The 72,089-nt window shown below is 40.2% G+C and overlaps 1 protein-coding gene and 1 long non-coding RNA gene across 2 annotated transcripts; one reads left to right on the top strand and one right to left on the bottom strand.

The window, feature by feature from the left end:
- Positions 1–36,721: 36,721 nt before the first annotated feature.
- LOC148593921 (uncharacterized) lies at positions 36,722–50,279 on the bottom strand. The gene is made up of 3 exons (XR_015913615.1): positions 50,198–50,279; positions 36,929–36,981; positions 36,722–36,782 (listed from the first exon to the last, which is right to left on the bottom strand). It is a non-coding gene; the product is annotated as an uncharacterized LOC148593921 (long non-coding RNA).
- Positions 50,280–51,886: 1,607 nt separating this feature from the next.
- On the top strand, positions 51,887–67,625 carry MLYCD (malonyl-CoA decarboxylase). Its single transcript, XM_010220866.2, has 5 exons — positions 51,887–52,396; positions 55,638–55,750; positions 57,350–57,506; positions 58,298–58,447; positions 66,745–67,625. The coding sequence occupies exons 1-5, from the start codon at positions 51,887–51,889 to the stop codon at positions 67,273–67,275; spliced, it is 1,461 nt and encodes a 486-aa protein (XP_010219168.2). The 3' UTR covers positions 67,276–67,625.
- Positions 67,626–72,089: the final 4,464 nt, after the last annotated feature.

The raw sequence follows: 72,089 nt of genomic DNA, 5'->3' as shown, positions 1-72,089 counted from the left end.
GGCATTTTCTGCACTTCTGAGCAGAAGGCTGATTTAATTGGAAGAACAAAGATAATGTATTTACAGTTGGAAGGGGCCATCAAAACTCATTTCCCTGAAGAAAAAAGAACTGATGACCTATCCTAGGTCTGTCATCAAGAGAAGGGATGCAGGACGAGAACTTGCATCCCACCCAAGCCATCAATGGAGCAGTTTTACTCTCCAGCTTCCTTTTTACTCTCATTTGTGGCAGCCGCTGTGACTATGGCTGGGCAGAGCAGCAGGTGGAAAGCATCTCTGCCTCTCCTTCCAGCCTGCCTCTTTCCTTCACCATCTGGCAGTAGATTGCTTCAGGAAGAGCTGCCAAATTCAACAAGTCAATATTAATCATCAGAGTCGCAATGGAGTCTTTGCAAGGCCCATAGTCACATTCAGTCCCATCAGATAGATCATCTCCTTTGTACTCATTCTTCAGGAACAGCTGGAGACCTTTAAACACCTTATTAAAATAAAGTATATCAGCAGCAGCTGGAGCATTTCAAAGATGAACAGGCTTTATGCCAGCAAATATGGCACTTGCCAGAAAACAGGAGGCAACCAGACCTGCATCTTCCTAAACGATGGCTGCTTTTACTGCTGGGTATAGCAGTTTGGTCGAGCTATATGTGGGACAGGTATTCAGTACTTATTCTCTTCTTTCCAAGTTTTCAAATGTTGCAAAAATAAGACACATGCTCAGACTTCCAAAATGACTGCCTAAATGCGTAGCAATTCAGTAGCTCCTTTTCCTGATGCCACACGTATGATCAAAAAATCTGCTAAACATTTGTAGAAAAATCAATTTCTCTAAGGCACAAGAAAGCCTATACTGCCAAACTTGGAAGTCACTCAAAGACTTACATTTAAAGTTTGAGACACAAGTGCTTTTTGGCAAAACATACAAATGCAATTGGTGTCTTCAAATACAATTTTATTCCCTTATGAAGAGATTTAATTGGCTTCAAATAAGAAATCTGTTCTACATAGTAAAATCTTTCACTTAATATCCAAGAATCCATGTCTTCAAATTACAAGAAGAATACTTACTAATGAGCTAGTGTTTTGCAAACACCCACAGAAATATTTGAACTTGGACAAGCTCTTTATAAGCAGGACATGTTCTGGGGAGGGAGGTATTTTTCTTGGGCAACCACAGAAGTAGTGAGAGAACAGGGCTGTTAAAGAAAAAAAAATCACTTTGGGCCATTCATTTTACTCACAGTTCTAATTCACTTGTTTGACTTCAGGAAAGACACTTAACCTCCACATGCCTCAGTTCACCCATCTGTAAAACTGCAGATAAGTCACCTAATTCACAGGCATGTTGTGGAGATTAATTAACTAATGTCTAGAAAATGTCTTAAGATCCTTCTGTGAAAGGCATTATAAAGGCAAAGGATAGTAGTATAACCACATGCAAAAGGTTTTATCACTTGCCGCAAGACAGCCTGGTTTTATCTCCTTTCCCTCCAAGCATCACTGAGTTCTTTTGCAGGGACCACTGAGTCAGAGCAGCCTCATGCAGCTCTGCAGAGAACCATTATCCCAAGACAAAGGACAGGTTGATTCACCTTAAATAATCTTCCAGCCAGTTCAAGATGTTGCTTCAAGATCCTCAGTGAGACCAGAGTACTAGCAGGCTAGATGCTGTACACACAGCCCTTGAGAAACAGTCCTTGAATATGCAAGAAAGCTGCATCTAATTAACATGAGAGCTTTTTAAGCTAATTTAATTAAACTGATAGGCATGCTATGGGGGCTGCTCAAGGCAACCATCAGCTTCACCTCTACCTGGAGCTGGCCACGAGACACGGTTGCCTTGAGCAGCAAGGTCCATGGCTCCCCAGGCTGGTTCTGCTGGCACCAGATTCTCAAGTTCCATCTGCCCCTTGCTCTTCCTTAGAGAACTTGTTACCCTCTCTTAGGGCCCATTTTAAAAGTAATAAGTGGAGTACCTGTCACAACTGTGCTGCCTTCAACAACATGATGCAATGGAGTTTTGCATTAGGAAGATTAGGAAAGCTTTGCCTTTAAAGTAGCTGTTTAGCTTCCTGAGGTGCTCTCATCCACAGTTACCTCTTCAAAAAGCAGACTTGGAAGGGCAAGGGAGCAGGGAGAAAAAGGTTGGTCACAATTTAGAGTCATTTGTTCCTGTCAGAATTTATATGAGCTAAATCTCAAGACCAGACAGACCTTAATAACTATCAGATTTAAAGTTCAGCTTTACAGGGGAAGACTCCATGGCCCAAGGGGATAAGTAATGGGATATAGAATACTTCACCTTTCGTATGCCTGTTCATACTGGTCCTGGCCTTTCAGAGGCCTACATGATGTGAATTTAGTTCTCGAGCAAATTCCCATTGGGCTTAGCAGCTGCTAGTAGCTAACTTGGCTGGCTAAAGCCACTCAGTAGGTCACTGATAAAGCCAGAAGTGCTGGTTTTACCTTGGGTCCTATGCTGGAAGACTATGAAAGAGTCCACAAGTCATGATAAATATAAATTGACCCATCAAAACAATTTTAAGAGTTTCAACAGTTCCCTTATCTTTACAATCACACAAGGTTTGCTTCAAGAGAACATACTCTGAGACAGTGATCTAAAGCATGATATAAAGCAGTGTTTGGGCAGACAGGTTTTCTGGGGAGAAAGGTGTACTCTGGCTAGAGAAGATACGAAATAAACTGAGGAAAAGATGCTCCTCCATTGGAGTGCCTCAAGTCATCGGTATACCCACAGAAATGGCCCTACAGAAAGTTTAGGGATGGCTTTAGCAAAGTATTGTTACCCTTGCAGACTGCAAAGAAATGAATGAAGGCAGAGCCAAGCTGACCTGCTAATTATCCCTCTAGAAATTGGCCATAAAGAGTCTTCCCTTCCTGGAGTGCAGAGCTCTCCTGCTCAGGATCACAACATTACGTGCTCCCGCTGCAGAGCAGGAGGGATCTCTCACAGCAGCACGTTTCTAGCAGGGACATTTTTAGTGGTGCTGACAGAGGCTGGTGTTTTCTGCAAGGCCCCGGAGCCGGTCCCTGCTGACCCGTTGCAGGGACATTATGTTCAAGAGGCATGAACAGCCCTGCTGAGCAATCCCCCTCGCAGAAAGCAATTCCAGTTCTGTAGCACAATTCAAAAGCAGCGTGTTCAGCAGCAACCTATTTCTCATTAGTGGCTTGGTCATGCAAGGCACCAGCAGCAGGAACAGGGATCCCCACGGAACCGGAGTAGGGGAAGAAGCTGGTAGAGCCCGATACCCATTTTAGAAAAAGAAGTGGGGGAGAGGAAAAGAGAACGAAACAAGGGGTGGAGGGAAGGGGGCTAGAGATAAGTTCACTCAGACAATGACCTTGATGGGCACATGGGTGAATGCTAGCAAGCTTGAATTATTTCATCTTGTGTGAAAAGGTTTGGCTCAAGACCCTTCTGTGGTTGCTGGGTCAAAACATCTCACTCAAAACAAGATCCCAGAGACACTGATCCGACCAGAAAACAAATCCAAGAGGTTCCTCCTCCAACAGCTGTGGCTAGGAGGTATAATTCTCCAGCGCAAGGAGCTGACGCCTTTTGCTGGCACTAAATTTGTCAGCAAGTTCTCCATCCTTCACTGCTGCCTTCCATTTTGGTTAAGAGGCAGCAGAAGAATGAGGTCTGCAGACATCAGCCTTATTACTCACCGCAGACAAACACGTAATGAGGTGGAGACTGTCACAGGATACAGACATCCAAAAGTGTGCTGATTAGGCTGCTCACTGGCATCCTTGCTTGTGGGATTCTAATGAGGACAACACTCTAATATACTCTATATTCTACTGGAAGTCCTTAACAGGAAAGGATTCATGGCTATGAAAACATAGGGAAAAATACTAAATTTATAAAATTAATCTCATCATTTGTTTTTACTTTTGCAATTCAAACTGGGGACAATTTACAACTAATAACACCAGTTTTACATAGAAGAGAAAAAGATAGCTCTAAAGTTAGAGGACTGAATAATCCTGGACTTAAAAGCATCATAAATGCTGGTCTTGCAAACACTCTCATCAGGAAAACTACAAGTATGCTTGCCATGTAATTGCATATTCAAAAAAAATGGACAGCATTTTGTAAAGAAATGCAAGACCTTTCACAGCTACTGAATGTGCAGGGAGAATGAGAGCCCTTTGCTGAGTCCCCAAGGAAGGACAGTGGGAAGGCCGGCGAGGTCAGCGCAGAACCAAGCCCATCAGTGCCAACGGCCTCGGTGACACGTCCCATTCCTGCACTTAACCCTTCTCGCCTTTCTTTGCACCATCACACCTGGCAGATCTGCACAGATACAATTTCCGTGATTGTCCTGAGCCACTTTACCTCAAGTCAGAGCTTGGCAATGAAGTGCAGAAAACTGCTTGCTGTCAAAACATCATTTCCTTAAGGCTCTAGGCTTCAGGAGGTTCAGACAAGGTCCTTGCTATGCAGCTCTTCAACTGCTGAAGAACTTCATGTTTTTCCAAATCCTTTTCTCCCTAACGAGAATGTGAGATGGAAAGAGACTTCAAGATAAGTGAATAAAAGGGGTTAAAATAGTTTCCATTTTTAAACACTCCAGGGAGCTGTTTTATGCTGAATGTATCCTCAGATATCTTTAGTTTGTGAGGTTCAGGATCCAGGTATGAAGCTGCAGCCAGACTTATTTTTTCACACTGGAACTAATTCCAACACTATGAAACTGATCTAAACCTAGATATTCCCCACCGGGCTGCTCAACCTTCAGACCAAAATATTACAGTTTTGAGTTATTCGCAGTATTTTCACACTTGCATATAGTACTGGCAGAGAATCACTCCATAGAGTCACACTAACCACAGAGCAGAGACATACTGGAGATTTCTGAGAATAAAAAACTTCTCTGCTCTGCAGTTTCAACATGTTTCAAAGGGGTGTTTGCCAAAATAAACTCTAAAACATCCCAATTTTATAGGTTTGCTCACAGCTTTCAGACAGGTCTAGGATCAGCACAGAGCCACCAGATGGTGTCAGATGAGTGCACCGAGCTGTGACTTGGGGACCAGATGGATTTGCCTTAAAGAGCAAAAGGAAAAAAAAAATAGTGTCTGATGTAAATAATACATTTGAAACTCCTGCTGCATTTTCACACAGCCACGTTCTTCAAATAAGGTTTGAATCTGTGCTACAATCAAAGGATATTGAGTAGTACATTATGCAGCTCAAAAATAGATCTAGAGACTGGTTGCACTAGTTACGGTAACTTTCATCTGCAAGAAACACTTTACTGAGGCATAAAAAGTGGCTACTGTCAAGGGACTAATCCTATCTCTTAGCATATAGATCCCTTTTGAATATGCAATCTCATTTACTGTATGTAAGATGCAAAGCAAGTCCTGGTAAACAGAGTTGGCATCATCTTTATTCAGGTGGAGGCATTTTTAGTAAGGGCAAGATGGAAGCACTGGAAAGCACAATACTTTGAAAGGACAATTTGAAAACACTTCAGCAGGTATTTTCTACCATGATTTACGCAAGAATTCTTGCTTATAACTATCCCTGCAACTGCCCAGGGTCAGAAGGAGCAACATAATGATATGATGATGAGGAATAGTAACAGTGATGGAAATCTCCAAGTGTTTGTAAACAGATTTTTGCACTTTACAGCTCCCCAAGTGATACCATGTGCCTGTAAGTCCCCATGGCACCTAAACAAACCCCTCAGAGGATCTGCTTGACATGCTCTCCAGATTTACCTAGGAAGGTGCAAGCTCTGAAGAGCTCAGTCCTCTCTGGCCTTGCTGGCAGAACACGCAGAATCTGCATCAAGGGGATAACTCGGAGCATAGAGATGCACTCCCCAGCACAGAGCCAGCTGACCATCTTTCCAGAGTCAACTTTAAGGTTACCTGTAGCCCAGCCAGTTTAGCTGAAGCTATCACAATTAACCAGGGTTAGGAGCCATGGGCAATGGTTAGAGCGTTCCTGAATGCTCATCCTCATCACCCCAAGGTCTCTCCATCCAGACAAGCCAGCCTAGCTTTGCACTTTGCAGTGCAGACACTTGAAGGAAAATTTAGGAGCGATATTTGGTCCAAACGCTTGCTCTGTGCTAACAGATGCGCTTACACCCTGGCTCAGCTTCATGCAGCACCGGGTACGCAGGCTCCCGTGGGGATTAATCATCCTCAGAGGTCACTCAGCCTCCCTGCCTTAGGCAGGCTCAGCTACAAACTGCTCTTGACAGATGTTTCTCTAATCTGTCTCAAAAGCCTCTAAGGAGAGAAACTTCAGCACCCCCCAAGGAAAACTCTTCCATGCTTAACCACCCCTGCAGCTCCAGAGCTTCTCCTACTAAGTTCTCCCTCAGCTGAAGTGACTCACAAAATGGCAAAATAGTGTAAAATGGGGGCAGAGAGACCTTCCCATCTGTCTTGCACAATTCATTGAAAGATTTTTTTCCCACCCAGAACACATGTCCAAGTCCTCAGTTTAGACATTCAGCACATTTGCCACATTCCTGTTTTTTTTCCTGTTCAAGATGCCAGCCAAATGCTAGTACTATGACAAATCTGCGACCATTCAGACTGTAATGAAACAACAGAAAACAGTCTTAAATAGCACCTGTAAAAAGCAGGCATCTGCGAACAGGAATTAGTCTAAATTTTCAAGTTTTCCTTCATCAGATCTCTTCTTCCCCTTCAAGCAGAACTTAACTCAGCAGCCAGACTCAGAAATGGGGACACAACATCCAGAAGATGGTGCTCTTGGGTAAAGCACAACTGTGCAAAAAAGTTTAAGATTCCCCAGCTTTCATGCTATAGCAGAATTCCTGCATATTTCGTTCTTAATTCACAGGAAGCCCATGCAATAATCACCAAGCAGCACGGAGGAAGGCAGAAGGAAGCAGATGAAGGAAACTAGCGCTGGGCCATCGAGAAAGGCCTCCCCCTCCCCTTGCAACCATAAAATGGCAAAAATAAACAATTCGCAGCCAGTTTGATCAAAATCAGTTCAGCATCAAGGGACTTCTTGTGGGCCTCCTCTAAAACATGGAGTAGAAAACATGTCTGTAATTGTGGGGGGAAAAGGAAGCAAATAAACCATGAACCCCCCATCTTGCAATTCCCTCTCCGCCTCCAACCACATTTCCTGGGACACTCATTGGGGCTCCAGAAACAACCCCCTAACTCCTCCCTTCAGGGAAGGGCTGGCTACTCCCAAGGAAGCAGCAAGAAGTGGCTGCACTGCAAATCATTTTGCCAGTATTTCATCTTTAAGCACTTCTATCAAATATACAACATTTTCACTTAAGAATCTCCAAGTATTTTACATAAGTAAACAAAAATAATTATGTGCACAGTGACTGGATTTTCTCTGCCAAGGAAATCTGTCATTTTAAAGGAGCAGAACCACAGTACTGTGAGGATGGCACATTAGAATGTACTTCCATGAATGGCTCCCAGATTTCTTAACATAATATTGGGGAAAATATACATCTATTTATATAATAAAAGCTTGGTTTGCAGATGAGGTAGCAGGACTTGCATCTGAAGCTCATCTGTCACCTTTAAGACCTTTGCTTCAGCCAGAAGAGGCAACTACTTGAGCCAGCTCCACTGTGGGCTTGCAGTGAAGCCCAGGCTGCTTGGGGCTAGAATCAACCCCCAACAAGATACTGAAAGCAAATTTTCTCTTTTCATTAATTTAATAGAAAATAATAAAAAAGCTAATACTCATCTTTACATTTTTAAATAACCTTGTGCTTCAGTCCTGGGATGGAGAAAAAGCTTCACCAAAAATAAATTAAGACCAGCAGGCTCAGAAATCTCTATTCCCCAAACTGCGAGCCAATTAGTTATAATCAATTACATAAAATTAAGGAAAACAAAGTCACATGGGGCTGGGAAAGGGAAAATGATAAATGAACTCCCACTGTAGACATTTGGGAAAAAAAGAGTCTACATCAAGGAGAAAAGAAGTGGAAGCAATTAAGAGTTAGCAACTTTCCTTATTGCAGAAGTGTGCCAGCCCCCGAGGCTTTGTCGAGACTTCTCAGCTCGCTTCATTTTTCTCTTTGCTGACAGTTCCTGGTGGGCTGAGGCAGGTGCACAAGCCACAAGGCTCAGAGCCATTCAGCAAGTCCTACTTTGAAACCCCAAGGGTAGGTTCACTTGGGCTGAAATAGTGCTCTACCCCATGAGACACTCGAAGAACTCACTCCATGGGCAATGGACACCTCTCCAGTCTACACAAGTGCCAGCTTGATAAAATGGATACCACAGGCAAGAAAAACTGCTAATGAGACTCAACAAGAGCTCTACAAGACCCCAGAGAAGAGCCAAAGACAAAAGGCTTGAATGCAGCATGCAGGTCGGAATGCAGACAAGAGCAGCAGGAGTCCAAATTGCCCAGGACATGGGACATCATCTTGATGATACCTGCAAAGCTTTCACCGTCTGCACTGGAGTCCAGGCAAACCTGACAAGTCCAGTATTAATCTATCTCACTCCTAACACAGACGGAGCTTCCATGACACTGTCAACAAGAATGTCAATGAATACCAGCCTTGGTGGTAGCTTTCAAAAATCAATATAATCAGCCCAGCATTCTATTCACAGGTTATAAATTGCTGTCACAGTGGCTAACCACACAGTCCTATCGGTTCCAGGAGCCTTGTTAAAGCCGCTTGTGAAGTTTGTTGGACAGTTTTGTCACAAGGTATTTTAATGGCAACTTAACACTATTCTGTCTCTGTCCAGAAGCTCCTCACACTGCAACAGGAAAGAGGCCACAGAAGAGAAAAAATAAGCTGGCAAAATTTCAAGAAGGAAGACCACAGGAGTGGCATATTTGGAAATACAACACTTTTCCTCAGCACAGGAATGCTTGAAAGTCATGAATTTGGGAAAATTTCAGTCAGAAGCAAAAGGTAGAAAATAAAGCAATTATGAAGTGTTTCCTCCTTCAGTGACTCACACTAATGCTTTACCACAGACTTCCAGGCTTCTGAAAGCACGGGAAGCCTGAAACAGGCTATTTTTTCACCACAGGATAATCCTACACCACCCACAAGGCACATATCCTTTCAACATGAATTCACATCCTTACCAACAAATTTAGTCTTTCACCAATCAGGTAATTAGGTAAAGATCTCACCACCCACCTCCCGTAAGCTCAGCCATCACTTCAGCATTCCTGCGATATAAGCCTTGGATCCAAGTTTGGCATATTTCCTAATCCTTCCCTCGCTACCCCAGAAATAGCTCTTTTCCAAGCAATTTGAATCTAGTGAGTCGTACCAATTCATACCCCTGATTTCACTGGAGCTGCACCCTTCAATTTGAAGCTTTGCAACACGTTATTAAAGTTTTGAGAAATAGTCTTGTTTGTCTCTACACAATCCTTTAAGGCCATGAGAGACTCATCATGGCCCTTAGTTGTGAAGTATGATTTATTAAATGTCTTGTCTCTGCTGTAAACTTTATCCTGCTGCTATCAAGCTCTACAGAAACCAACCACAACCCAGATCAGGTGGAAAACTCCTACCACAAATCTACAGAGAGGGAAATAGTCACAGATGTGATTTACCCAAGGCAGTTCAGAAAACCTGCGTCAGGACTAGGAAATGAGCTGACACCCCTTGGCTCTTCATTTGGTACTTTATTCTCGGAATCATTCTTATCTTTCCCAGACATTAGTTTGAACAGCCTGGAAAGACAACCTTTAAGTGCCTTGGGTGGTGTCATCTTCTTTCATTCAGCCCTGCAGCTCCCACAGCAATGACAAGCTCAGAAAGCATGAGTCACTTCCATGGGCACAGCAAGTTTTTGCTTTTTAACAGGAACACTTGCCTCAGAGTAATAAGTCTCAGTTTCTTTCTTCCCCAATGATTTCATTAGTTTCAAACCAGACATTAACTCATAATTCCCTGAATTTTCTCTTGCCTTCCCAGAGTCACTGGGGTAAGGATGAAGTTGAGGTCATTGCTTGCTGTCCAGTTCATGATACTGAGACACCAAGCAGCTATAGCTATAAAGTTCATTTGCTAACTTGGTATTGCCTCCTGGAATAGATAGGTCATATTACAAATATTCATCATTGACTTAAAAGGTACTCTAAATTAGAAAATCCTTTTTTATTTTATTTCTCTCCATTTTCTAAGGCCTTTCTTGAAACTACTCAAACGATTTTCCCTCCAAAATTAGATCACAGCTTCAGCCTCAGTACAATCATGGAGATAAGTAATTATCTGGGAGAAATTTAACACTACTTATAGTTTGGCTATAGATGAAATAAAATACTCAAATTAGTTACAAAGACTTCCAATGTTGTTATTAGAGCATCATTTCAACATGAGGTTAGCTGGAGCAATCTAACAAAAAAACAACTCCTAAATTACCTTATAATTAAGCCAAAATGTACTTTGAGAACCTCCTTGCTAATTTACCAGCAGTGATTTCCACAATCACAGCACTGCGAAGTATGAGCATGAACCAAATCAGGTTAGATTCTCACTATATGAATTGGGAACTGAGCAGATCTCATCTCTGCTGATGTTTTCTACAGATGGAAGTCCTTGGAGAAGCTGAAAAGAAGCCCTTGGAGAAATGCAAAAGCAGTTTGCTGGCAAAAAGGATCACAGATTGCTTTTACCTGTCAATCATCTCTTTCCTTAAAGGACATTAAAGATGCACAGCTCATTCATGATATTCTGCTTTAAATGTAGGAGCACTTCCCCGCTTTCCCCATGAACCTGTTTCTTCAGCAACTCTCACCTACGAGCTATGGAAAATATTGCCAGTTCCTTTTTGTACCTAACTGAACAGAGTCTCAGAATCTGATTAAAAAGCTAAGAGACCTCCCTGCTCTTTGTCTTACTTCTGCACTATGCATCTTTGCTGAGCTACCATATAACTACTGATTTTTCATTTGTCTAAATCCTCTTGTATTTTCCCTGAAATACTTTGCTCCTGACATAAGCAGAATGGGACCCACGCGGCTGCTCTTTGTGCAGATCCTTCAGCTTCTACTGCCTCTTGTAACATCACAAATATTTCTGATAGATTCAATACAGCTCTTCCAAACATCAGCTGTCACTGCGTTAAAAACACTAAGTCAAATGGAGGGAGAAAAAAAATAAAATAAAAAAGGATTTGCTAGATTATTTTGTAAACCACCCTCTTTCCACATTAACCCCGCACCTCACCCCACCATGAGCTCACAGATAATTCTATTTAAAGCTAAACCTCCACAAGTTCCATTACAATTGTTTTCTCCCATCACCCTTTCCCAATAAAGGACTAATTCTAGTTACTTAAAGCTGCATTGCTGCTCAGCTTCCACCTGCTGGAGATACCTGCCATTGAGATCTTTCTAATGGGCAAAATCTGCCCGTTCTTAACACAGACAAAAATAAGACCTCCACATTACATTGCAGTCTCTATAGACCTAAAGATGTCTCTTCCAGAGATAGGGACAATGTCTTTTCAACAGGAATCCAGAGTATTTTTTCCTGCCAGGCATTAACACCTTTGCAGAGTGATTCATACCATCTATCTACAGATAATGAACATCTCCTGTAGCACTGAACATCAGAGCCCCAGCCCAGGGGATGTCTGATGTCCTGCCGGTGCTGAGGGAGGTCCTTCAAAGAGTGGGAGCAGCCAACTTTGCACCTTAGCCTAGCAGACAGATAGCACAAATTCAGATGAAGTAACCCTGGGGTTCCAGCTGAGAGCTTTCCCATAACCACAGTCATTTAGATAGTTACAACTGCTGCATATAGTTGCATAAAGGACCCAAATTTTCCAGAAACACCTCTTTCAGGTGTAATTGTTCCTGTAAAATTAACATGCTTCTCTGAAAGCCAGGGTTTAGCCTCTAATTATCAGACTGTGCCTACAAATTGTTTAGACAGATTTTTGATACTGTAATTTTAGCGCAATTACATAACTAGGCAAGGCTGCATACAGGAAGGCACTAAATAATTAAGACCACCAAATTGGTGCTTAGGGCATCCTTTATAGAATCTTTTCTCTAAAATCTAAATTTGGCAAGTGGCAAGAAAAGGTGCTCAAGGAAAACACACATAGACGAGCAGCACATAGGCCTCAGTGCACCATAAGAGCTTCACTTATTGCTGAAGATTATTTTTGAACACTCTGATTCTAGAGTTATCAAAAGTGCCTATTTAAGTAGTTGATGCCACTTGACGAGGCTTTGAAAAGTCAAGATTTTAAAAACACAGATGGCTGTTCCACAATAGAAGAAAGAAAGAATCTACCTGCAGTGATGCATTTACATCACAATAATCAGGCTGTAACTAGAGAAAAAGCAAGCCATATATTCAATACGGAAAGCTACATCCTTGAGCTCTAGGTATATCCATGAGCATAAACAGGTGCTTTGCCAAAAGTGTGAAGCCTCATTAATGCATCATTTATTAAAATACACCATTTTCTTATTTTCCAGGTCTCTTTATATCTTCCATAAAGATTTGCTTTTCTAAGTTACTCATCGCAACCCAATGATGTGATAGATCTCAGATCTTAAAATGGTTTTGACTACTGCAGTTGACAACAAAAAGCCATACAAAAGAAATACTAAAACCTTTATGTTCATGATTAAGGCTACTCAGAATGCTCTATCTATAGCCCCGAAAATAAAAAGCTCCTTGCTGCTCAAAAACCTTGCTCAAGCAGGATTTTAGCTCAAAAACGTTGCAGGAAAAACAAGAGACAAAAAGCTTTCAACAATCCCCCTTGCAGAAAACCCATTAAACACAACAAATTTCACAACGTCAAATCAGTAGCTCGCAGCTTTTTCGCAGGCTCGGTATTTGCAGCGAGGAAGCCGTCCAAGCCAGCAGAGCATAGTAGGAAGGGACAAAAAACCCTGCAGAACAAATGCAGGAGGAATCCTAGCGCCAATGAAAACGGGAGGCAGCGGGGTGTAGATAAAACCCCTGCTTGGAAAGGCATTTCTCTGCAGCCAGCGGAGAAATCCCTTTAGAATGAGAGAGCTGACACAGAACCATGTGCTTGCTCGAGAAGGGACAGGCAGGGTGGTCCCCCCACATCTGGGCATGGGACAGAGCTTCAGCCTTCGGACCCGCGGAGGAGAGAGACCCCCAAAGCTCTCACTAGGCCTGGGGTTCTGGGAAACAACCAACCTTCCCACAAAATGGGAATTGCAGCCTTTCACTATCAGTTTTTCAGCACCTTCTCAGGTGAAATTAAAGCTTCCCAACAGCTTCCAGATTTGTCAGCTTAACACTTAAGCCCCACAGAGCCTAAGAACTCTGTGTTTTGAGATGTAACTATCAGCAAGGACTGCAGATCTCCCCAAAATGAATTTTCCCAGTAAATCTTTGCCTACTTTTGGCAAATTGCAATTTCCACAAAATCTTTTCATCAGTGGCTTCCCTTAAACACATTTTGGTTTTGCAAGACAGTTACTTGCCTAGCAGAAAATGCAAACTTAAAAGATTGTTTCCAGGTCAGCTTCATTTTCCTGGGGAGCTGTAGCATCTGAACAGACCTACAATTCAGGGCCTCTTGCTTTGTTATTTTGCTTTCTCTGTAGAAGCTAGGGCTCATTTACTGGACAATAATACACATTAAGAGACTATAGGCATGCAACTCCCACAAAGCATCAAGTCTGAGTCTCAAAGTAGCTCAGATGCAGCTGAGATGCAGCTCAGTCAGGCTACAGAATCAATGTACGGAAACACAAGCAGTGTAAGCCCAAAGCATCCATTCTTCAGACTATCTAATTTCAAATACAAACTTTAAGTTAAAATGATTCCAATATATCACTTATGTTCAGTAAATCAAAGCGTTGTGACTCATAACATGCAAATACTTCAGGCTGATGAGAAAATAAGGGGATCAAAACAAAGCCTCCTCCAAATCAACAAGTTCTTTCCCTAATTCAGAGTATAAGCAAACATGGAAATACTTGAACTTCCCACAGGGCAGAAACCAGGCAAATCAGTTTGCTCTGACCTGCTCAGAGTATGAACTCCACAGAGGCCTGATGCACCAAGGGAGACCTTGGCAAGTTCTCATTGTCAACACCTCTTCTACCACCATCTGTAATCCATAAATAATCATACAGGAGTTTCTTCCTATTCATAAAAGGGGGAAATGTTCCAACATGAGGAAATGTAAGCATTGCAGAAAATTACACATTTCAGTATATTAGCAGCTACCTTTTTTGGCACGTTAGTATAGAAAACAGTCTACAGAAATAATAGCAGAATTGCTCATTGCATTTATCTTGTTATTAACATCAAGCAGCTGTCTAGGTTACCTGTGCTGTCTCATAAGGACTCCCTGATGTCTGATAACGTGGCTGAGTTTACATTGGAGACTTTTCCACTGTCAGGCCATTGACTTGGCTTTCTACACTGTGCTCAGTTGCCTAATTTCAGGCTTGCTGTTGACACAACACTCCTGATGCCACTGTATCTATGTAAAATATTATGCTGAAATTAGCCAACAGGATCAAAAGTTTTAGATGAAGAAAGGAAAGACAATGCCTTTATAAACTTTGAGTTTTTAGGAAAGTAAAATCTCAAAGTATAAAAGACCATATGAAAATTTAAGAACTTGTTGATGGAAGTGCTAATAATTGATTATATGTATTTTAAGAAGTGCCTTTCAGGCCATTTCCTTGACAAGATGGATTCTCATTGCTAAAAGCTGCAAGGTTAAGCTGTGGTGTGCCAATAATCTCCTAGAAAGCAGCTTCCAATTTAATGAGCTAAGAAACTTCCATTGAAATGAGAATAGAGAGATGGATCAAGATACAGAAATCTTTTGTTTAAATAGAGATCACAGTCACCTCCCAGCTATACAGTAGAACTATTCAGGCCCTCACGACAGCTCTGCACATATTTGTTTGAAGTTGTGGTGCACAATTCCCTCCAGGATATGGGAATTCTCCCTCTCAACCCCTCATGTGTGGCACCCTCATAAGGGCAGATTCCTGTTTTAAACTACATTCTTACAGTAAAAACTCCAAAAGTTTCTTCTCAACAAGCATAGTATGAACTTAAACATCTCACTGAAGAGTCCATTTTAAAGCTAAGGCCTTTTTGTTAAAACAGAGGGAGAAAGTTATCAGTTGCAAGGTAATCCGAGATCTTAGAATGAAATGCAAGGCACTACCTGCAGTATCTTTTTTTTTTCATCTTTAAAATGATCATTTTTTTTTGGCCTCAAAAGGCCAAATTCACCAAGAATGAATAAAATACATAGGAAGTAGCCCTGGTGCATAACTGTCAGACTACCTAAAAATCCATGAGATTTTGGACAGCATGCTTATGTTTCTCTATCTTGAGGTATAGCTTTCCTTTTTATGCTCACATGCCAAAGTAAAAATAGAGGAGCTATTATACACTCCTTTTCTCTTCCATTAGACCAGATGTCCTTAAAACTTTGGCACATGGAGCAGCTGGAAATACTTGAGGCAACTTTCCTGAGCATTTTATTTTTCTCCCCTTCTCTAGAGCATCCTTGGTTTGGGGTGATCCCCTTAGCCTCAAAGCCAGCCACAAAGTTCTACAATGAATTATCAGCCTGTTCTTGAGCCAGGGCACAGTGAGCAAATCCCTACAGAACCATTTGCTTTCTTCACTCCTCTAAAAAGGAACTATTTGGGGATGAGGGAAGTGGTAACAAAGTGTCATTAGCACTGACAAAAACCTTCAAGTAACAGCAAGGTGAGCAGAGAGATTTTCAACACAAAGATGAGACCCGAAGAGCTCCTGTTGCAATGCAGTCTTTGGTAAAGACCATTAACAGCCAAAAAGGAAAAGGGATAACAGTATAGGCTAATATTTTCTACGCTAGCATTTTCCTAAAATTTATTTCATTGTTAAAAACTTAAGTCACACTGACTGCTATTTTTACTTTAAATATAATCAGAAAGAATGAGAAACTAATATCATCAAATTGCAATTATGAAAAAGTATGTAACATTTTAGGTGCTTCATTTAAAGAACACTCCAGGTTAATTACATGATTTTTCTAATGAAGATATTTCCATGAATACTTAGGATCATTGCATTCATCTCATTTGGTAATGAATAGATTGATACGCAGATGATTTCAGCAATTCATTAAAATAGCTACAGAATAAATGCTAAAATTCATTCGAGTGAATTGAGAATGCTAGTTCCAATTATGCTGCTTCCCAAGTTTATTAATAAGTTGCATTGTTATAATTAATCATAGTCAGACAGTTACAAAAAGATTTTATGATCTGAATACTTTCTAAATGCACACTGATATATTTGCATCATCCAAGTCCACATGCAAGTGCACAGTTGCACAGCATTTGTGCTGGGCTACTGACAGCAAGATATTCTTAAGAGCTGCATAAGAGGGAGAAAACAAGGAGAAAAGGAAAAAAGGAATTTTACCTGTTCTTCTCTAGGCAGATTCCTTTTTATTCCCTCCTTTTGTAATAGGCAACTATCTCACTTAAATCACACTTGGTCAGATCAGTGAGAGCTACCGTCTCTTCCACAGTTATTTCCCTTTGAAAAAGACAGTAAAAGAAACTCAAGTTCAGAAGATGAAAGATCAGATAGCAAAATTGCATTTGATGTGATTAAGAGCTCATTTCCACAAATACAAATGAGCAGAGAGCAGTGGCAGGTAGAGAACCCCCAGACATATGCAGAGCATGGGGAGCTCCTCCTGGGCCCTTGGGGGACAGCGACCTCATGGCCCAGATGTGGCACCTGCCAGATGGGACAACATGAGAGCATTTCATTTGCTTCATGTACCTGAGGATCAGGGAAGGGCAATGAAGGGAACGGTAAATGAACCATTAAATAAGGGAGGGGGGAACAAAGACATTACACTTCAATAATATCCCAATTCAGAAAAAGAGTCATGAAAATACCAGGCAGAAACAATGAAAGAGACTTCTTTTAGGTGTCTCCTTAAGGTGAATTCCTTAATACAGCTGGGGACCAAACTCTGCAGAACACACAGCACGAAAATCAGTCTTGCCTAGGCAATGGGTAAGATCATCAGTCCAGGTCAGCAGGCAGAGAGATGCTTTAAGTGTTGCCAAACTGTCAATACTTTCCCAAATGAATAGATTGCAACAATGAGACTTGCCTGAAACTTCTCACCCAACTTTCCATAAGATGGGAACTTGACAGTACCAAGGTTGATGGTTTCGCCACATTCAAGAGAAATATAGCTGCTTCTTCCCCTAATAAGCAAGGGCAGTGCTGCAAAATTACCATTGACTAATATGACTGGTCTTTAATAACCATTTCTCTACATTTTATACTAGATATTGGTGACCTAAGAGGCACAGTCAAGTTCCAGAAACACTCAATCAGTCCAGGAAGTGTGGCACTCTGGTCACACCAACATGATATAAGCTGAGAATTTACTTTTTAGGGCAGTTCCTGCAGGTCATTTATGCTAAAAGTCCTTCCAAACCATTAGTATAGTATATGAGGAGACCTACATTTCTGGGAAGCTCCATTATAAAAAAAAATAATAAAAAATACAGTTTTGTGATGGCTTTCCACTTTAATTGGTTGACATGGAAAAGGATGTGCAATCAAACCACATCACTGCACTATGATTTTTTAATTAAACAATAAATTAACAGTGTGGAAATCAATACCCAATTCCATTTGAAAATGCCAGATGGACTCAAATTCAGAAAAGGTCACACACATTGTAGATTAGCTCTCCTGCAATAATTAGTAAGAAAAGATGCAGTCTAGCCTCTTAATGTGGAGCACATTTTGAAAAATACAAGTCAGTAGTTATTCTCTGTATTAGTAAATTAATATAAAGATTATTGAAAGGCTAGGAAATTTTGCATCTCTTGGAAAAAAAGAGAGCTGAAGGTTGCAGGACCAATGCCATATTTAAAGGACAAATTCAAAGCTTCCTGGGCAAAAGCAGGAGATGGATGAAGAGTTGCACCTTGTTCTCACCTCCTTTGGTAGGTGTAGAAGAAAGGTAGGTTCCTACATCGGGCATTTGAGAGCATGAGCTTAACTTCAGTCCTGCTCTCTGCACCATTTTAGGAGATTAGTTTTTCTAAGCTTCTAACATAGATGGCTAAAATGAGACAACGCTAATCTCTGCTTCTCTCCATGTAAACTTCTCCCTGCTGAGGTCTCATGTAATCCGTGAGGCCTAAATGACAACACAAGACAGAGGGCCCCATCCTTGTAGAAAGCTCCCTAGCATAACTGCCACAAGAGATGCCTAATTATTTTAAGGTGCTGTATTTGGGGATATAAGTCAGACTTCTGAGGCTCAGGCAAACCTAAAGGACTCCCAATTTACTCACATTAAGAACCAGACTCAGAACCACTGAACATAGATTAGCTTTATTACTTGGGATTCCTTATGTTATCATCAGGAAAATATTTATTGTTCAATAGGACTTAGTAAGGGTAATAAATGGAAATGGACACCACAGGATTTCTTCAAGCTAGAAATATCTACCAGCTCTCAAGCATCATTCCCTTAAAACAAGTGCAAGGCTTCAATTGCCAACAAACAGCCTCTGCAGATAGCGAGAAGCCTGTATCAGCCTAGAATCATACCTTGATACAGGAACGACTTGCTTAGCAATAACTAAATCATTAGTACACTGGTAGCTGCAGCTCCCAATTACAGCTAATATTTTTTAGTCTGTTAAGTATCTGATGCAGTGTAGGAAGAAGAGTGCAAAGGACACAGAAAGCAGTGAGCAAACACAAAATGAAGCATCCAGCTCTTCCAGGAGAGCTGCTCCCTCAGTCTTTACAGGAGAAACTGTCCTACAACAGACTGCGAGATTGATTTCACACAGCAGCTGATGCCTTCCCCCCACCAAAAAAATCAAAGTGCTATTCAGGCAAGTGAGTGCCAGTCTGTCTGACACCTTCAGCAGAATAAATACTCCTGCTCTCTCGGGAATCCTTTAACAGGCTTGAAAAGGCAACATAACTCCCAGGGGGGAAACCTAGATATGAACACATACACAAATATATATATATGCACCTGTATGTATAGGGAAACACCTCACCCTTTACGAGTATATACTATAACTCCAGGTCCTTCATTTGAGTGGCATCAGGGCCTGAGTGAAACCACATTTTCCAGGGGACACTAACCCTGCTGGGCATATGGCTCAGCTGAAGCCCTTCCAATAAAGAATTAGCATTTAAGCAAACAGCAAAGTTTCTCAAGTCCAGAGCAGGTTCTAGCCAAACAGATGCTAAAACAGGCAGCTACAGAAAGACCCTGGGCTCACACTGGCACTAGGCAAGCAGAATTAGGTATTTCTCCACCAGTTGCAAAGGATACAGGCTTTCCCCTGACTTTTGCTGTATTTCTTCAGTGCTGTTTAATGGAAAAAATCCATGTTAGAAAGCATTAGGTTTTTAAGGAGACTAAGAAAAATAAGTAGCTTAGCAAACCGAGAAGCGTTTGGGAAGAGGTAGAGAGAATCAGTGCATTTCACTCAGGAAAACACACTGGAACAAATCCGAGACTATGTCAGATACCGCATCCCAGCTCAAGCTCCCAAAAGGCCAGTTTTCCTTCCCATTTGGTTTCTAGGTAACCAAACCCCCATCTCTCACCTGGCCTCCCACATCCCCACAGAGGACACCGACACAGGCAGAGAGCACTGCTATCCATCACGCTACATCCTTATCTTGTCAGGAAAGATCACGGAAACATAACATGATGCTGTCACCTATGACCGGGGCAGAAGGAAGCCAGGCACATGTCCCAGTGGTCACATGCAGGTTGCGAGAAGCCATTAGGTTTCTATAGAAGTGTTTCACAGTGCTGCAAAGCAGCAGCCTCCAGGTTTTTCCAAAGTAGCCGTGGTCAAGGGCAGCGTCTGCCACAAGGATTATCCTGAAGCCTGTGAATGCCTGACAGGCTGCGAGCTGCTGCCATCTGCAGAATGGAGAGACTTTGGGAAAGCAGCTCAGAAGGCAGCAGTCACCTGGGGCAGCGATGCCAACACTGCAAAGCAGCCGCTTCCTAAAGGAAACGGTTTTTACAAACAAGTATTGCACAATCTTGCTAGGATTAAGGCCCTTATGCTAGTTAAGGCTAGCATTAAGGTTCCTAAACAGCAGAACGAAGTCCTAGGAGGTATTTGGAGGTAACGAGGGCACAGAGCAACAGCAGCCACCTGCATGCAGAGAACTGCAGGGCCTCAGCACTAGGAGAGCCTGGGAAAAGTCACTACATTAAACTGGAGGGTCTCAATGCAGCAGCCACAGCAGAATCCAACACAAAAGGTGCACCAGAAGATGAGCAGCTTCTCAGCATACTGATGGAGGAACATAGAAAGATCTTGGAAGAAAGATCCGCCACAGACTGGAGGCAGGAACAGACCAAGATGATGAGGTGACTGCATGTTTGCTAGGTGTGCTGCTCAGGGCAGGCAGTGTCACTGTCCTCCACTTTCCCTCTTTGTGCTGTAGCTCGGCCAGTCCCCTTGGGGTATCTAAAGATGAATCCAAGCCCTACAGCTCTTGTGCCAGACAGTTCTATTTGAGAAGTTCTTCCTCATGGAGGCCTCAGGTCAGATGATATTTGTTGATGATACAGATCCAAGAGTCCCAAGATGCAGAACATTGAGGAGAAAACCATAGTAGAGGCAAAAAGACATTAAGTTGAACCTCTTATTCTCCTGATCCACAGAACATCTCAGCTTGAGACTATTTAACTTCAGAAGGAGGGTTGGCAATAGAGATGTTCCTGGAGTCTTCCCGAGACATCAGCACACTACTGTGATGAAGAGTCCATCAGCCATTGATGTGCCTCATTTAGGAGCACTAAAATACTATTGAGAATCAAAATCCCACCACAAATAACACCCCTAGGATGAGAACAGGCAGAACTACCTGGATTTTTAAGCATTGCAACACCCTGGAAACTTCTAAGCTAAAAAGGTTTTAATAAGAATAGAACAATGATAACTAACAGAGAACCACATATCAACCAGAAGGCAGCGTGAAGGGAGCATCTGATTGCTTTCAACTAAGCAACCTCAACAAGTTCTGTAATTGTTTACCATAAACTAGTTCCTCTCTCCTAATCTGAAGACCTCTAATACTTATTTCTCAGAGATGCATCAGGGCATAAAGTAATTAGACAACATCAAACCATTCAGGCAGTGCTGGAACTGAATTTTAGAGACCTAATTCCTGGCAAGTAATCAAAAAACTAAAGGCAATAAATTATACTAAAGATTTTAAACGTGCAGCCAGACATTATTAACAAAGAAGCAAGTGTAAAAGAATAACCAACATTTACCTAGTTGAAAATTGAAATACCAAGAAAAAAGTCCCCACAAACTATTAACATCAGTATTAAAACTCCATTGCAGTATATCTAAATGGTAGTTTCCATAAACTTTAAAAACCTTATAAACACTTAGCACAAGATGTAACAGAACTGGATCAAAAAATAATGGTTTATTGATAAAAATAAGTCTATCAAAAAACATTTACTTTGCACTCAAGTCCACAGAAAGCCCAGGAAGCCATTCCTATTTCTCAAGCAGATGATTAGATCCATTTTTAAATCTACATAAGCATCGAGTTTAAGGTTGTTGATGTCCATTTAAAGTTTTAAGGTTCTAGCAGCAACAGAACTAGAGGAAGAAATTCTTATTAAAGACTTGAAAATTATTTTATCCTCCTCAATTTTGAGACACCAATGCTTTGCCATGTTCTTTTTACCCACTGGCCCAGTTATATACAGAGCATGCATCAACTCCCACAATTACTGCATATATTAACAGATCTTACCAGTTTGCCATATAGCATATAACATTATCCTTTTTTTTAAAAAAAAAAAAAAACACAATTCAAGAGAAAAACTTGGGGATTTGATCTCTGAGTGATGCCTGGGTGAGAAGTCCAAGACTTATATTTTCCTCTTCCAATTATCCAGCAAGGAGTTTGCTGAACACATGTTGAACATGGTACTAGAGAAACATCTGGAGAGGAGCCAAGTCAGTTCTGTTTTGCTACAGGGATACCTGTACAGGGTTTACCTACAGGGAGCATTTTTTTTTTTTTTTTAATTTTCCAACTAAAACCTATATTCTCACTGAAAAGAGACTATTTACTGAAAAATAATAGTGAATTCAGGTTGATTTCAACCCCCTCAAAGCCACTTCATGTACAGCAGTTATTAAATGTACCATGTACAGCACAGATTTATTCTTTGTTTTCCCACTCCATGCTTTAATGTGCTATTGTGTGTGTATCGCTATAAATGAAACAGCCACTTCTTAAACTCATGTCAACTCAGGCTGTGAAAAGCTGCTGATCTGGCAACTGCAGAAACTTTCTCTGCTTGTGCTAACAAACGCGATGCTGTTAAAAGCTGCTCATATTTCTCCTGGGTTGCCTCTCCCTTCTCTCTCTCCACCTCAAATACATCAAGGCTTAACACTAAAGCTGTCACAGCTATCCAAGTTTTTTTCCCCCTACCTTTATAACTTAAATTCATGAAGGTCAACAACTCTTTCTGCAAGAACATATGCCGTTTTCTTGAGAACTTCGGCACCGTAACGGAGTATCTGGCCAAAATACCCTGTAACGTCACAGCTAAGATGACAAATTCAACACTCTGCTGTACTGAATTGAGCCCAGGCCCTGGTATCACAGGCTAAGGGTTTAACCTAAAACAGATGACAGGGATCTTCAATTTCTCCTAGTGATGCTGTTCCATTTTGCATCAAATATTCTCCTGAGTCAAGGGAGCCAGCCTTTACCTCCCAAACTATTAAGGGAGGGTCCAGGCTGTGGGGTTAAAAATTAATCAGATTTTACTTGCAGGAAAAAAAAAATACACCTTCTTTTGGTCAAAGCAGAGCAGTTGTTTTTAAGGGAATGAGCAACATTTTCAAGACAAGAGTCTCACATCCTGGCTCTGATTAACAGAGGTATTTATTGCTGCTTTGCTGGCCACAGAGCACATGAGCTGGTACCAAACAGTGACACGTGGACACCGGACTCAGGCAATTGAGCCAAAATCAAAGGAATTTCAGCTGAGCTAATCAAAGGTTAACAGCAATCTCACAGCTGTTGCAATACATTGATCTGCCACCATAAATTAGTGATTTGAGGGACCAAAGACTCCAGTTACATCCATGTTCCCTTCTCCCCAGGGGGATGCATGGGCAAAACACAGCTACATGTCGCTTACACATTGCATAAGCTTTTGGGAAGGAAAGGGCAACATGTAAGGTTTGAGAATATATACATGAAGTGTGTCGCATTATGCAAATTACTGCAACTTTAGTATTTATGACAAGACTTTCATAGTTACCTCAAATGTTCCATTTGGAAGCCACTCTCTAGAAGACACTAGCAGCATGCAATTTTTCTTAATTCTAAATCTTTGCAGCTGTAACATGTGCCTATTCTTTAATCAGTATCTTAAATTAGGGAGCATTTCTGCTGAAACTCTGCATTTTTTTCAATAGCTTTCCTTATTCAGCTATCCTACGACTATTAGAGTAATGCCATTTGTCAATTACCCTTTCATCTTTTAAACCTATCCTAGGTTTTATGACATTCCACTTTAATGTGTCATTTATACTCTTGCCACTTGAGTTTCAGCTTTTGTCCAAGACTCCAATGCTATATGACAGTCTGCTCCATCTAAAAGGAAAGCAAAATAATCCCATTTCATTTTCACAAGGGTAACCCATTTTACTTTGAAATGTAAATAATTTCCAATGTTGAAGTGGAAGACAAGTTTCCCAATACGAAGTTTCTATTTAATACCTTTACAATACATAGTTTTGTCCCAATGCTACTGAACTCCAAAAAATTCTGGCTGCAGGTCAGCAGAAAGGGTAACACCACATTAAAGCCCTGTTGATCAGCATGGGACTTGCATGTTTGGTCAGATCAATATCTGCACAAACAGGACAGAGCTGTAACCTACCTATGCTTAACTTTTTTTTTTTTTTTTTTTAAAAAAAAAGTAACCCAAACCACAAAAAAGCCCACAGATAACTAGAACACATACACGAAATCATTCACATCAGCCAGCATTTGATGGATTGGTGTTTTTTTTTTTTTTGCAATATGCTATAGCAACTGCAGGGAAAGGTCATTTATTTCAGCACACAGCAACCCGTGTGCTTACAGCTAGCTGCAGTTATCCTCGGGGAACAACCAGAGTCCCGGCTGATCTCAATTAAACTGGCAGCACTTCAGAGGAATCCCAGCAAATCCAGACTAAGTGGAGATGACATTTAGCCATTTTAATGCAGGCTTAACTTTGCAGAACAGTTTTGATCAAAAAACTTTTGATTTTTCTTTTGCTTCAATTATATCCAGAAAAATAAATGTTCAGGATGTTTCTGAATTGTTCCAGGACAACATTTAAATTTAAAGATAATATTAAAACAAGTGTCAACATTATTCTGGAGACAACACAAGGCAAGTTTAGGAACCTTTGCTTTCCCACAACTTTGCACTTTTTCTCCCAATCACTGCCATTAGCATTAAAATATGGAAATAGCAAAAACATAGCAGATAGATAAGCAAATAGATTGGTCCTTAAAATCTTGTTAGATCATCATGTGGAAGATTTGTTTTATCGTGCCTGTGCAGAGAAAGACTATGTCACTTTTTTCAACAACTGAGAAAAAGTCCTCTTTCCTCTGCAAGTTTAGGGTATTGTTTCTCAAATTTTATGAGGCATTTCATTATATGAATTATGGGCAATAGGTCTGACCTTGTACATGTCAATCTAAATTCCAACAAGAAAACATTTACCAAAACCACAGAGTATCATGTGTTTATCAAGCAAGTTATAAAATAATAAAATTAGTCAAGAACAGCAGCATTTTTTAATTCCAGCTAAAAGATAAAATAGAAAATACATCAGGTTTGATGCTGCTGAACGTAATAAAATTTTCATTTCCTCTCCCCACATACATCATCTTTTGTTTAACTTCGAATCAATTGCTAAGTTCATGCAAAACTCTATGGATGCAATTATATTATCTAATCTGAAAAATGCTCAAAGATTACTTTATAAGGGGGAGAAATCCACCAAATGGAAACTGTTCTGCGTAACAAATACCCTCCACGAGCAGGATGTTTAGATTTTACACATCAGAAGTTAACTCAAACGTATTCTAGTACATCTTCAGAGCACGATTATGTCAGTTTTGACATTTGAGGTCAGGTTGCATCATTTACTTGTCCACCTGTGCAAGGTGGTGGCAGCCACATTTTTATGACAGGATTCAATGATCACTACTTTATTTTTAGAACCAAGTATGAGGTATGAAGGGAAAGCAGTCAGAAGACTGTTTCAAGCATCTTTAAAATGAAATATTTCACTACAACTGTTATAACTCACAGTTGTTTCATTAATGATTAGTCTACAGCAGAAAGTAATTTTCTTGGCAGAGGGGTAAGTTATGATTTTTTATATGCTGCACTTAGTTGATTCAGCATTTAGTTCCCTCTAAGTAGATCAATTATATAAACTACCAAGCTTGTTTCAGTGGCTACCTTAATACCAAACAAAAATCCATACTGAAACAATTAGTGCTCATGAGTTCATTAGACAGGACATTAAGGCCCATTGATCAATAATCCCATCAAGTAGGTGATTACTATCAGAATGGAACATCACAGACCATAGGTCATAGGCTGGGGAGGAACAAATTCCACTTTTCCAGAAATTCCCCTTTTTTTTTTTTCCATCTTCCTATTTCCTCTCTCCTCACCTGCAATGCATAACAGAGAGCTAAACTCTGCAGACATCTACTGGGAACACTACCAAGGCAAAAACACTTCTCGGGGCTAAATAAAAAAGATTTTTGTTCACCTAATTATTACTTCTGGCAAGGGCTTGACATAATCCTAACTCCAGAAAGACAAATCCTCAGAAGGGTAAGAGCATAATACAATCCTGGCTGTTTCAGTGTATTTTTATTTATAGGACAGAGCAGGAAAGAGCCAGCAAGATGCTGTCATCTTGACACATTATTGAGACTAATTCTGATATTAAAAGTAATGATTCTTATAGCATGAGATCATTTCTTTTTCCTACACTTAAAAGCAAAATAAACCACCATCCCTTCTCCCAAAGCACAAGATCACTGCTGGTCTCTTACTTGATTTTGGGGCTGTCTAAACTCTATTCCAAAGCTCTATCACTCACTTGACCCTGTTTAATAGGCCCCACAATAACAGAAATCATGAATTATCCAAACTGCTGCTGACATTTAGACCACAGTTTAGGGGCCCAGCAGAAAATCCTGGCTCTAGGATTATGCTCAGACCAGTGGACAGTGTCTTTTCATGACACTGAAGGAGTCTGAAGTGACTGAAATTTAACTTAGGAGCATCTCATTAATAGGAACTTGTCAGTGATTCGGCACTGCCTTCAACTTCTTCAGCACCTCTCCTCCTGTTACCAGGCAGATGATACACAACTTGTTAGAAAAACATTCTGGGAACAGTTCCTGAAAGTGAGCGTTGTTCCTCCAGACACTGCTGTGGACACTCATTCCGTGCATCATGATGCCACCAGCACCATGCAAAAAGTTTCTCTGAAATTTGTTATTTTAATGTGCATAGGAGAAGGTTAGCAAAAGAAAAATGCCAACTTCCTTAACATATAAAGCGCTTACTGCAATAGCACTTACTGCAGAGACTTTCCTTGTTTAAAATTTTAGTCTTTTGATTAACACTTTATTCTCCTATTAGTGCAAAAGTGCTAGATAACCGCAGGGACCTGGATATAAAGGAAACAAACTTTTTTCAGTATAGAATATTCTTGAACTGAAAGCCATGCTAAATCCCAGGGGCAGTTGAACATTTCACAGTGTTGAGCCATTTAGATGTACCTTTGCAGAGCTGCCTTGCAGTTTTTCATAATCACACAAACTGGAAAGAAAAATACTCAGAAAAGCTAGGCTGGTGTCAGTGCAACGTTACAGGGATCCCTCCTCTCCTCTGGTTATGCAAGTGCACACAGCTTGGAGCCATGCAGGGAAACCCATCTGGCCTTAAACCATCCTAAAATCCCCAGATTCATCTACATGCATTCCCTGCATGCAATGGTTAAACCAAAACATGATTTATACCCTTGAGGGAGAGATCCAAACCATGGAAGCTGCACAGGAATCTCAGGGCTGGCTCCTTGACAGATTTAGAGCAAGGTTTAGCTCCTCATTTTTTCCCCCACGATGCAGAACAAGACAATACACAGATGCAAAATGTGCATTAAAAAACAGACTAAAACTAGCCCAGCAGTACCATACAGCTGAGTGAAAATCTCATCATTACTGCAGTGTGAGGCTCTGAACATCTGTACAGTGCAATCTGATGCTCCTTGGTATCAGGCTGTAGGAATAGAGATACAATAAGGCTTGATAATACACAGAGGCTAGAGTCATTTGAAAGATTTTCTCCTGTTCCCCAAGGCAATAAGTGCTAAGTGGTGCTTCAGTACAGCTCAAAAAATATTGTTAGCATAAATAAGGAGCTGGAGTGCTTAGGCAAGGGCAGATGGAAAATTTCATCAATTCTGAGGAGAGGTAGCACAAAGCCTACAGAGAATATTGCTTCCATCTTAAAGCTGGAGAAGTTTAATAGCTAGAGAGGGGAAAAAACCATCAGCTGCCTAAATAAGAACCGGCTTGCATTTGCTCATTCAGGGTCTCCTGGACCAAGCATTTTGTGAAAAGCTGCCTTTTTGGGGTAGGTTTTGCGAGGATACGAGCGGTCTGACCATGTGTGTGATTCACTTAAACTCGGCCCTTCATCTCTCCCACTTAGAGGGTGGCAAGGAGAGGTTCAGGAGGCTGTGGCACCCAGTTTACCACAGACCCTCCTGCACGAGGGAGAACCAGACATCTTCAGTTCTGGTCCTGCTGACCATGCAGTCAGGCCACAGGCTCTCCACAGTGTTTTATCCTACAGTGATGACATCTTCCAATTCTTCCTAGAGGAATTTCTTGAGCAGGAGTCAAGGGTTTAACATTAAACAGCACCTGCTTCTTATTTGGACATTAAAAGATTTACCTCCATTCACTGGCAGGTTGGCAACACCACCAGACAAGTTTAGAGCTGAATAAAAGTGAATAAAATGACCACTTTGAGCCTCAGTACATCCATAGGAATGATCTAGTGGAACATGCTTCAGTCCTCCCAAATAAATACAGGAGGTGTTAAACAGCCTGAGTTAACCATGCTGGAATATACAGAACAAAACATTAATGTGTGCTCTTTAGCTATTGTAATAAGAGCCAGGGAACTTGCTCTAAGTGAGCAACCTTAAGAAGTTATTAGTATGAAGTTAGTTTGTGAATCAAAACATCCATTTGTCTTCTCCCTATTATAATTCTGTGGTGAAACAAGCCTGTTTGCTGAAGTCAAAACTTTGCCTGTATTGAGTTGAAGAACTCATTTGCCTCAGGTCTGTCAACTTTGATATTGATTTGGTAGAAAAACTTTTTTTTTTTTAATTGAAATAAAAGGGAAAATCAGTCCCTTTGCAGCTTCAAAACAATAAATAAGGGGTATCAAAGAAAAACCTCTGCTTCTAGTTGAAAATAACCTGGACCTTTATATGTGCTGAATACCAACTTGCTCCAAGAAAGAAATTCAAATAGAAAACCAGGGGAAGGTTATCATCTACGTGGAAAGAATTTAAAGCAGAAATCTTGGGATAAACCCAGATATTCAGCACCAATGCACTGACCAGGAGACAAAGAAACAGAACAAATATGGCACAAATATGCAAGTAGCAAGTGCACAGTGAAGAAGAGTCTACAGACTAACTTAATATATCTCCGCCAAGCTGGAGGCTGGCAGAGACGAGCCTTAATTCAGGAAATGGGCAACTTCTCACTTTAAAACCCCAGTTCCTCAGCTGGGATAAGAAAATATTTTTCTTATTGCCATTAGTATGCACCAAGCAACATCTCTGAAGTGTAGCGCTTGGAAAAGTTCAGTGAGCTGCAGTTCATCTCTTCAAATCACAACACTGGAACTTCCTATTACACTGCAGGTTCCTTTTAAAAACCAAGCTTTCCACAAAGGGGAGAAAAAGAAGGAAAATAGCAGCCTCTTCTGTTTAGAAATAGATCTTTTCTCTTTGTTAGAAGCCCAGGAGCTTGATTAGCAAGGCTGTGTGTTCACTGCATCTGCCTTGCCCTCCTCCTGCTGCACCTTCCAGCTGCACCTCTGAAGAGCCAAGCAGCAAGTCTCAAGCTGGCTGGATATATTACAGCTGAATCAATTAGCCCTTCTCAAATTGACTTCCAAGACCCTCTACAACTCTGTAATATCCCACCCATGGGACATTAGTTGCTAGAGCATATGTAGCACCTGCTTTGAAGTTAATTCTGCACTTTCCTACTCTGGGACAGTGATAAAAACAAGTTCCTCTCTCTGCTGGTTAACTCAGCAGTTGCTGAAACAATTGCTTGTTAACAGTAAGGGAAATAAATAGGAGGTTTTCTACTTCAAAACAAGGGGTTTCTCAGTTACTGCTAGCCCGCAAGTCTTGCACAGTATGTTTTTATTTCTTAAAAAAAACAAAAAAAGGGAAAATTTGGAAAAGAGAATTCTTCTGTTCAGGTAACTGAGTCAAGAATTTAACTGCATTCAGAAGTAAACAGATAGAGCAGCCCATCATTCTCCTGCTGCATGATAATGCAAAACGAAGGTGTTTACCAGTGATTCCTGCAATTTTAAATCAGTAGTGCAATATATACTAACCCAGCAATGAACTCTGATATTTATAGGTAATGGGTTTGAATAAAAAAGAAAAAAACAAAGCATATTTGCATTGATCATGGGTGCTGCATGGGGAACACAATTCATTTTCAGAAGATAACAGCAGCAAGCAGAATTTCAGTCAGCTCCAGTGGAAAAACAACAAACAACTGGAGCTAGTGGAGTAATGCAGTAATTTGCAAGTGCCTTTATCATAAAGTGTCACAAATTGATTCTTTCTATACTTAGAATTATAGCACCTGCATAAATATTTTCTAATATACATTAGCTTGCCTGAAAACATTTATGAAGCCCCAAGCTGCAAGAATATTTTATTTGAAAATGTTTCCAAAGCACTTTTCAACTTATTTTTCAAGACGACTCAGCAAACTGGCCAAAAAGATGGAGCTTTTGAACTCAGCAACAAATTATACAAAAAAAGTGACATTCAGCATGAGTAGTCTGGCCAAAATTCACAGCCTGGAACTTCTCTACAGAAGTCATTAATTAGAAATAGTTCATACTTCAGTTTTCCTCCTCCTTATGAATCAGGACATGGAAGATTTGCAAGAAAAGTGAGAAAATTTAGAATTATTATTCAACCAGATCTTTACTTGACTTGCTCTAACCCAGATAAAATCTAATTGCCCTTTTAGAGAACAAGGTGCTTTAATCACTGAAAAAATAAACTGAAACCCACTTTTTTGATCATTTGGAACAAAATTAAAAAGACAGCTTAAAGAATTACAGCAGCTTGACCTCTCAGTAACTGGAGGTGTAATTCTGGAGCTAGGTACTAGCTAGTACCTAGGTACTAAGGCTCCCACAACAAGTTTTCCTGCAGCATAAGCCAGCCCTAGAGAACTTCTCAACACAGTAGCTCTGTCCAAGTTCACATGTGATCATGGTGTTTTTCCACTGCAGACGTCTGTTTCCCCATCATACCATCATCTAGTTGCTATGGATGGTACTAGAGCAAATGCAAGAAAATAAGCAGGACACTTAAATGGGTGTTAATATGATATTAGATAAGATAGCAAACTCATCTGTTCAACCGGCGCTTAGTCCAAAGGCATGTGTTTGGGTTACATACTTTCATTAAGAAAAGACTTGACAAGACTTGAAGAATTTTTAAACACGGTTAAAACGACAATAAAAGCAAACCCACACCATAATGTTCCTGCCTACAAGTCATCTTAAGTTGCATTAAGATGCCATGAAGAACAAAGAAAGAGGGAGAGGGTCCACACGAACGCAATTCCAAGCTCTGCTTTGTAGAGATTAAAGGCTCAACTGGAAGGGTTCCCCTCCACCTCTCCTGAAGCCTCCTGAAGAGCAGCACCAGTAAGAGCACAAGGTGGAATATTTCACCAGACCAATCTCCTGCCATTACCATTACAGGTACTGGAATGAGAATTACAGTTGTATTCAAAATATTCTTACAGCTACATCAACAATTTGCCTAGCAAAACTGCTAAAAGCACAAACAGCAACTTTCAAATTGCATGGATCAAGAAGCAGCAGAATCTCCCTTATTCAAATGCAGCTACCATGAAAATGTGTCTTTTCCCTTCCCAACCCAACAGTCTGGATGGTTTTGATTAAGTGACATTTACTAATAAGCATTTTCTTACTGGATTGTGGCAGATTTTCAGTGCCACTACATCTGTGGAATGTTTTCAAGTTGCTCTCTTAAGTAAACATAAGACTATAAAATGTAAATATAAACATAACAGTTCTATAGAAGCAAAAGCATAATTTGAATAAATAAGGAAGTTAATGAAACACCATTACATGTAAAAGGCTCTCATCTCCCTCTATGCACTAAGCAGTGAACTTGCTCCTGTCAACTCAGAAACAAAAGAATCCACTGGGCTCAATCTTCAGATTTTTTTTAATGTGAGAAAAAAATTGTTTCTATGTACCAGGCATTAAAGCTACCTTCCAATTTTCTTATTGCTATTAGTATTTTAGTCCTGGCTTGTCAATCTAAGACGACACAAAGCAAACCATTTATCTGTGAACTAAATCAGGAGAATGGAAACAATCGCCAATCTGAACTGCAAAATTAATACAAGAGCAGCAAAACATTTAAAGAGGAACAGTCAGATTCCGCAGGATTGTCTGACAAGCTGTCAATCGCCCACAGAGCAGGATGCCAATAAAGTAAAAATAATGAGGAAACAAGTGAACTCCTTATCAAAAAGAAAGCCATGTACACAGCTATTTTTTTCTAAGTGATTTATTACATATTTCATTATGCATTGGGATCAACTCTTTTATTGCAATACTTCCATTTGCCCATCCTTTAATACACAAGGATTCCAATTTTAATTTTGTGTCAAGATTACTTTTGGACTTTCCTCCCTTAATACCCAACCTCAGAGTTTTCTACTCCATATCCAAGCTTTTAGATGTAGCTACAGCCGCAAATGAGCAGTGATATCTTCAAACACTTACACAAGGGTAAATTAGTTCTCCAAGTCTGGGACACATCAGACCTAAGGTCAGTCTGATCTCAGGTTTTGATACTCCCCACTTAATCCAGAAAGTTTTAAAAAAATAAACCAACACACACACAAATCCACACTGATCAGTACACTGAAGTATTCCCCTTAGACAAGGTGACAGATACCCTGTTTTCAGGTATCAAGATGTCATAAAAACCTCTGGAGTTTGTGTTGAAATATTTTCAGGTTCTTCTTACAAACCATTATAAAATTGTAAAAGCCTCTTCATCTAGAAATTTGGTCCCACAGACTATTGTTTGAAAGAAAAACCCTCACTATTTCCAGTTACACAAAACCACTTAAACTAGTAAAAGTAATTAGACTTGAAATACTAAACTGCTTCTGCAATTACTTTGATAATTTTGATCAGATATAAATTTGAGGAGAGGTAACTATGTTCAACCTTTTCCTTTTTTTTAAGATTTTTTAAGAGTAACCGTGATTTTCAATTAAAAACAGACTATGTTGTCAACAAAAGACAACTGAGTCTTAAATGGTAGTTTGCGTACATTTACCTAGAGCACTTAAGAATCTGGGGGCAAATTTTCTCTTTTGGGTGCTTTATTTTTACATCAGAATGTAAACAAAAAACAAGCAAACCTGTAAGATTAGTAGCTATGTTGTTCAGATGAACACAGTTCGTCAGCTGTTTTCTTCTTCTTTTCAAGCTGCAGTGCAAAAGTTGATTATTTAGCTTTTTTAAACACTACTATTTCTACCCATTACAATTTTGTGAGGAAATTACTATCTTCTGGGGAAGAAATTGCAACTCTCTTGGTCTGGTGCTAAAACACTTGGTGCAGAGTAAATACAAGACAGCTTTTTTATTAGATATAGCACTTTTGCAAAATCAGAGCAGTGATGAGGAAAGACTTTTATAACTCACTTAGCTTTACTTCCCCAGCCCTCTCTGGGATGGTATTATTTTTATTTGGTTTTTAATTTCCTGAACTTTATGATCACCAAGGCAACTGCTCTCCAAGATTTCTAGTAACCAGCCCCTGTGGAAAAAGGCCTTGTGGACACTAAAGAAAGCCAAGTCAAGGGGTAATTCAATCTCCCCCAGCTCCAAACCTCCAGGAAAAACTTAACTGTATTGAATTTCAAATGCCTGCTCCTTTGGAAGTCCACAAAGTAATAGACCTTCAATTGGCAGTGGAAGATAAAAAGATAACCAAACCAGATCTAGCTTAAGAAAATCTCACTCTTCTTGGGATGGGCTGGCTAAACTACACCTGATAAAATCTTGCACTTCGCTCATATAAACTTTGCTCAGTAACCTTTCCTCCTGGAAGTCTTGAACTGAAGGTGGTTCTTCCATGCAGACCTCAAAGATGAGCCAATCGGTGGTAAAACTGTACACAACACATCAAAATTCCCCATCTCTGCCATTAGCCGAAAGCACTTTTTCTCCAGTGTTTTTCCAGAAGAAATTCTACTTCAGTGTGATCTCATTTCAGTTGAGCACTAGGGAAACATATCTATTATTTTCATCCAAATTATATATTAGAAACTAAAAGAAGTGGAAAGTCAACTGAAGACTACAGTGGCTACAAACTTCTGGAGAAAATACCACTGAAACAGCCCTGATATTCCCCCTGTCTTTTTCTTCCTGAAAATATATGCAAAATAATCAGCAGAACAAAGACCTTCACAGAAAAGCAGATACAGCCATTGAAATAAAAGACTTATTTACTAGCATTTTCCATGCTATTTTAAGATAATCAAATCTGAAGAAACCCAATTTAAGGAAGTGATCTAGATGAAATAGCATCAATGCACATTATCCTCTATCATCTATCAGCAAACTCTGATTTAAAGCAAACTCAAAGGCATTAGAGCCATTTGGGTCCCTAAAATTATGGCCACATAAGAGCTACTCCCTTTGTTGGCATGATTAGCACAGAATTAAAGTACAGTTGGAAAAGCTTTGGCAGAGATGCGCATGGAAAGGGTATGGGGAATTTCTGACTTCACCTAGTCTGTCTTTCTTTTTTTAAAAAGAGTTAATGTCCAATTATCACATACTCTTAATGCACTCCAGACGTACTAAATGTTCACTGGCAACGTTTTTGACAAACCTGGCAATCTATGTTTAAAGGTTTGACCTGATGACACATCAGGACATGAGCTCATCCTTTTTATTAGGTCAAGAACAAGACGTTTTGCAGAAATTTTAAATCAAAATACATGCTTTAATATTAGCTTCGGGTTTAGTGCTTCTAACACAGATTTTCAAACTGATTTGTTAAATATCCTGTACTCAAGTTGTCCTTCATACCTTGTATTACTCTTTCAACCTTAATCTAAACATGGATCATTTGATTACCTCCTGGTTGGCTTTTTCCCCTTGCTTACATCCAAGCAACTTGCACCCCAAAAAATAAACACCTGAAAAGCTCATGTAAGGGTAACATATCCCATTCTCCACAAACACTAAAATCTTCCATTGCAAACAGTTTTTAAGTGCAATCCTCCAAATTTGACACTTCAAAACTTCCCTAAAGTGGCATTTTAAGTATATTGAGTCAAAGAAACATTTGATTTCAGTACATCTTAAAATATATAGCACAAAGTTAACACACTTGGATAAAACAAAAGTCCTCTTCCAGAAATGAAATGTTTCGACATTTATTGAAATGTCTCATTTTTAGTTTTCTTTCACAATTAAATTTTCCTGAAGTTACCATGTTCTTATGGAATGTTTCCAGTCTGGCAAGACTGTGTTTTCTCATGAGATGAGACTGCTGGCAAAGCGTAGTGGTGATTACATTGTAAATTCTGCCTTTTTCCCTACCCTCCTTACACCAACTATTTAGATTTTAAGGTCTCCAGTAGATATTCCTTCTTTTGTAACTGAATACAACAAAACCTTGCAAGGGACCCACAGCAATAAGTAAGTGATCACTAACCAACCATTTAAGACTAATGGTCACCAAGATACATATGTGATCAGTACAAAAAAGCACTTTGCTAGTTAATGTGCATGAAAAGAACCTAGAACCTACACAGAATTCAACTATGATGGTGGAAATACAGATTTTGTGCAAATCTAGAGTGATAAGCTAATTCTTTCCTCCAAAGAGCTGAAGTGGAACTGGATGAAGGAAGATGTCATGGTTGGGATGAAACAAATTATCTCCAGTTTCATTCTTATGAATCAGATACTTGTAAAACTATTTTGCACTCTAAATATTTAGCTTTAAAAAAAGCTGCAAATAAGTTTCCCATTTTCCCGTCTCTACAAGAATAGCTAACAGGCAGTATGTTGCACATGTTTTCATCATACTGTGTTAATGTATAGCACAGGTAGAATTAGCAATGGAGCTGGCCTTTTGCTTGAGCTGAAGAATAACATAGGATTACAATATACAAACAGAAAGCCAGAGGTGATACATTATTTGCACCACTGGCTGTTCTGCAAACAGAACATTTTCCTGTTTTTAGATCAATAGCATCTCCTAAGCTAATAGAAAAATGCCTGTGGATGAATGTCTTTATCACATCACATAAATATCACACTGGCTGCCATGTACAACAGCTAGTCTCTGAGCTCCTAAACACCAGCATGTAGCAAACAGAAAATATTTCTACAGAAATGAATGCCAGAGAGCAAGAAGGATTTTGCACTAAATTTATATTCTTCCAAGATTTCCCTTCACAGGGAGAAGCTTCTTTCTTTACACCATTAAGATGTAGCTCCACTAAAGGAGTCACCTTCCTGTACCTATGCTGATATCAAGAGTCATTCTGAGCCTTCACTAACTGAAATTGGTTAAAAGGCTCTTGCAAACTGCAAGTTTTTCTCTAGTCTTCTCCAAAAGCCTAAAGACAGGAAAGCCTAGATCACAGTGCAACATGAAACGCATTAGTCAAGAGTTACAGCAGCTACTTTTACACCTCATCTTATTCCTTAGCTACAGTCAGCACTTTGAAGTCAACATGTAATTATCAAGGCTTCTGATCTACGCTGGGATCAGCCTGGTAGGTCTGTGTCACTTTGTGCTGCTGCAGCAGATGGGACGCTGCTCTTGCAGTGGCTTTTTAAGACATCAGCATTGCTAATGACCAAACACTATTTACTAGAGCAACAGAAACCACTAGGAACACATGAGCCCAGAGCTTCTAGGAGGTTTTGCTTTAGAATTTTTGTGTTCCACAGTTTCTTTCCCTTCTGCTTTATATTTCCAGCTGCAGCTCAAGTGCTGTCCTATATCAATTTATTCTGTAGCAGGGCATATTTACAGTCATCTTCTATAGCATATGGATTTCATCTGCCACACACTGGCCTCCTTTATTCACCCGTCTGCATCTAATACAGAGCCTGGACATGATCTGAAAAGACAGATGGAGATTTTTAAAAATCAACTTGCACCTGCATCTTCTCCTCAAAACCACTTGGCCTTTTTTCTTCCTTTGCTGTATTTGCACAGGATGAAGTCAGAATCTTCTGATTCTTCTTTGATTGGTTTTGAACTGGAACCATTTTAAGCTTTGACAAGAAGGGGGGCAAAGGGGGAGATGTCCTTTAATATAACAACTCTGTACTTCATATGGATCAAACTCGCCAGATTCCTGCTGGAAAAGGGAGGTGCACCACAGGAAAGAACTGAGGTAATGAACATTCCTGTCAGTCACCTTACAGACTCATTTTTCTTCTTCATTTTATTAGATGCTGCCTTGTTCTACTCCTTAAACACAAATGACAGATTATATTAGATGCATAAATTATACGGATTATATTTCTGTCACCACTAAATTAGCTGTTAAATTTAGTTTGCATGATGTTATTGACAGCTCCCTGGCTTAAGTACCTTTCAGCTTTTTTCTCTATCTTTACTATTTTGTCACAATCTCTACCACTTTTTGGAAGAACACAGTGAGAAGCAAGCACACATATGAGGTTTTACAAGGACAGAAAGGATGTTTCTTTAAGGTTGCAAAGCAAGTTCTCAAATAAGTTAAATATTACATAATTATATATTAACATAAACGCAGCTGTTATTGCAAGATGGTTTCAAGGCCCTTTTTGACCCCAAACTTTTGCAAGATGCACAAGTGTTTGTTCCATGTAGAAATCAGACAGTTTGACACATGTAAAGAATTGTGGAGATTTAAACTTCAAAGTTGGTTCTTCTCCATTTAACTCAGTTTCAAAAGACCCCACATGTATAGATCACTGGCAGTTACCACATGGTTCACCCAAACACCATCAATGCAAAGTTCTGCCATGTTGAGTACAAACAAAACTCAGCAGGATCCAATAGCTTTAGCATAGCAAGGTGAGAACCAGATTGCTTTTTACTGGAGCTTGAACCTTCAGTTCAGCAAGCATGTACCCATCATCACCTATGATTAAATGTCACAGATGACTCGCCAAGTCTTTCCAAAAAGAATTTCTAACTCAATTCACTGCAATTCATAAAGAACAAAGCCAGAAAGTTCCCTGCAAAATTATAGAAAATTCTGTTCTGTCACCAATCCTTGCCTAGTTAAACACCTAAACCAGGCCCTAAGTCATCATTTGGCTAAGGGAACAGGGAAAGGGACACGCTGTCATCGGAAGGCACCACGTGTCCTGTGGCAAGCAGTGTGCTAGAGTCCTACACATGGCTCAGGTTCACTTACAGCTTCCAGAACCTTCCTGTTCAATCCTCAAGTCACCTCCTGTTCAAATAGACTAAGATAGTGGAAACCCCGGGAAATCATTGACATCAGCAACCGTTGTCTATACAGTCACAATTCAAACAATTATGAAAGGAAGGCAAAGGAACTCATTCTGGATCAAGTTTAGAACGATTTACATGGCCTCTGGCTTACTTAAGCAATTCCTTGCATGGAATGGGAGAAAAACACCCAAGGAATTCCCTCAGTACCAAACCAAAATTTTATTTTCAGAATGAGAATGAGCAATCTGTGCTCCAGGACTTTGTTGCAGGGAGAGTAAAATGCACAATGAGGCAGTCAGCTAGAATAAACTCTGGAGGTTGAAAAGGAATCTGCTTAAAAGCCTTTATGCTCATTTAAAACTTGTTTTGAAGATCTGCTCAACATGTCTTTATTGCAGAAGTTTTTAAAGTTTGAATCTCAAGTGTGTTTTTAGCACAAATAAAATTTTAATGCAAAATACCCTAAGTGCTGCTGCTGCGCGAGTGCCTCCAAACACAGTGGTGTTCAGAGCCGAGTGGGGTTTGGCAGGCTCACCCACATAGCAAACATTTCACTTTTATATTTGGGGCTTTTTAAAATCACAGGTTCTCCTGCCTGAGCAATTGATCATTCTGGGCCTGCCCAGAAAACCATTGGCAAGGCAGGAATAACAAAAGGTAACAGGGAAATTTTCCATTCCTCTTGCTTCCCCATTTTTGGGCAGAGCATCACACCATAGTAGTGTCCAAAAGAATCGTGACCCTTTAACCCTTGCAGGAGAACAAAAACATCCTCTTATAAATGATATATATTCCCTCCAGGATTTGGGGTTGGGCTTTTTCCCTCCTTTTTTATTAAGAATAGGCCAGATGATATTCAGAAGCAGATCACTATTAGAAACTAGACAATTGACAGAACACCAAATAAGAAGAGATGTTTAGACAACCATTTTAAACTCATATTTCTAGACCAATTCAACAAGTTGCTTCTGAACTAGAGTCATATTTTTACAATCCCCATTTAGAGTTATACAAAGCCCATGGGGTTATAAAAGAGCTTTGAAAAAATCTGACACCAACAGTTAACTGTCAGCACTATAGCAGAAAGCCAAAAAAGGAAGTTTTTTTTTGGCATGTCTACATGGTTTATTGTAGACAGAACCAAACCAGCAGTGTTTCAATTGACTTACATTCAGAAAAGACTTCCACCTTTCCCCTTCCTCATTTCAGGCCCCATTGCTTTTTTAATTCCCGAAAATGCTTAGCCAGGGGGTCTCCCAGCCGGGTCACAAAGCTGGACAAATCCTTCCTGCCAATCCTAGGTGGGAGTGAGCAGTTGTCACGCAGGTCTCTGAGGTGCTGCAAAACTCAAGGATGAGCAAGACACTTTGCACAGACAAGCTCAAAAACAGTCTATGAAGCTTGAGGAGCAATTGTCAATATTCCTATTCAAAAGACTTTCCTCTTTCATCAACAGAAACATTGAAATAGCTCCATTTTGCAAAGTTACACATGAAAAAAATAGAATAGCACCTTATTGCACCAGTAACACGACTGGGCGGCCAACAGTGCGGTGTGATGGCACAAATGCCTGCTCATCTCATGGTTATTTTCTAGCCGGTAACCAATTAATTTATATTTTGAAATAGGTTCACTCACTTGTTTTGGAAAATATTCCTATTCAATGTAAAATTCTATTACCCAGCGTACCCAATAAGGATTTTAATTAAACTGTCAGCTTTTTGAAGCCAAAGTTATCTAAAGACTGTTCTTCTCACTGGCCTCTTATTACACTTGGATTTTGTTTTCATTAGTTTCTTTCTTGTGGTGGCTTTATTTTCCGCTCTCATTACAGTGAAGACTCATAGATCAAAATGACACTTTTGCAGGAAACTCCCAATTCAGCCAACACCGTGTCTGCTCATAAAAGATACAAACCTGCTTATCAGAAACCTATTTCCTCTGCATAAACGAGCACATAAGCACCACAGTGACCTACAGCAGTGAAATTAAGTGTCAATCGTCCGCTTGGGCAGAGAAAATCCTGTTCCACAGGATTACCAAGCTTTAGCCTCCAAGCACTTGTTCAGGGGAATAACACACATACCTGCGGTGATGTTTCCAAGAACAGATTTTTCCCTACCCTATAGTAAGCATCTTTAGTCTTGGCCATTTATTTGTTTCTATTTATGCAAGAAGATGCCAGAGAACCAAACGCACCCTTCCTACAGCCCCAGCTTATACAGTTTGAAGCAAAGCCTTGGTCTTATAATATCTCAGCATGCAGAGATCTGCTTACCTCCTGCAGACACCAGTAATCAGGGAACTGTTGTTTCCTTTAGCAAAACTTCTCAGACTCAATTTCTTTGGCTGCATTTTCACATCTACTCCCTTGACACGGTGCCCATATATCAGTATAAGACACTCATAAGGCAGTTGGGATGCATTTCTAGACATGTGCTATTTGCAAAATAGGTAATAGTTGACTGAACAGGAAAGAAAAGATAAGATGCAATAGTCAAAATGCATCAAAGGTCTTAAGGCAAATTCAGTGATGCTCTCATAAGCCAGCAAGACCCCCTCAGCCCCTGAAGTAATCTAGCTTGTATTTAGGAGCTCTTTAATACGTTTAATACAAATCTTTGGGAATAATTGAAGGCAGCACTGAAATTCTGCAGCCTCACACACATCCCAAGAGACAGGAAGGTTTTAAGGTCTGAGGCAGCCACATCTCAAGGGAAGAGGCCCCAGAAAAGCTCTTTGGCTGCAGCTGAGCTGCAAGTTAAGTGCCCTTAGCAGCCCTCGCTCCCTGCCAAGCGTTACCAGCCCTTTGCATCACCCGATACACTTGTGTAGTTGCTTTTATCCCAATCTTGTCAAATTATCAAGCCCTACTATTAAAAGTGGACATCATCACTAGAAGAACTAAAAAATGACTAACAGCATGTAAATAAAGCACTTGTTAGGAGTGAAAGTAATTAGAAAGATTTTTCTTAAAGCCTCATAATCCTAAAGCATTCTGCAATTCCTTATTAAATATTCACTGCCTAAGACAAAAAGGAACTAGGAAAATAACAAAAGGATCAAATTAGAGATTTCCTAGGGCTTCTGCTAACAAAACTCAGTTTTAGAAGGTAGACATTCAGTGGGGAAAAACAATAGGAACGAAACCAGCAGAGTGAAGCACAGCAGATTGAATGCAAGATTGAATGCAAGAAAAGCTCTCATATTTAAAAAACTCCGAGTTTCTCAGAGTCAGACAAGAATAAATCACCAACATGTCATCTATCACATGCAAGCCTTTTAACAAACTGCTTTTCGTACTGCTGGATGAAAAACAGCATCCTCTTCTGCCACAAAATATTGCCCTAAATCGAAAGGCAAAGTCTTGGAGTGCTTTGGTTAATGTGGCATTTCTTCCGCATCTAAATAAATGCTGCTGGGTCTTATTTCAATTGCAAGATTTGCAAGACAGGGAGAGGCTTCATATTTGCACATAAAGCAGCTAATGAATGAGGTCTTGAGGCTTCCAATGCAGTTCTACTGTAGCAGGGCTTATTCAGACTAGTTACTGGCAAATGCTCTGCAAGTCTTCACTACAGTCAAAGCACAAAGAAAAACACCTTTCCATCAGCCTCCACTCAGCAGCTCCTAGCCTTTCCCCATCTCTACATCCATTCTAGAATAACATCTCCTTTAAATTAAAGCTTTTGTAACAAGGCTAACAGCAGAGAGACTAGCTCGCCTGCAGAGGAGGGCTCATTTCCCCAAGGAAAGAGCCAGCAAAGCTCAGGCTTAGGGCAATAAATGTGCATCTCTCCTCTAGTGAGGCCAAGGGGACTGCACTGCAGTCATGGACCAAGGTGAACTGCACAGAACATATCTGATCAACCTTATAAAGTCCCTTGCATCTGCATGCACCAAAACATGGTAGAAGGACACCGCTTTCCCCCAATATTAGGGATATTTCAAGAAAATAATTGGATATTTTAATGACTTATTTTATCCGTACTAGCAGGCAAGAGGATTAAGCTAAAACAGTAATTCTGCAAACCCTTCCAGACTACAGATGGAAAAGCAGACATCTCAGTCTATAGGGAAAGAACGATAAACCCAAAGGCAAAGCAGAACAGTGTTTGAAAAACTGCCTGAGATCCCAGGATCAGAAAAACAAAATACTGACTCTGACAGCTGCAACACTTGGGCAAGGTTCACATGCTCATCTTGCAAAGCTTTCCCTTAAACTGAGTGAGCCAGAAACAGAAAACTCAATTTTGAAGGGGGTGAGGGGTGGGGGTTGTGGAAACGGAAGCATTTTCCTGAAACTGTAGAGTTTAGGAAGAAATAAAGCATAAGGTAGAAATAAGCATTAACAGCTCTGAAATAGCACTCATTTGGCATCTATACATGCAGAAGGTGACAAAAGACTTGCAGAACTCAGAAGACTTACTTGCTCAGACAGAGTAAGGGATGTGTTAAAGCAAATGGCTTTAGATAAGTGGCTCCCCTTGTATACTGTTTTACTCGTTTCCTAGCCTAAGACTTTCAGAAATAAATTACTTTTATTTGTAAATATTAGACAACACCATTTCACAGGAGCATACAGAGCAAAGTATTTCATTTAAACAGTACATAACCTTTTGACAATGTAACCTGCCTACAAAGCAAAATACCTTTTCAGAATACAAAGGCTTGAATTAATACGTTAAATATATAATACAATTACAGTAGCTCATGGAATATCTGATGAGGTAGAGTCAGCCTACACTAGCACAGCGAGGGTTTCACTGTCTTCATATTCCACATAATTGTGTTTTATACAGTCATTTAGACTGAATAAGAGAAATTAAAAGAAAGAAATCAAGTAAACTTTGACAAAGGTAACAAGATAACAGAAATGCAGAGGAATTTGAGATTTAGGGTATGAAGTAAAATAAAACACAGGAGACAGTAGCTACACAACTACCAGGTTAAGCTTTAAAGTTTCAGAGCTGGGAGACAGTATGGCCATAGGTTTAGGTACCACCTGTACTACAAAGCCCTACAGTTTTGCAGGCAAGTGGAAAACTCAGTTATTCTTCTTACTTGGACCTGCTCCAGAGGCTGCAATAACTGGGAGCACAGACCTTTGGAAGGAACAAAATCAGGGGATGCTCAGCATGGTAATCACTTATGAATAGGGATAGTTAATCACTCCCCTCCCCTATTTGCGCTCATTCTGTAGAGCATGAGCACAAGGTCATTTGTAGTTACTAGAAGATAACATCAACAAGGCTACAGACCCACTGGGACCAGCAACATCAGAGGCTTCATCGTTGTGAACATTGGGCAAAGATGGTTTCAAAGGCATTAAGTGACAGAGTGATAAAAATAATTGATTTCCCTCCATCATAAGGAGGCCATGTGTTAATAAACCATGTCAGCAACAGGAACAAGGCCTGGGTTAATTCCTGGCCCCAATCCCATGTTGGTCTCATCAGAACATGCAAACAACATGCTAGGAAGTTGCCAAACTGGGATTCAGGTCTGCACTGTTTTCATCTACTTATAGCTTAACTCTACTTAGAATTAACTAGCCTTTCTAAAGCACTTTTGAAATTTTTATTAATTTTTTTTGAATTTTTTTCTAAAACACTTTTGACTTGGTCAAAGCAATTTCATTTGCCAAGGGAATGAAATCTGCAAATCGACAGAAATCCATGTATGCCAGTGGTACATGCAACTTCTCACATGCTGCTTAAGCTAAGCTTTATTTTTACTAAAAGGTATTATTTTCTATTAAGTTTAAATTATGCATATTAAGCTACTGAAGACAACAGCAGGTTTGTAACAAGCAGCGTTTATTATAAAATGTACTAAATTCAGGTCTAAATATTTTAGGACAACATAATATTTTAAGACTTTATGGCAGGTAGCCAAGCATTAATCCCTGAACAATATTATAGAAGACTTCAAAAAGTACAAAAATATTTCTTACATTCTGAGCAAATAACTGCTTTTATGGTGGCCCTTCACCACAAGCATCATAAAATACTGATTACCTAAATAATTTATGGCTAATAAAAATATATGCATTAACCTAAGCTACAACACAAACTTTGAGGTTAAACTTAACTTGTAGAAGCAGTAGAAGACAAAAACAGAGTCATTTTAATATGAGTGGCTTTAGAAATATACAGAAATCCTATATTTAAGTTTGTGAGCTAATTTTTAAAAAAATATTTTTCTTTTAGCTTTTTTGTTCTTTAGAAGGGTCCTTGGGCTTAGGAAAAAGCTCAAAAAATGTGACTTAATACCTTCATTTTTATATGAATATATTTAAAGGTGCCAAGTAATATAAGGAATTGGACTTGCTTATGAATTATTCTCTCCATTATGGCACCTAGGCCATGTTACCATGTTCTATCCTTCTGCTTCATCTCTCGAGCACAGATTTCCTCAAGGTCCCTTTTCACAGGAGCCATCGTAAACATTAGGGAAAAAACTTACATATCAGTCATATATTCCCTAAAAATACTTCAGTTGTTCATTCTAGCCATGTATCAGATCATAGTAACAACATCAACCCTAATAAAATATTTAACAGCCTAAGTTTAAGTTAGTTTGCTATAGGATACAATGAAGCTTTTGACTTTATTTAATATTGCGCTTCAGCAGGAGATGCAGGTTTAGCACTTTTTAATTATTCCCCAGAGCACCTCACCAGGTTTGCCATAATTAAGTGGGTGCTCTCCAGATTTTTATAACAGGGATCCTTGATGAGCCTGTCCAAAGAGTTTGTTCTTCTCACAACTACATTTGGGCTGTCAGGTTCCCACTCATGCCCTCCATAGTGGCTGTTTGAGAAGTTTTTACAATAAGCTAGATAGCAGTAGTGACTTTTTTTTTAAGCTTCCTGTAGGTTTACAGAACTTAATTACTGCAGTAATTGACAAAAGTCAAAACAGAACTAGCTTAATTTGAGACACAGAAATGAATTAAATGTGGAATAATTACAGAAGGAAGAGAGACATTAATTTCATTTTAAAAAGTGCAAGAGACACCTATAGGAGGAAAAAACAATGCCTGACATTAAAAACATTAAATTTGAAGCATTACCATGACAGTATCTGCTACCACAACGAAAAATGATTCTGTAGCATATGAAACTGTTCAATTTTTGTACATGTGTAATAAAGTGCAACAGCTGCTTTATTTGCAGGACTTCATGCTTTACCAGTCTGCTACTGTCTGCATCTTGTCAGTATGAGAATAAAAATCAGATGGGAAGGGATCTGCTCCTCCTACTTAACATACAATCTAGATATCAAATTAACATGTCCCTCTCAAACCATCTATAGAGTAGATGCTTATTAGATATAGTCAAGATACACTCACACAATCCTATTAGCTGTAAAACCCCATACAGATAAGTTAGTTTGCAATTTAAGTGTTCTCTGGTCCTTAATGAGCAACACTACAAAGCACTGCATTTCATTTTTTGAAACTCCTATACTAATCTTTGCTAATCCATACAAATTGAATTTAAACCAGTGATAAAAATTCCTGCTTTGAAGAAAATATCAAGTAGTACAGCAATTAACATGCAAAATAAGACTTAATTAGTTCAGTGTCTAGTTCCAGTGTTGTTAGCCTCTTATAACCATAACCCAAGTATCTTGCAACGCCTGTTCACATCTCTCTGAAAGGGCACAGCACTGAATGAGACATATGAAGGAAGAGAGGTCACTTGCTTATCCATGCAAGTACCTAAAGTACATCCCAGTCCTTCCAACACACAGCATTACCCCAAAATCCTTAAGCACACATCTAGCATCAGTTCATGGTCAGTTTAAAGCACATTATTTAAAACTCCTGCACCATAACTGCAGTGTGAACTCAAGAGTCATTTGCTCTAGTCTCTACCCATTGCAAGAGGAAGAACAGAAACCCCACACCCTCGGTACAGCACCCAACGAGCAGGGCAGAAATACAGTTGCATTCCAAGAGGTAACCTCTGCTTGGTGCCTTAGGAGGAATATTTCTTCCCTCACACATCCTTCCAAATTCTAGTTTTGTCACACTGTAAATTGAGGTTGTGGCCTCGATTCATTTTTCTGCTCTGGAGATTTTCCCAGCCACCAGTGCAGTATTTGCAAGAAGCATCTGCAGCATCAAACCAACCTCCCTAGAATTCTTCTCCCTCCTGTATAACTATATTTACAATACCCTTCACTGAAATAAACCTCTGCCCAGTACATATTTAGTCTTTCATGCTCCAGTTCATGGATAACTTCTTTGGGGTCAGTAATCAATAAAAGTTTAAGTGAAAACCATGAACTGTACTACGGTTGCATTTAGTTCTTAAGTAATGACATAGCTGCACTTTCACATAGTTTAGTATAAAATTTAGAGCGTGTCTGGGTGCAGACACTTGCATTTCAGTTTTTGCTCACAAATCTCGTGTGTACATTAACCACCCCGGCTGCAGGCAGCGAGGCTTGAAGATCCAGCTCTAGGCACACGCAGCGCATCAGAGCTTCAATCCAGGAGAGCTCCCTGGATCGTTGGATCCATCGATGCAGAAGTGCCTGCCGCTGCAAGGCACTTGCCCAGGCCTGCAGGTGAGCTATTACTTCATTATTTACACCGTTTCATCATTTACATGAAGGCTTCCTCATCCGTTTCAAAACCTCCTCCTTGCCTTAGATCAGTGTTACTGAGAGCAAACAAGACATCTCCGAAATTCTGCTCCCTGCTAAGCAGAGATATGCACAGACATTAAAGTAAAAATAGTTCAGACAGCTGCGTAGCAAGAAGGGTCCTACAAAGGGCAAGCCATTTATATTTGCCTTTTCTCATTTACTGCAGTGGGCTTCTCTGGTGGGAAAAAAATGGCTCGAGTCTAGTAGTAAAATTGTTTGCAAACAGGATAGAAAGTGCTTTTAATCTTAAGATACATTTTATTACTGCATAAACTAGAAAAAGATCGTGTTTAGGCATAGAAAACACAGTATCTACCACACAAGAAGGATTAAAAGGCTCAGCAAGAAACATCCCAGGTGCATCGTGCCCTGCCTGGTGGGTCCATGCAACCAGGGTCACTCAGATCCAGTAGCTCCCGCCAGGTCCCCAGCACAGAGATCTTTGCATGGGGCACAAGACTCCACTGGCCTTAACGTCCCCCCCTTCTCAGGTCTCTAGGGAGTTCCTGTTTCAGTGTCACAAGCAGGTCAGGGCGCAACAGAAACACAGAGGCCAAGCACTAGCACTGGCCCACGAAGCCTTTTGCAAAAATAATTTCCTCTAGGAAACCCCAGCAACAGTCAGGTCTGTTGAGGACAATACTATTAACACATTATTTTCATTGCTATTAGTATGAAAACTAAGCTTTCAAATAAACTTAGTTTCCTAAATATTAATTGCCATGCTGCATAAAGCAATGAACACAATTCTTATGTTTCTTCTATGCTAAGATGTTGTCTTTTTAATAAAGAGTGGGAAATTAACTGCATTATAGCAAACAGCCTACACCAATCCTTGTGGACTCACACAGTAACAGCAAAGCAGCAATGCTAGAAAAAGTAACTGAACTGCTCCTCATATGATCTGATTCTACATAAATGCCTCAAGCTGCAAACTAGGAAGAAGTTATTCCAATCTCAGTGAGGAGGAAAAAGAGACTGATCACCCAGGGCAAAGCCAAGGTCACCCATGGACAACTTTGCACACAAGCCACTTGGAAGAAGTCAGACCTCACTTGAGGGAAGAGCTTTGATGGGCTGCACTTCAGGGCATTTATTCCTCCAAGCACTGCAGAGCTCGCGCTGACGTGCTGGGCTATATTGAGCTCATCTTTTATGTTAGGAGGAGAGAAGAAAAGAGAAGTCATAAAACCCAACACATCGATGATATTCTGTATTGCTAATAAAGTAAGGCATAGAAGAATTCAGCGCAAAGTCTGTAACAGGTGACAGGTTACAAGTCCTCTTCTCTAGAAAAAAGAAACTTCCAGTCAAATTTAGCATTCAACTTCTGTGACCAAATATGTGAATAAAACAGTAGTTATCTTCCATATTCCCACCACACTTGAATTATGCACCTTCCTCAGCCTGTCCTCTGCTCCTCTTCCTCCCAATTTTGTTCCTTTATAGAAGGAAGGAAAAGAAGGAAAGCAAAGCACACACATGCACCCACGATAGTGCTGATTACTGGCAGGACACACAAGGACAGCTTCTCACTCCTCCATTCCGTCTTCCTGCAGGCTGACAGGTAATTAAATTAAGAGCTTACTGCTTTGAAACAGAAATTCACACAAGCGAAAGATCTGCCACAACAGAGAGAAATTACAAACATCAGTTTAGAGATAACTAGCATAAGAAGGAATTTTCTACTAAACTGCATTGTGGATTATAAGCATATAAATTGCACCTCAGAAGGATTGCACCATGTGCTATTCTATAGATGATGTCAGCCTTGCATTACAGCCACCCCTAAGAGCATCCGTTTAAATATTTGATCTGTTCCCCACTAACATGCCAGGTGAGTCTTAACACAACTTGATATCAAGGAACTCAGTGGGCATGTAAATCCTGACAGAAGTACTTTCTAGGAACTGAATCAACCAACACTTCTCAAACTGAAAGAAAGAAAATTCATAAGGAAATAAGGACAGTTTGGCTTGGGGGGAAGAACCACCAAAGTAAACCTCCAACTTCACCATTTCAGAGAAACTACACAACACAGGCAAGTTAATCACATGTAATATATATTTTTCATGGTTTTAAAGGTAGACATATAACCCGTTAAGTACTTCATTACCTAATAAGATGCTCACTACAGGCAAATTAAAAATAAATAGAGTTTAAGATCAAAGGAATCAGGAATAAAAGGATGAACTCAGCTACCCTTCAACAAAACTCCAGCCACACTGCTCAGCTGAGAGCACAGGATTTATTCCATAGCCTCCATGCAGAAGCCTTAAATGCTTACAGCCAGCTAATACTAAAAACAATATTGTATTTATCTAAAATTAAAAATAAAGCTAAACACTGGCTACGGCTTTGACAACAGAACTTGTTATCTAATTTAAAAAAAAAAAAAAACCTTTGGGAGTCGTATCAAAACAACCCTCAAAATTGTTTATCTGGAGGGCTTAAGTAATTGAAGAGCTAGTACTAAAGCTGAAAAGATTCTGCTTTTTACTAAACAGCTACAGCAGATGATTTTTTTCAGTAACACATTATGAAATATATGAAATCATCAAAACAAGATTCTCTTTCATTTAAGGTTATTTTACAAACTCTTTGCAAAGCTCTTACCAGATGCATTTGGAGGCTGCAGTCCAGCTTACCACTGTGCTATGACCCTGAAAGCGCTGCTAATTCACCAGCCTTGAAAGAAAAGCAGGGGAAATGGCCTTTTTTTCCCTCCCAGCTTTTAGCCTTTCTCCTAATAACAACCCAAGCCAGGCTGTTTTCAATTAACTAAATCATTACACTTTTTAAATATATTCTATGTGCTGTTTTTGCAGAATATTTCTTTGACAGTGATGCTTTGACCACAAAAATTCACACAAACTTCTAAAAATTTGTTTGTATACATAAGCATCAATGTAAGCATCCAAGTCATGACACCATTGTAGTAGGTAAGGATTATAATATTGGGTTATAAGCCTTCCTAAAAGTAACATACAACTCCAGGCAAGATTTTATTACACATGCCTCTGTCTTGTTTTACTTGAAGTTAGTAACAATCCCGCTTTGTGTTTTTTCTTTTCTCTTTTTTTTTTTTTTTTTTTAAAAAAAAAGCAACATATTTTGTTGCTCACTTTAGATTCTCATCTTACACGCACTTCCATACGATTCAACACACAAGTGTGAATATTAGAATCAACAGTCCTGTCTTCTTATCCGGCATAGATCAGCCTGCATTCAAAACACTAAGTCTTGAGCTGATTTTTTTCTTATTAATTTTTAGTTTAACATTTGAACTGATTAAGAGAAGAAATCAAACGATTAGACTAACTTTTCTATCTTTTTATAGTCTTATCTATTTGCTTGGAGACAAAAGTTAACAGTTGCTAAGCTGCAATTAGCCTATTTCTTTCTCCAGCTTTCAGATAAGAGCATTCAGCTTCCCAACAAAAACCAAAGAATACTTCCCTCTTTAAGCACATCTTTCACCCATCTCCAAGCATGCCAAGCTCAAAGTCTTTGGTATTTAATGGGAAGTAATAATAACAACATAAAAAAAGCTTAGACCTAAATGATGCACTTACCTCCCTCCTGCATCTCCAGCTGGGCTTGCATGGGGCAATGTTGGAGAGCAGCAAGGAGGAGGTGGCCTCTACATAGTCCCCACCTTGGGCATCAGGCCAAGACCTTGGTGGCCAGGGCTCATCCCATAGCATCCCAGCAGAATAGCAGCCAGGAGTCCAGGATCTCAGGAAGATCCACAGCAACAAGGTAGGCACAAAGTCAAGGAAAGTACACAAGCCAGAAACAAGCCCAAAGGGGAAAACCAAGGTCAGACAAGGCAGCAATAGCCAACAAGGCTTCTCTAGGGAGGTAGGCCCAAGAGGGAGCCAGTCCAACCAGACCTGGGTCTAAATCCAAATGATCCCCAGCCAATATGGGCAGAGGAGTCTTGAAGAAAAGGGAGCCACTGTGGGCAGAACTGAAATAGGCCCATGGGAGTGACTCCAGGGGAAGCAGGTGGGGACTATGAGGGGCTGTTAGTGCCCTCAAGAGCCTCATTTCCTTTTATCAAACAGCAGCTGAGGCAGATAATCATTTTCCCCAGGAGAAAAAGGGAGTAGCAGATTTCAGAACGAACCCTGTATTTCACAAAACTTTATAGATTGTAGCACCAAGTTTTCTGCAGGTGAACACAATAGGTATCTTGTAGCCTGTGGTTTATGTAAGGAAACTGTTGTAAGAATAATAGCTGAGGCCAATTTGAGAGGGTTGTCAAAGTGAAAGGAATAAAAGTGGTTCCACTTTGGGTTTTTGAAAGCTAAAAGCATTGGATTTGACCCTAAGGAAAAGAAAAGGCTGTTTTTTAGGAATCATCAGCCTCCTTGCAACTCTCCCTATGCTGATGGCTCCAGGTATCCCAGGTTCGCTGCATTGCATGGGGGTTCAGCTAGTACATAAGGATCCTAGAGAGCTGCTCATAAACATCTTAAATGGGTCAATTTTGTCTTCTTTGCCATAGTCCCAGGGTTGGGATGAGGTGACTTCCCGCAGGCTCCCATAAGCATTGGGATCTCACCTGCTGCACAAGCTGGAGCACATTAACAGAAATGGCCACGCGGGCCAGATAGGCTCAGGCCTCTGACACTGATTTTAGGCTTATGTTAGGTGCAATGCGTTTTTTTAGGAGAAGATTATTAGGCAATTGTACATCTGACAAACAGACTTTAAAAGTCTGTTAAGTTGTTTGGAAATGTATGGATGAAAGAGTTCAATTTCTAATTTTCCTCAGTAAGTAATATGTTTTTTAAAAAGTCTGTTCACCTCTGTTAGAGAGCATTGCTAAATAATAAAAGTTTAGGTGTGGTCTTCAAATAAAAAAAAAGAAAAAAAAGTTGTGCTTAAGTAATGGATACACACTTAAGAGGTGCAGCACTGCTGCATATAAGCAGTACATGCACAAGTGCCACTGTACTCCCCTGTGAAAGAACTTGCTCACAGGCTGGATTTTGACCTTAATTTTAACTTAAACTGTTGAGCAAGCAAAATTCCATATACACCGCATCAACAGCTGCTGCGCGCCACACTCAAAATGGCGGCCAAATTCTGCCCAAGGCACTCCATGCCACACTCCTACGCGCTTCCCATTTTCGCTTCCGATTGGCGCACAGGTCTGTCAATCCGAAGCCTCAGCCAATCAGCTCTTCTGCTCTGTGCTCGGAGGCGGCGCCGCGGCCTGGCGTGGGGGCGTTCGCCGAGGCGCGCGCGGCGGAATGAGCCGCCTGGGCCGCTGCGCGGATCCGCGGCGCCTCCTGCGCGGGGCCTGGGCTGCGCCGCGCTGCTGCTCCGCGATGGCGGCGGGCGCGGACGTGGCGGAGCTGCTGCGGCGCTGCGTGCCGCCGCTGCCGCCCTACGAGACCAAGGGGAAGGCGCCGGCGGCGGCGGCGGAGCTGCGCGGCGCCGAGTTCGTGCGCTACTACCGCGGCCTGGAGGGCGGCCCGCGCCGCGCCGAGCTCCTGGGCCGCCTCGCCCGCGACTTCGGCGTGGAGCACGGGCGCGTGGCGGAGCTGAGCGCCAAGGTGCTGCAGGCGCGGGAGCAGCGCAGGGAGCCCGGCGCCCTCCTGCAGGCCGAGGACCGGCTGCGCTACTCGCTGACCCCGCGCTACCGCGGGCTCTTCCAGCAGCTGGGCCGCCTCGAGGGCGGCCTCCGCTTCCTGGTGGAGCTGCGGGCCGACCTGGTGCACGGGCTGGCCACCAAGGCGCTGGACGGGCCGCACGTCAAGGTGAGACGCGGCCCCGCAGGGCCCTGGGCAGACCCTGGGCCTGGGGGGCTCAGAGAGCCGAGCCCCCTGCCACGGGTCTCCGGCGTCACTGTTGGGTGCTTAAATTTGCTGGAATCATAAATGAAACGTGAGAGAAAGAGCAGCACAAGCTGGCAAGGTCACAGGGCTGTTGAGGTGGGTGATAGACACCACGTCATTCAGGGCTGCGCTCTAATCAATTTCCACGTCAATTTAGATCGTTTTGAGCAAAAGCAGATGGGTTCTGCAAAAACCAGCAAAACAAAGAGTGTGTAAAGGAGAGGAATGCAAAGGTGTCAACTGATGCAGCTTATCACCTGGTACAGCATGTTGAGAAGTGTACTCTACCTGTTTGAATGTAGGGAAACAGTGTTTTCAAAATTAAAGCTTCAATAAAAAGGGTTTCCTAAGCACCCTTCTGTTGCGTTTTCCAACCCAAATATCATTTTGGAGTGCTTGGTTCCGTTCTATATGAGTGGGCTTCCTTCTGCATGCCCCTGCCTGCAGTCTTTTGCACTTGATGACAGGTTGGCTTGTTGGTGACATTGCAGGGAACGTGCACAAGTACAGAATGTATCATCAGGCCTGCTGGGGTTTTGGTTTTGCCCTTGGTATTACAAAATCCCTTGTATTTAGTGCTGTTTTGCTGATGGGTTGGTCTTCGAGTATCTCACCAAGGGGATTCTGCACCTATATGTAGAAACTAATTTGAAACAAAAGAAACTGAAACATACTCAGCCAAATCAAAACAGCTGTATATCTGTATGTGAATTTTAATTATAGGGGGTTTTATTTGTCTGAGAGCGAAAGTGAAGTAGCTTTTTCACCAGAGAGGCAGATTTTCTTAAATCAAAGATCTTAATCTAAGTCTTTTCTAAGAGATTTCCCGTTTGTTGCCTCAAGACAGGGAGGTCATGGGAAGTTCAGAAAGCCTGTGTTTTGCTGTCTTATAGCAGGATCATGGAACGAAAAAAAATCATCCTTAATACGCTTACCTAATAGAAAGCAAAGAATAGCTGAGTAATTTTAGATGCTGGTCCAAGTATGCCTTATTGCTCAGCTTTAAAATTGGGATGTGGAACAACAAATGTTATTTTTAATGACATGTCTCCAATCCTTTTCCTTGCAAAGATGAGTATTTAAGTGTAGTTTGATGACTAGAAATACCTCTGAGATGAGAATTAGAATTTACTACTGGTGCTCTAGAAGGCAGATGGATGGCGGGAGAGCTATAGGAATCTGTTGGTTTGACCCCAGCTCTGACAAATCTGGCTTGTGTTTTGGCTCACAGGGTGCCCTTACACACAAAAAGAAAACAAACAACCCTGAAATACATAGAGACTTCACTACACCTAGGGATATCTGATCAAAATGATTTATAGTTATTTTGTAGAACTTCAGAGCTGTTCAAAAGCAAGGATTCACAAGGGAACTACCTTAAAGTCAGAATAAGCAAAGCAAACGGAATACACTTTTTCAGTTATACCTGCGCGCTTACAATGGAAAAAAATGCATTTAAAAGGGAAAAAGGGAAAAAAAAAAAACTACTACTCATGTGAGACAGTTACAACTAAGATTCAGCTTCTGTCAGTGGAGCTGCTGGTGGCACAAGCTGTGTTGAGGCTGCCGTGTTGCACAGCTCAGGAGTTGCCATTCCAGTTGCCCAGAAAGAGGCCTGAGCCCTTCATGTGCATGTTTGAATGCAGATAATCCTGTGCTTAATTTTTTTTTCCAAGCTGCTGCTATGTTGGATGGTGTTGCCTTGATGTTGCCTTCAGAAAGTTGATGAAAAACTGGGAGATCTGTCCTTTATCAGGGAGGGTTCTGCTTAATGTGGCCCTTCTTTAGCCTTCGGTGATACTTGTTGCAGTTAGTCACATTCGTGTGTGTTTTTTGTACTTTTTATGTTGGCGAGTTTGTGGATATTCCCTGCACTTGGAATGATGTCTTTGACATTAATAGTATTTATAATATCTGCCACTCTTCAATATTCAGGCTTTTCCTTATTGTATTTATGAGGGTGCTACTAAAAAAAATGTAGAAAGGTAGCCTAAAATTTCATGCATGAAAGAAGTGATGTTGCTGTTTTGTGGAGACCAGTGGCTGTTTTCTTCTTGGTGGTTTTTATAACAGACATTTTTGCACAGACAAGGGTAAATGCCAAATGGAAAGACTGTGTTTGGCTAATACAAACTAGTAAACATAAAAGATATTGGTAGAAAAAAAGAAACTGAAGCTCTTTCATATAAAAGTTTTTTAGTATGCCGAATTAAACTAGCTTTTGGTCATAAAAGCAGTCTTTTTCTTTCTTTTTTTTTTTCCCTTTTTTGCTTTTTCCATCTTGGAATATTTATAGCAATTACTTTTAGCCAACAGGAGCCTCCTTTGATGTGCGTCTTAAAAAGTGCCCCTCTGACTTTCATCTTTTTTAGGATGTGATAGGAAATCTTTTTGCTTTCATAGGAATGTTCTGAGGCTATAATTCAACTTTGGAAAGAAGTTTCAAGCAGTAATTGTTGGTTTCTGGATGGATTTGTACTTTGCTTTTGTTTTTGCTTAAATGTAGCAAACCAAAGTACATCGGAGCATACTTTTTGTCTCACTTGTGTAGCACTGACAATTTAATAAAGGTTTGAAGTTCAGCTGGTACTTTACTGGTAGTATCATTTTGTATCCTACAGGCAAAACAATGTAAGAGAGAAAAAAAAGTATCTTAAATATCTCTGGAATACCTTAAAGAGTTATCCATACTGAGCTGAGTTTGAGAAGCCTTTCTAAACTCAACTGAGGTTTTTTAGACAACTTTAAAAACAAATAAGTAGGAGGAATTTCGAGTTCTTATTTCTGTCAGATTTCGTGGCATTTAAATTAATGCATCAGAGCAGCTCTGCAGCTGCTGCCTGATTGTCAAGACTTTAAATACTTCTATTTAGTATCTCCTTTTCATCTTGTTTGTTTTGCATTCTCTTCCATTCCATTTCTGCAGTTTATTACTGGCTCTAAATTCATTGTGTCTCATAAATATTTGCATTGTTTTATTCCTGTTTTAGGCTAGCTTGACCTGGTATGCAGTTAATCTTGAACAGAAGCATTAGTTTCCCTGCATTTCTCAGTGTTGTAGTTTGAAAGTCAAGACTTTCTTTGCTCCTGTGTTCCACTTAGCTTATATATCAAAAGAGTCAAAGTTTCTTCTTCTTTTTTCTTTTCTTTTTTTTTTTCCCAGGAAATGAATGGAGTTTTAAAGAACATGCTTTCAGAATGGTTTTCAACAGGATTCCTAAATTTGGAGCGGGTCACTTGGCAATCATCTTGTGAAGTTCTCCAAAAAGTTAGTGAGTAAGTGTTAAAAATTGCTACCACTTGTGCCGACACAATTGTACAGATCCACTATATGCTCCAATATTGAACAATAGGTCAAGTATCATTCTGAAATAGCCTTGCTGAACTTGCTAAAGAGCAGTCTTTTAAAACATGGACTGAACAAACAGCAAAGAGGAGCAGAGTCCCTAATTTGACCTGCAGACTGTTGCCTTTTCCAGCTAGGTCACTTCCCTTCTGCCTGCTCCCTTTTCTCCCCCTTCCCAGCGGTGCTGCCGTTACTTTTCCTACAAACAGATCCTTGCTGCACTGCCTTTTCACACTCCCTTTCAGCTGCTGCCACCACCACCTCTTCCATAAATGCTGGCACCTTCTCCCTCCATCCTTCCTAAGCCATAAAATTGGTGCAAAACTGATGTTTTTCAAGTCTGATGCAGTTTACTGCTAATGTAGTGAAGCTTACCATCCTGTCTGGAAACAGCGAAAGGAGGTGCCCAGAATCAACTGTAAACCCTTTATAGAAAGGGCACTTAGATGATGCTGGTGGTGGTTGATGCTTTTCTTAATAAACTTGTCTTAAAACCTACAATATTAATTTCTGACTTTAAAATATTCAAAATTGTATCGCTCAAGTAGAGGGTGACTGAATAAGTTTACATTGTGTTGTGGCTTGTAATTTGAAAACCTTGAAATGAATTTTTAAAGGAGCTGTGAAGGTACATGACTTAAACGTGAGGAAAAGCAAACGGCGTGTTACACAACCTAGGTTGTCAAAACAAAAATAGCTAGAAATATCTCAGTCTTCAGGGTATTTTGGCATACACACTAGACTCCTTCAGTAAGTAACAGGGAAAAGAACACTAAATAATTCCTTGTAGGCATGACTGTGGGAGTGCCAACAGTAATTTGAGTGTGTTTAATTTCAACTAAGTGTATTGTTGAAGATGATTTGTTAAAGCACTCGGATAAAGTACTAAAACTGGTTGAAATGAAACATGTCACCTTCTTTCTACACAGTGCATTACATGAACCTTCTAAAAGAATAATTTACAAACTACCCTGCCTCTCCTTAGATACTTTTAGAAAAAAAGGATACCATGGTGTGAGGCTTTGTATGTCAGTGACAAATACTGTAGAGTAGTTCAGAGTAGGAGAGCAGAAATATTTTGAAATGCATTCAGATTGAACTTTTAGAATGTCTACTAAGCAGTATTACTGTCAGAAATCAATTTGCACTTTCATGTGAAAATCTTGCAGTGTTTTACAAGGATGGCTATGATATCTCTATTTTGTAGCTGGAAGGACAAATTGCTAAAGAGAAATGTGTCCAGCCTCATTCAGTGATATAGTGATCTGAACCTATAAAACACAAGTGCAAGTGAGGTCTCAAATGTGCAATTAACATACCAAAAGAAAGCTCTAAAGAGTAGGACATGCAAATACACTTTGTAATCAGCTGATTTCACGATGGATTTTATTTTTTTCCTTATACTCTCATTCTCATTTTTCGATCTGACAGTTTTGTCATTTTGTCAATAGAAGGAGTACTAAGCTTGTACAGCGGTCAGCTGACTTCCATTTTAAAATGAAAAATATAATATTCTTTTTTCCATTGAGTTCTGAAGCTGTGCATCCTGTTAGAAACTGGCTTGATATGAAGCGTCGAGTTGGGTCATATAGAAGGTGCTACTTTTTTTCTCACTGTGCAATCCCAGGAGAACCACTGATAGTCTTGCATGTGGCACTAACCAGTGAAATCTCCAGCAGCATCCAGGTACAGTCACTGATATGTTCAGTACACAATGAAGTGCTCAAATTGCAATACATACCTTTTAGAAACCATCATTCCTAATACTTTGGGAGTATTTGATTCCTCTAATTTTGAAGAGCAATATGTGGTATGTTGTGCTGATGGTGTCCTAATTTAAGGAAAAAATAATGATTCTGATGTAATTAATTCCATGGATGTATTTTTCTTGAGAAGGCATCTATGAGAGGATTTATTGTCTGATGATTTATTGTTTTGAATACAACATAACTTTGCACATTTCTGAAACTAATTAGTGTTTTTAGTGTGCAAAAAGCCTCAGTGCAGTGCACCTCATTGGCTTTGTTTTACTGGCTCCAAGTGATTTAATCCTTATTGTAAATTTTTTTTTGCATTCTGTATTTCACCCAACCTTCATTGCTGTGGGTGATTAATTTGTCTGTGTAAGAAGTTTCAGTATTTAGAAAGTGAAAACGGAGGTATATTTGTTTGCTGAGAAAATATTTTTGTTAGGGCTGTCAAATTAGCATTATCATTTAGTAGTATAAGAAAAACTATATGAGATGAAAACTTCAGAGCAGTTATGTTTGCTTTTGAAAATTTCTACAATTATTATTTTCTGTACTTTCTAATAGGTAAGTGGGTCATCTTGTTTCTGACTAGATCTTTATTGCTCCTCAGAGATGACACTGAATAAAACAGTGGTAAAAAAGTTAATATAATTAAAAGTTGAAAAGAAGTCCCAATCCCCCATAACGATGCAGCTACTAAGTTTTTTTTGATTCTTATTTTCCCAGGCCATAGTGAAAGAAGTTCATCCTGTAGAAACAGAAGATCTGGACAAAATTACAACAGCAATTTTCTATTCAATCAGCTTGACTCAGCAGGGACTTCAAGGTGTCGAACTTGGGACTTACCTCATCAAACGGGTGGTAAAGGAGCTGCAGGTAGGTGTGGTGAGTTGCACTTGAGATGTTGTTTGGCCACTGTGCTCCTCCTGCATTCCTGTGTTAGTGTCCACTAAATATTGTAAAATATTGTAAAAATCCACTCTTTGTGTCTCTGAAATATGCAATGAATACCAAACACTTCGACCGAAAAGCATTTAAATGCCTAATTATAGTACTACTTCCTCAAGCTTCCATAATGTAGTTAATATTGAAAACTGAGCACATTCTGTTCAATGCCAAAGATAGCATTCTTCCTTTCCACTTAATTTTCAAATACAGCTTCAAATTATTGTGAAAAATATGTAACTACAGGTAGGTTTTTGTATGGAAGGTCTGTAATCAACATCCTTAAAATTAATACGTTATGAAATTGTGGCAAAGCTTATACAGTATATATATATTTTTAAATTTCAAACATAATTCATCTATCTGGAAAAGTATTAAATTACATAAATGAGATGTATATTTCTTTGTCATATGTGTGTTATTACAAGAGGATGATTTTATGCTGTTTCTTTGTGACAGGATGTTGCCTACCTGCAGAGAGATACTCTATTTTATATTTTTAGGTACTTCTGGAGTATACTCTTTAAAGGTTTTAACCTTTGAAATAAGCTGTTTTCCTGTTATTCAGGAACAACCATAATGTTCTATTTTGTTATTTCTCATCCCAAAAGTGTATTTTATGAACCTGCATGGACGTAATTTATTCTGGCTGGGTGAACAAACAGTGACAGTTTATCATGTGTTGCTAGAATTTTTAATCTATTTTCGTCCTCAGAACAGGACCAGATGCTTTTTTTTGAAGATATACTTCAGTCAACGTGACATTATCAAGCTGCATGCAGGTGGAAATTTATGATACGGAGCACAGGCCACTATTACGAGGGTCAGAACAAATGACCCAGTGGTTCTATCTGACTTAATAACCCATTAAAACCAGCTTTTATTTACAAGTCTGATTTTTCTTTTTTTTTCTACCTTTTGATCAGACCTTTTCAAATTAAATGCTGTCCATCCTGATTTTTGTCTTACTTCTAAACTGTGAGTTGCTTTGTAGACTTTGTATCTGGTTAATAGCCCATTTTCATCCCTTCTCCCAATGCACTTAGCTAGCTATACAGCTATTTTAAAAGTCAGAAATTACCCTAAAATATAAATTAGTGCTCAAGAGGGAAAAGTTTTCTTCTTTTCTCATTTTTTTTCTTTTTTTGTAATATAAGAGCAGAATTTGCAGTCAGAATAGTATTTTTGCAATGGTCTCTTTTTGTAGTAAGTGAAGTAGATCTGAAATCTGTAGTTACAGATTTCAGTGACTTTGATTTTTCTTTCTTGTCGTAAGACTTGAAAAACATTGTAAGAACCATAATACATAATGTTTTCATTAATGTTTTATTGTAAAGAATTAACACATCTTTCTAGGGCATAGAATACTGAGCATACTCGTGTCCCATTCTTTGATTGGAATTTCTTGTTACTCTTGAGTCAGACTTCGTTATAAATGGATTTTTTTTTGTTTTACTTTAGTCAGGAGAATTAGCCATTGTAATTTTAACATTAACTTCAGAAAACAAAAGTCATTAATTTGTTGTGTTCATTAATAATGTCTACGATGTGTATCAATATGGATCTATATCTCCTGCTTCCCTTCTTTTATCAAATGCAAAGTAACAGTTAGTTACTCCTAAGAAATCTGAAGCAGTTGGTAAGTTAATATGTTAAATTGCACGGTGATAAAATCCATTAGCCGGTCACATTTTTTAATCACAACCATAAAAATAAGGTATTAACTTAAATCCAATGTTTGTTCTGCAGTGCGGTTTAAAAATATGGCACCCCATCAGTCATTTCTTGCCACCTGAGCAACTTCAGATCCTGTTGTTTCCATCTTGTACCCTGTAGAGGAGGCCACTTCTCCTTGTTTGCTTCTTTCCCTGGTTTTACAAAACCAGAAACCTGCTCTGTTACTGTGACTGGGTTTAACACACATAATGGTGAAGACAGAGCACAAGAAAAGGCTTTTGCTTCCTGGCTTCAGCACATTTCTCATCCCAGATCAAAGCTTGGCTTTGGTTTACTTCGTGGGGGCATGGGGAACTGATGGATCCACAAAGGGTGTGCAGTGAGGCTCTCTGCATCCCTGCTGAATGGATGAGAAGCAAGAACATACAGAATGCTGTGATTACAATGCACTTCACAAATCTGCTTATGTGATAGTATTTTATAATAATTCTGTATAGCCAAGGCAGCAAAAGTCCTTTTTTCACATGAATGGCAAACTCTACGTGTTTTGTGAGGTCTGAAGTGAAAGATGAAGTTTAATCCAAAATTGTTTTAAGCACCACTTGTAAGTGCAGGAGAGTATGATTATTTTGAGTTTATAGCTACTGTGTTAAAATGGGCTTAATGCTGTGACCTGTTGAAAATGGACAGAGATTTTAATGAAGGACCGTGTTAAAACCATTTTAAAGGTACAGCAATGTCCATGTATTTTTTCTGTTTCTACAGTTTGTTTTCTTGCTGCTAGACCTGGTCTTGGTACGATTGAAGGACTGGAGAGTGTTAAAAAGAAGAAAGATAGTGCAGGACAGTTTATTCATGATGGATATAGTTCTGTGCTGTTCTTCTGCAGTTCTGTGATGTTAATACTTTTTTCTCTACTTCCTGCGTTCTTCCTTACTCTTTTCTTCTGGGTTCCAAAAGATTGGAGGTATCCGAAGTTCTTGAAATTTTTGTCTTGTATTCTGCAAGAGCCATCGTCCATTACATAATTTGCACCTATGAAGTAACTCTAAAACACCATGCTGTTATCACTGCTTGGGATAAGGAATTATCAAATGTAGTTCTATAATCGTAGTCATTCAGCCTTTCTTGTATAACTCCATGATTCTCATCTCCTTTAAAGCACTGCTAAGGGGCGAAGTGTCCCAAGTTACCTGTGTTGAGACTGTCTTTAGTTGAACTGATAATAAAATACTTGGGGAAGAAAAAACATTTGAAAGGATTGAGGATTTTCTTTTTTTCTTTACATTCAAACAGTTGATGTTTAATACACTCCTATAACTTGGTATTTCTTTGGCTTAACTTTTGTGGACATCTGTTTGGTCTGCAGAATGTTACTGGACCCTTCTTTTCCCAAGGCACTGCAAACTCTTAAAACTTCTCTTTTTATCCTCCAGTAAAAATCCTGTAGGTGACTTTGCCTTACTTAACCCAACTCTGACATTTCTGCTTGTAAATGCCATTGGAAGCTCAAAACTGAAATCCCAGCTGTCGTTCCTCATAAGGGAAGTTCTGCTAGATGAGAAACATGCACAAAGTTAGAAATATGCTAATATGTCACTTTTTTTTTCTTTGTTGAAGTCCTTATTTGGAAGATTTTTGTTATAACTGTATTGAAACATTGAACTAGCTTGTCGGACTAAATTTTAGGTATCTATATTAGGTCTAAAAATTGGACCTAGAAGTTGAGTGCAAACAGAAATGTTGCCAATTCCTTGGTCCAGTTGTACACTGTTAAACATGAACATACATGGGGAATTCCTCTCACGTTCAGAGAATGTCAGGTGCAGGTTCTACCATGAAAATATTTCTTGCAAATGGCTTTTTATTAGAACCACTAGGGAGATGGCAGCACCAGTGCCTCTGGTGACAACTACAAGGCTCAGTGTAAGTGCTGCTGCTCTGAGACCTTGCTCAGAAGTTAGTGGCCCTTGTCTTTGGGTCTCACTAACTTCAGTAGATGGAGGATATGAGAAGTTGAGTTACTCAAACAGGCCCATCTCTTTATGTATGGTTTCATCTCTTAATATGTGTGCAGTTAGCAGGTTGTATGCTCAGTTTTTGCCGTTAGGATTTGGCATTTGCCCCAGGTATGATGATATAACTGGGATAGAACGGAGATGAGAGCAGGACCTCCGGGATGCAGCCCGTTTCACACAGAAAAGAATGCAGAGAGAAAGTTGTGCTGCTTCCAATATTCCAGGGGTTTCCTTTTTTGGTGGTCATTTTACAAAAGGTTCCTACACAAATAATTTGGAGATGCTTTTGTAAATGAGTTTTTATTTTCTCTTGGGTATCTCCTGTTTGGATTTTGTTTGCGCAGGTGTTGGGATGAACTCCTCAGTCCTGAGAACTGGCTACTGACTCATTTTGTGTAATCTCTTAGTTACATTAACACATATAATGCAGGGAGCAGATAAAATAAATAGTCTTGTCTATTTTAAATTTTAAGCATGTGTTTCTTCCAGAAATGAACAGAATTCTAGCATAATTTCAGACAGCTATTAACAACAACGAAAAAATAAAAACTCCAAAGTAGGTGCTGGAAGAAAAGCAAGCAGATGCATTTCTAGCTAGCTGATAGGTGCTGGTGAATGTGTAGACAGATGGATTTCTCATTAGACAGACACTTAATTCAGGACGTGTTTATAGCCACTCTGCGTGGTCTATAGCTCTGCAGAAGGTACATCATAGCAATTCAGTCTGCACATGACAGACATGGATTACTGTGGTGAAGCCTTTGAGAAAACCACTCACAATTTCATAGCCTGTGGCATTTGGGGGAGAAAACTGATAGATAGCTACTATATCACGCAATGGAATACTTAACAATTGGTGGCAGATTTTAACTTTCTGCATGGGCTGTTGATAATTGCGACGTTAATTTGATCTGGTGACCTGGGGAGATCGTAATTTCCAAATGAAGGCAAAAGGCTTTGCTTTCATTGATGAAAAATGTGACCTTGCATTGTGGCTTTCGCAATGCAAGACAGTTTAAGATGAGACATGGATGAAGGGAGAGATCTGAACTCTTCTGAAAAAGAAAAAAAGAAAAATTTTTTAAAAGGCAGAAGCAGCTGCTTCTTAATGGTGTGTGGGTTTCTGACAAGAAAATAAACATTAATGGATCTCCACCAATAGCTGTAGAAGCCAGCACATCAATTTAGCAGCAACATAAATGTGTACACTTCACTGCATCTATTTGTTTTTTCTACAAGAAGTGGCCGCCTCAGATAAGCTCCTAAACTTGAGCATTTATCAGATACGAGGTAGTCAGTACTGTAGCTTCCAAATGGGGTCACCTGCCCATGCCTTATCTCTCTTGAAAAAAATATGCACGCTTTCTCCTCTTATGTTTATTAATAGAGTTGGGGCTGCTAGCATCCTGAGAAATAATTCCACTGGAGTTGGCGGACAGGCCGCTTCGTCGTTTTCCATTCATGTTTCAGAGCAGGCCTTGTCACTTTGATGCAGAATGACAGTACTTAATTGGGAACTTTGATACCGAGATTAGGATTAATAGACAAATATGGGAGAAAACTCTTGGTTTTCACTTTTGCCACTGTGAATTGTTACCCTCCCGGCTCTGCAAGGTGGGAGGCGAGATCCGAATTGTTACCTTTGGAGGCAGTGGGCTTGGTAGGAGGAAAATAGTGTTTTCAAACCTGTGCTTTCTTAGCAGAGACAGTGCAGAAGGCTTCTAGACCTGATGTTGTGGTAAGCAGCCATGGGCCAGTTCATTTTTCCTTTTGCCTGAAAGATTTGCTTCCCATATTTGTCCCTGTCTTCCTCCTCAAGTTTTAGCCCCAAGCATCTCGTAAGTAAGAATAGAAGAGATGCAATATGTTGTCAGAAGCATGTTCTATAGGATCAAATAATATAGTTTGAAAAGTGCTCCCGGTCGCTTCCTGCGGGGACTAATCCTGCTGAGGAATTTCCAGTAGCCTTTTAAGAACTCCCCTCTGGGCCATCTTTCTGCCTCTCCTTCTCCATATCTATATTTTTCTGCTAATAATATTAAAGTAGTATCTTTAATGGAAGCTACTGGTTAGAATTTGTGGGTCTGTGGACTCCGAGACATCCAAAGAAATGGGAACTGGCAAGGGGTCATCTGAGAGTAACTCTGCTTTATCATTCTAATGAGTCCTGCTGCTGTAAAGAAAAGTGGATTCCGAATTTGATGACCAGGCATCCTCCCTGATTGAAAAACATTATGAGGAGCCAGATGGAAGGTGATCAAAGGAAGATTTAGTGAATGCATTTGATTCTGCCTGAAATTTTAAAAAGTTATTTTAAGCTGATTTGTGGATTAAATGATCTTGGTATCCTTGGGGAACATCCAGGGGGTAGCCATGGTGGGAAGAGAAAGATGAAGTAACTTTATGGGTTTGCTTTTTTCTGTCCTCATTTTTGTTGCCATTCACCTGCTGCCAAATAAATATCCAAATCAATAAATATACATTTAAATATGTATACATACACAGGCGCACACACACACTTACATGTGTACCAGTGTAAATGGAATATGTGTATTCGAATTGAGTAGGGCAGTTATTGCCCTTTGTCAAAAACAGAGGGAAAACTCTTCTAAAATGGTTGAACTGTCTACTTCAAGAAACAATCTCTAAATAAAAATGGTTTTATACATTTATGCCTTTTGTGCCCATGGTCTGCAGCAGGGGCACAACCCTGATAAATGTTTTTTTTATAAGCACAATCTTTTAAATTTGTTTAAATCAGCACTGCAATATTGTCGCAGGTTACCTTCCATAGAAATGTCTTTCCACAGATTTTTAAAGAGCGTTTTTTCTTTTATGAAATGCACTGTAAGTGAAACCTGATAGTTACAGCTCACAGACCTTGTTACAGAAACATGCTTCTGAATTACTATTAAAAATAAAATATTTTAATGTCCTTTAATGGAGGCTTGAAAAAGTCAAGAGGAGCCGAGCACTCACGAGTGAGGCAGTTTGAACGTGGCAGCCGTCCTGGTTGAAGGTGTGACCTGATCAGGATCTTATGGGCTCTCTGATTATAGAAATGGTCATTTTGTTCAATGTGATACAGAAGCAAGTGTTTTTATGAAATAATGTGCTTTTTGCTTCATCCAGCTCTCCAGGGAGAGGAAACTTGGCGATGTCTTTATAATCTGTGCCTCCTGTTCCTGTTTGGTTATGTAGCAATGTGATATCCATGTAATGAAGGTCAGGGGACGGGAGCTGGTGGGATGAGGCAGTCCGTGCAGGTTGGAGCCCCAGAACTGAGGGGGAGGCAGATTTGAGCTACCTGGCTCTATGGTGGGGCAGGAAGCCAGCAGAAGAGCAGGAGGCGATTTGGGAAGCTCCATGTGGGAAGGAGAAAGGAGATGTAAATGATCAGCTGAATATTCATTCAATTACCTTTCCAAATTATTCACAAATGTGGTTTTGCAGTCTGGAGCAGAGAGATGCCAGGCCTGCCTCCCTGGGTCCCCGTGGCTGAGGACACGAGCAGGCAGGCACAGCTCAAACAGCCCCGAGCCCTGTGGGTGCCATTAACATTTGCTACTGCAGGGTAGCCCCTGAGCAATGATGATTCTTTAATGACTAGCTGGGAAACACTCAAAAGAGAAAAAAATGTGTTTTGTAGTCATTTAAAGACAATTTTCTGTTGTCATTAAGACCCTTCCTTAACACTGATAAATGTCTCTGTTCTTAGCACTGCTTCCTTCTATATGAGCAGTAATTAAAACAACACGATGATGTTATCTTTGCCTCTCCCTTCTGTTCCTTGCCCCCCTCCTTTTCCAGTAGGATTGACTTTGATAGCAGTTTTCTGCTGTAACTTTTTATATTGCTGTGCCCAGAACGAACGCATGGTTTTGCTAATGTATGTTTTGCTCTGTGTGATTGTCATACTCATGAATTTGTACTTTGTGAATAGCGTGAAAAGTAGCTGGTCTGGATAATGAACCTCTTTCCAAACCTCAGGAAATGTTTCTTCCCTCTAAAAATCTATGCAACTCCCTGTTTGATCAATCCATACAAAAGAGGGTCTTTTTGGAGTTTACACTGAACAAACCTTAAACTTTGGTTGATTCAAAAGAAGATATTTACATATGAAAAGCAAATGACATTAAGAAGGTTTTGAAAACTTACATGCTGACATCTTTCTTAACCCTATCTTTGAATAACTTTTCTGTGTTTCCTGATTGCATTTATTGATGTCTGTCTATAAAAAATATACCAGAACGTGATGTTGAAAGGCAGTATATAAGTTCCTTTAAAAAGATAGTGTGCATGGGCTGAAGTTCAGTCACTGTCAACATATTCCAGTTTTGGAAGTGCTTTTTAGCCACAACCCCATTACTGGTGGGGTGTTTTTTTTTTTCCCATCTATGTGTATCAGTTAATTCTCTTTTCAGAATTCCTTGTTTTCCCTTGACATCAAGAAAAGGGTATCAGCAGTTCTTTCATTCAGACTCCTTGTTGTCAATCATGACAAAACTCACAATTTTTTTCTCTTGTCTGCAGAAGGAACTTCCTCAGATAAAGGATTTTTCTAGTCTTTCGCCTATCCCAGGATTCACAAAATGGCTTGTTGGTCTCCTCTCATCACAAACTAAAGTGGAAAGAAACGAACTGTTTACAGAATCCGAGTGGCAGGAAATCTCTGCTGTCACAGGAGGCCCTCCCGCCGAAACGCTGAAGAAACTGTTAAACAACAATGAATGGGTGAGATCAGAAAAACTGGTCAGCGCGCTCCGCCTGCCCCTGATGAGGCTCTGTGCCTGGTACCTGTATGGAGAGAAGCATCGTGGCTTCGCTCTCAACCCCGTGGCCAACTTCCACCTGCAGAACGGCGCGGTGCTGTGGAGGCTCAACTGGATGGCAGACACCAGCCCCAGGGGCATCGGGGCCTCGTGTGGCCTCATGGTGAATTACCGGTATTTCCTAGGGGACACGGCCAGCAACAGTGCGGCCTACCTAGGGACAAAGCAAATCAAAGCATCAGAGCAAGTGCTTGCCCTGGTTTCGCAGTTTCAGCAAAATAGCAAGCTTTAAATGCTGCTAAGGAGTAAGAGCAAGTGTTTCTCACTGCAGAGAGCCGTAATACTCTCTAGTGCCTGTATTCAGGTGGGAATAGCCCTTATACAACAACCGTGTTTGGCACAGCAAGACAGAAAATGACGTAGATTATCAGTCACCTTATTTACGTTGTTGTATTTTCAAAGCCTGAGGTGCTGTGATTTAGTCACTACAAGTTCCAGGTATCTTTTACGTACCAGTGAATTGGAGCCGTGTGCTGGAGAATGAGCAAAACTCTCATGAGTTCTGAGCCAGTGGTAACTTGCATGGGCTGTTCCTCAACCATAGCATTATTCTCTTGATAATAAACTTATAAACCATGACTGCAGAAGGAGCAGCTCCTCCTAGTAACTGCTAACACATCAGTACCAAAGCACATGGAAAGAAGTGCCAAATGAAGGTAACTGTTTAGTCAAATACACTAGCAAAACAATAATTCACAACTTTATTTCAGTATATCTTTGTGGTTTTTCTCTCTCAATCTTTCTCATATAAAACCACCTGGTATTTTTCTTTTTCAAGCTGGCTGAAAAGCTCACTGAATCCCTGCTCTTTGGGAGCATGGAAAAGCTTTGTGTTAATGTGGTTGGGTATGAGGACCTCTCACTGCAGTCTGTATGTAGTGTTATATTTTCTGCTAAAATGTTGCACAAAAGGGCTCAACTCAGGGCTCAACTGAGAATGTTTCAGATCTGTATGTTATATGTAAATATTTGATTCTGGTAAATTTTTAAGTTGTCAAAAGAGGGATTTTAATGAAAAGGTAGGTATGGCCTATAAATCAATAAAATAAATTTTCTCCATCAATCTTGTGTTGTGTATTTCAGCATGTGCCTCACTTCACTTAACAGCCCTCCTTGATACTAATGTTACCAATGAATTATGACCATCTTAGCAGGTTTTAGTGCTGAGTGTTTTAGAATTTCTGATTTCTTCCCCCTCTGCCCAGATCCCAGTCTCTTTCTAGGAGAAGAATTATATGAAGGAATTGAAAGGAATGGAGTTTCTGCTCTGTATGAAAACAGAAACCAAGAAAGCTCTAAGTGTCCAACCTGGTTTGTGATGGAATCTGTCCTGTGCCACGTTGCTTTTACTGTGTTTCTAGAATAATGCCAAAAGAGAGGCACACAGTTGAGTACCACTGCCTGTTAAGTATTATTAGTGTTATTCCATTGTGCATTGGCTCTCTGACTCTTGCAGTAATATTCTTCAGGCAGTGTATGTGAAGATGAATTTGGGGTATGTAGCACTGTGGAGGAAGCACGTTTCACTCCTAAGTGAAATTGTTTTCTGCAAGTTTTCTGCTTTACAGATTGCTCCTTGGATGCAGAGATAATAAATATATTCTGCTTTTCCTGATTTTTCTCTGTGTGGCGTTTTAGGCAGTCTCATGTAATAGCAAATACTTTTTATTGCCAACCATTGGAAAGTGTGGCAGCCATGTGTACGTCCCGTTGCAAAGCTGCAGCCCTGCCCTCAATTTTCCTCAAAATTAAAGAGCTTTCCAAGTGTTCTTTATAGGAATTAGCTGTTTTGCTGCCGTTGCATTAAGGAAATGAAAGGAGTATCCCTATAGGTACGAAGGTGTAGGTGGTGGAAGTGTTCTATTGATAGCTGTAGTAATGATCAAAGCTATCTTGTGTGTGGAAAACCGGTATTAATAAAAGGACAACAGCTTAAAATCTGTCACTTCTGCCATTTGATTCTAAAACTAGGCTCAAGAAACTTGAGAATTATATGGTAAAGTCACGGCTTTCTAATACTGGCTTATGTGCCCTCTTTGGCAGCCTTCACGGTTTTAGTTTTGTTCTGGTGTCTGAACAGGCTGACGTGGAAGCTTCTGTGCTAGGGGGTGGCAGTGGTTTGGACTGCAGGGATTTAACCCACAGTGCTGAAATGTTGGTTACCCTCCAGATCGGGATGTAAAACACAGGGGCAGTCAGCAGCAGCAAGAATGCCAAGTATCTGCACCCGTTTATAATTTGAACTTTCATGTCAGAGCTTATTTCAGCCCTTGAAGGATCGGGAGGAGGAATGCTGACATGTGCGGGTCAGCGGGTGCGTTAATGTTTTACCCTCATTTATTTTCGTGGTTGCCCTTCTCTTTCGACAACTCAGTGCAGTCGGCAGCACGGGGAGAGCAAGATACTCATCAATCACGTTGGCATTCGCTCCTCACGGAAACGTGCCCGGCCGCGGCGCTGCTGGAGATTCCAGCATCCTGGAACACTGGGATGGCCTCTGCCAAGCAGCCCGACCTTCCACCTGGAGCTTTCCTCGGATCCGAGCTGCGACCGGAGCTCCTGCTTCTTGGGGCCTCCAGAGAAGGGAAAGCAGAGGCTGCTTGCAGAGGCTCTTGGTAAGCAAATAGCTGCTGTGCTGTTAGGTGCAGCGTATAAAAGCATCAAGGTTTCACAGCTTTTGAAAGCCAATCGATAGAAACGATGTTATTTTGTCACTTAGGCTTGTTTTATGATCAGTTTATGATCTTCTTTTCTTGTCAGAGAAGTAGGGGCTCTGTAGGAGCTGCATGGAGTGAAGCAGGGCCTGTGTTCTAAGATGTGTCCTGAGTGAGAGGTGAGGGTCCAAAGTACTACTTAAGTGGAAGATGTTCAGTTTATTCGCAGATACCGAGTCATGACAAAGTCCTGTTAAAGCCATAAGTGTTTCCTCAATCAGAAGAAAACTCCATGTATTTCCCTATAGTTTTCTTTTAAGTTATTGACTGTAGCAGGCTAAAAAAACTCCGTACCTCCTGTGGTCTGTTTGTAGAACGGAGTCCAAGGATTTATTCAGCCTCATAGGCTAATGTAATGGCAGTCTGATTCCTCAACCTTTTGATAAGGAAATGTGCCTAGGAGGAGAGAGCCTGAGTTCTGGCCTGTACGCCTGGAACAATTTATGCATAATTTAACATTGATTTCTTCAGAAAATAAGGAATGGGCAATCACACTGAGCGTCTGTTTTCCTCCTCCCAAAAGCTTTTGAATTTTTAAACAATTTTGATAGTACAGTAGATATCTCCAAGATACGCATTTCCAAACGCGCTGAAAACTGAATGAAACAGAGAATATTGCTCAGAGGAGAAGGCTCCACCGAGGCTCTGTGGCGCGTAGGGCGCCAAGGCAGTTGCTCTGATTAGGCCACATCCAGACTAGGCCCCTGTGTTTAGAGCAAGAGTACTGGTGGATTAAGATCAAGGTATTTTGAAGTCAGGTTTGTCTTGTGTTTAGAACACCTAAACCTGGTCAGAAAAGAAATCACTTTCTGCCACTTTATAACTAATAAATGTCTGAATCCGCATATCCACCATCCCTCTTAAAAGAAATGTGTATGAGCAGTGATAAGTTCTTGTAAGCTGCTGCGATACAGTGACGTGTCACCTGAAACAGCCAGCTAGGATACTAAACCTTGTGCACTCTGTGAGTGCGAGCCCAAGGACAGCGCAGCACGGGACGCTGTTCCAGTCATGGATTGCAACACGGAATTTTTATGGCAGTGCCTGGAAGACATTACCTACCCGGTAAGGCTTAGAGTGGTCTGTGGGTCACCCAGCGCATCAAACCCCGCTAAAACCCTGCTAAAATTGTCATTTTTCATTGGCTTCTTCAGATTAGATACCAGCCCATCCATTAGCCACCGCTGCTGGAAGGAGCTTGGCTGGCTTCCCAAGGTTCTCTTAATTCCCTCAGGGATGGGCTGGAAGAAGGATATTTTTGCATTTTAGCCAGCTTGTTTCTTGGTATCAGCAAGGGTTAAGGTCCTATGTGAAGTCCTGATCCTTTCGGTCTGCGCAGAGTTCTTAGACAAGGGCTCAAAGTTGCCTTTTAATTTGACTTTAGTAAGTGCTGGTATCTGCCCATCTTACTTAAGCGCTGCTGCCGCAGTCAAGGCGGGGTTGGTTCCTGCAAGGAGTGTGAGATTTGGGCTGTATTGATTGTTTTATCACACTGAAATCTTTACAAATGTGAAGAGCCATATGCTGCCAAAGCCGTAATGAACACATGCAAATACAGATTGTGGGGTTTTTTTAGTCATTACTTTTAATTTTTCATGTGACTAAATATTTCTGGAGATGTGGTAATGCTGCAGCTATGCATTAGGTCCCTGCAATAGCTCACTTCCTTTTGGGAAACAGCAAAAGGTTGGTTTGCATTTTTGTATTATGGGCAATGCTTTCCAGTATCCATCTCTTCCTCTTTATTCTTCCCACTGTGAAAGGATGATAGACAGAGATAATCTCAGAATGGCAGCACATGCCACTAGTTCCTGAATCAGATAAACTAGGCAAAGGTTGGAACGATAGGATCACAAGGAAATAAAAGATATCCTGGTTACATTTATAAGAAACAGCAATCAGTAAAGATTTTTCTATTACAGATGTTGAAACTAATAGACTTTATTTTTTTAATAGCTACAAATACATAGGAAAATTAAAGTAGTTAATTTGCCAAAGCAAATGTGTCAAGTTCCCACCCCAGTGTGATCTTTTTAAAAGCAGAGAACTTGTTAACCCAATTATTGTTGATTAAACTGGAATCATTTGCTGAATCTTAACTGGATTTGGAGTTTGGGAGTTTTGTGGGGAGAGAAAGAAGGACGGAGGGGGGAAGAATGAGAATTAACCCAATCTAGATTATTTCTGCCTAATTACAGAAAAAGGAAATGATGCACAAACTTCATATAGTGGAAAAAAAAAATTAAGTCCCTACAGTCTCTGCCTAAGAATATACTAAAATGGACTTTATGTTGCATAACAGTATTTAAAATGCAATTTAATTTTTAAGAGG

Source organism: Tinamus guttatus, unplaced genomic scaffold (assembly GCF_059628265.1).
Source record: "Tinamus guttatus ecotype Peru unplaced genomic scaffold, ASM5962826v1 Tinamus_guttatus_pri_ptg000323l, whole genome shotgun sequence".
Lineage (NCBI taxonomy): Eukaryota > Metazoa > Chordata > Aves > Tinamiformes > Tinamidae > Tinamus > Tinamus guttatus.
Note: the sequence above shows the minus strand (reverse complement) of the source record. Positions and strands in the feature narration are given on the sequence as shown.

Coding starts and splice junctions, on each gene's coding strand:
- MLYCD (XM_010220866.2), top strand. CDS start 51,887: ATGAGCCGCCTGGGCCGCTGCGCGGATCCGCGGCGCCTCCTGCGCGGG. Junction 55,751..57,349: donor GTTCTCCAAAAAGTTAGTGA/GTAAGTGTTAAA, acceptor TTTTCCATTGAG/TTCTGAAGCTGTGCATCCTG. Junction 57,507..58,297: donor AAATCTCCAGCAGCATCCAG/GTACAGTCACTG, acceptor TTATTTTCCCAG/GCCATAGTGAAAGAAGTTCA.